Below are 72,089 nucleotides of genomic sequence, written 5' to 3'. Positions count from 1 at the left end.
AAACCCTCCTTATAGCATAAAATGGGAGCCGAAGGGGCAACAGGGGGCCCACAAGCCACCCAGGCGCGGCCAAGGGGGTAGGCAGCGCCTCGCAGGCTTGTGGCCTCCTGGTGGCTCCCCTCGAGTACTTATTCCGCCCAGTATTTTTTATAAAATCCAAAATAATTCCTCGTTGATTTTCACGGCTTTTGGAGTTGAGAAGAATAGGTATCTCAAACTTGCTCCCTTTTCAGACCAGAATTCCAACTGCCGGCATTCTCCGTCTTCATGTAAACCTTATAAAATAAGAGAGAAAAGGCATAAGTATTGTACTGTGAAGTGTAATAACAGCCCATAAAGCGATAAATATCAACATAAAAGCATGATGCAAAATGGACGTATCAACTCCCCCAAGCTTAGACCTCGCTTGTCCTCAAGCGGAAGTCGAGATCAATAAATATGCCCACATGTTTAGAGATAGAGGTGTCGATAAAGCAAAATACAGACATGCAGGCATCATGATCATAATTAGAACAGAGATATCGTCATATAATCTCTTATGCTAGAGTGATAATTCCTTCACAAAGTAAAGTATGGGTCAAGAACCTTATTGAGAATTAACAACCAATAGCCTTTAGTCTCTGTAGCAATTGCAATTTATCATAACATCGGAAAGAGTCAAATAAGAGCTTGTAAAGCAAATCCACATACTCAATCATCCTCTCGTCTCCTACAATTAATAAAAATCACGTGGTACTCATGAGATCAAAGTTTCAGTTGGACACAGAGAAAGATAGGGATTTATAGTTTTGCCTCCCAACTGCTTACCTCAAGGGTAATGTCAACAATAATAATTCATGAATACTTACTTCCAAGTTGACATATGAATATAGATCTTTCCCTAGCACATGACATTAGCAAAGATAAAGGCAAAATAAGGAATTGGTGTTGATCACCATGACTCTTTTAAGGACAAAAAGTAAAGGTGCAAGATAGGCCCTTCGCAGAGGGAAGCATAGGTTGTCATGCGCTTTTGAGGTTTGGATGTGTGACCTCTTAGTGTGAAGGAACGTCACTTTATATTGCCTCATGTGATAAATAACTTTATTATGCAGTCTGTCGCTTTTATGTCTTCCTCATCACAGGTTCGTACAAAGCTTATTTTCCACACACTAATAGATCATACATATTTAGGGAGCAATTTTTATTGCTTGCACCGATGACAACTTACTTGAGGGATCTTCTTCAATCCATAGGTAGGTATGGTGGACTCTCATGGCAAAACTAGGTTGAAGGTTTATGGATGCACAAGTAGTATCTCTACTTAGTGCGGAAGTTTTGGCTGATAAAACGTGGAAGCAATTGTCATATGATAAGGCATCTCTAGTCATATAACATTGTTCGGAACCAATCAAACATAATTCATTATGGTGTCTTCCTTGTCCAACATCTACTTCTAAGCATGTAATAGTTTAATGAGTGTTCACAATCATAGACGGTGTCAACGATGATATATTTATATGTGAACCTCTCCTTCTTTATTACTTACTATTAATTGCAACAATGACCAAGGTCTATGTTTGTCCACCCACAACAAGTTTCAATCAACATTCTTTTTATATGTGAAGCCATCACTTCCCATAAGATCATTACATGATCTTTCATGCTTTTGTTCTTTTATTATTCTTTTCTTTAGATCATGGCATGAAGCAAGGCCCTTAACTAAAACACTCTTTATTATATGACTCACGAACTCGAATACATTGGGGGTGACACAAAGCAAAACTCAAGGCTAGATCACTAAGAACTTTATTCTACTAAAGAAAGATAAAACCAAAAAGGATCGGACTAAGAAAAAGGTAAAGGCAAAAGATGTGATGATGATACGATACCGGGGTGATGTGATGATGATACAACAACTCCACCACCACCATCCCCCAAGCTTGGCACAAGCCAAGAGGAGTGCCCATACCCGTGCTTAATTGTCTTCCTTCGAAGGTGATGGTGGTGGAGTTGTTGTAGAGTTGATGAACTTGTTTAATTTCCTCTTGAGCACAAAATATTGCTCCTTCAGATCGTTAATTTCCTCTTCAAGCCTCAACAACCTTTGGCATAATTCTTGCTTACTCTCCTGCAAAAGAAAAGAAGGGGTAAACAAAATCTTAGGCTTCTTCCATGATTCAGGGAGGCTTGACTTCTTGAACTCCACATGTGTGTTTCCAGATTGGGGTAGAGGAGCCTCCTCTTCATCGGAACTTGTTCCTTCCTTCCTCGCCGGTGGTCCAACCATAATGATCCAAGTCCTCATAGACCTTGGGTTAGCAAGGTAATCGGGCACATAGCTCTCCCCCTGTGAATCTTGAGAAGACATCTTGCTCTAAATCTGCGGCAGAAACAGGCTCGAAACAAAAACAGAGGATATTTGCGTGATACGAGGGTCAGACATTCCGGGAGAATATATAATGAATTTTTCCTGACCAGAAGGAGTACTCCGCAAGAAAACGGAGTCCAGGAGGCACACGAGGTGCTCACAAGCCACCCAGGCGCGGCCAGGGGGGTAGGTCGCGCCTCGCAGGCTTGTCGCCTCCTCGTGCGCTTTCCGGACTACTTTAATTTTTTCTATTTTTCTAAAAATTCCAAAACGGAGAAAAAATTCTACTGGAAAAGTTTTGGAGTCGGTTTACTTACGAATCACATACCTCTTCGTTTTTGGAGTCTCAAACAGGCTGATAAATATCCCTTATGTACTCCTCCGGAGTTATGGTATTAATAACATTGCTTTCAACATTTATGGGAGTATATGAGATATAATGCTTGATTCTTTGCCCATTTACCACTCTCAGAAAATTACCTTCCGTGTTGTTGATCTTGATGGCACCGGAACGATATACTTCCTCAACAATGTAAGGACCTTCCCATTTAGAGAGAAGCTTGCCTGCAAAAAATCTTAAACGAGAATTGTATAGCAAGACATAATCACCTACATTGAACTCACGTTTTTGTATCCTTTTGTCATGCCACCTCTTAACCTTTTCTTTAAACAACTTGGCATTTTCATATGCCTGAGTTCTCCATTCATCAAGTGAGCTGATATCAAATAACCTCTTCTCACCAGCAAGTTTGAAATCAAAGTTGAGCTCTTTGATTGCCCAATAAGCCTTATGCTCTAGCTCAAGAGGTAAATGACATGCTTTACCGTAAACCATTTTGTACGGAGACATGCCCATGGGATTCTTATAAGCAGTTCCATAAGCCCACAGTGCATCATCAAGCTTCTTAGACCAATTCTTTCTAGACCTATTAACAGTCTTTTGCAGAATTAGTTTAATCTCTCTATTACTTAGCTCTACTTGACCACTGGACTGAGGATGATAGGGAGATGCAATTCTATGGTTGACATCATAATTAGCAAGCGTTTTACGGAAAGCACCCTGAATAAAATGTGAACCACCATCAGTCATTAAATATCTAGGGACTCCAAATCTAGGGAAAATAACTTCTTTAAGCATCCTAATAGAGGTGTTATGATCAACACTACTAGTTCGGATAGCTACTACCCACTTAGTAACGTAATCAACAACAACTAGGATATGAGTATACCCGTTGGACTTTGGAAAAGGTCCCATATAATCAAAACCCCAAACATCAAATGGTTCAATGACAAGTGAATAATTCATAGGAATTTCCTGACGTTTACTGATATTACCTATTCTTTGATATTCATCACAAGACAAGACAAACTTACGGGCATCCTTGAAGAGAGTAGGCCAATAGAAACCGGATTGCAATACCTTGTGTGCAGTTCTATATCCCGCATGGTGTCCTCCGTAAGCCTCGGAGTGAGACTTCTGTAGGATCTGTCCCTGTTCATGCTCAGGTACACAACGTCTAATAACACCATCTACTCCTTCTTTATAAAGGTGGGGATCATCCCAAAAGTAATGTCTCAAATCAAAGAAGAATTTCTTCTTTTGTTGGTATGTGAAACTAGGTGGTATAAACTTGGCAACAATATAATTTGCATAATCAGCATACAAGGTGTACTACATGAAGCATTGATGAAATTCAATTGTTCATCTGGAAAGCTATCATCAATAGGTTGTGGGTCATCAAGAAAATTCTCCAACCTAGACAAGTTATCTGCCACGGGGTTCTCAGCACCCTTCCTATCAACAACATGCAAATCAAATTCTTGTAGCAAGAGAACCCATCTGATAAGTCTAGGTTTAGCATCTTTATTTTCCATGAGATACTTAATAGCAACATGATCAGTGTGAATAGTAACCTTGGAATCAACAATGTAAGATCTGAACTTTTCACATGCAAACACGACTGCTAAAAATTCCTTTTCAGTAGTAGCATAGTTTCTTTGGACACTGTCTAGAGTTTTACTAGCATAATGAATAACATTCGATTTCTTATCAACTCTTTGTCCTAGAACAGCACCAACAGCATAATCACTAGCATCACACATAATTTCAAAAGGTAAGTTCCAGTCAGGTGGTTGAACAATAGGTGCAGTTATCAAGGCCTTCTTAAGTATTTCAAAGGCTTCCTCACAATCATCGTCAAAAAGAAAAGGAATATCCTTTTGCAAGAGATTGGTAAGAGGCCTAGAAATCTTAGAAAAATCCTTAATGAACCTTCTATAGCAACCAGCATGACCAAGGAAACTTCTTATACATTTAATGTCTGTAGGGCATGGCATTTTCTCAATCGCATCAACCTTAGCCTTATCGACTTCAATACATCTTTCAGAAATTTTATGTCCTAAGATGATGCCTTCATTAACCATAAAGTGGCACTTCTCCCAATTCAAGACAAGGTTGGTATCTTTACATCTCTGCAAAACTCGATCAAGGTTGCTGAGGCAATCATCAAAAGAAGACCCGTAAATGGAGAAGTCATCCATGAAAACCTCAACAATGTTTTCACAAAAGTCAGAGAATATAGCCATCATACATCTTTGAAAGGTAGCAGGTGCATTACATAAGCCAAAAGGCATACGTCTATAAGCAAATTTACCGAAAGGGTAGGTAAAAGTGGTTTTCTCCTGATCAGATTGTGCAACAAGTATTTGGGAGAAACCAGAATAACCATCTAGAAAGCAGAAGTGTGTGTGTTTAGACAATCTTTCTAGCATTTGGTCAATAAAAGGCAAAGGGTAATGATCTTTCCTAGTGGCTTTATTCAATTTCCTAAAATCAATTACCATCCTATAGCCAGTAATAATCCTGAGTGGGATCAATTCATCTTTATCATTAGGGACAACGGTAATACCTCCTTTCTTAGGGACGCAATGCACCGGACTGACCCAATCACTATAAGAAACATGATAGATAATACCTGCTTCCAGGAGATTTAGTATTTATTTTCTTACTACTTATTTCATCTTAGGATTTAATCTTCGTTGATGATCGGCAACTGACTCTGTGACAACATACCTTCCCCTGCAACGGTACCAGAAGAATGCTGCTAGCACTCCCCGGCAACGAAACTAGAAGAATGTTGTTGATGGCCCACCAGCGCGTGGGTTCGCAGTAGTTTTCAAGGGTAGAGTATTCGACCCAAATTTGTTGATACGCCAATAGGAGGTGAGAGGATACTCTCAAGTATTAGCAGCTGAATGTGTCAGATTCAACCACACCTGAAAGATTAGTATCTGCAAGCAAAGAGTCAGCAGCAAAGTAGTATCATAACAACGGTGTTAGAAACGATCTGTTGACGACAGACTATTCTTAACGATTGTATCAATGGCGCCAGAAGTTGCCCGTTGACGGAAATTGTCTGTTCCCGTCAACGACCAGCGAATCAAAATTGTAGCAGGTAGCAGCAGTGTAACGAGTAATAGCAGTGGAAAGGAATAGCAGTAGTGACAGCAGTAGCAAGTAGCAACAGTGGCAAGCGACAATAGTGACAACAGTAGCAGCAGATCAAGACAAGTAACAGCAGCACTAGGACAAACTCGTAGGCAATGGGTCGGTGATTTGTTTGGATGATATTCATCATCCAACAGTTATAACACGGAGAGATATGTGGCTAGCTCCCGTTCGTCAATGTGATGTAGGCATGCATTCCGTGTGTCGTCATACGTGCTTAGAGAAAAGAACTTGCATGACATCTATTGTCCATCCCTCCCGTGGCAGCGGGGTCCAAAAGGAAACTACGGGATATTAAGGTTCTCCTTTTAATAAAGAACCGGACCAACGCATTAGCACTTGGTGAACACATGAACTCCTCAAACTATGGTCATCACCGGGAGTGGTTCCGGTTATTGTCACTCCGGGGTTGCCGGACCATAACACATAGTAGGTAACTACAACTTGCAAGATCGGATCTAAAACACACATATATTGGTGACAACATAATAATTTCAGATCTGAAATCATGGCACTCGGCCCCTAGTGACAATCATTAAGCATGGCAAAGTAGTAGCAACATCAATCTCAGAACATAGTGGATACTAGGGATCAATACCCGTCAAAACTAACTCGATTACATGATAGATATCATCCTACTCATCACCTCCCAGCGAGCCTACGAATAGATTACTCACGAACGATGAAGAGCTTCATGGAATTGTAGAGGGAAGAAGGTTGATGATGACGATGGTGATGATTTCCCCTCTCTGGAGCCCAAAACGAACTCCAGATCTGCCCTCCAGATGAAGAACAGGATGTGGCGGTGCCTCCGTATCGCAAACGCGACGAAATCTGCTCTCTTGATTTTTTTCTGGGACGAAAGTGAATCTATAGAGCTGAGATTGGGGGCGGTAGAGCCACGTGGGCCCCACAAGCTTGCTAGCTGCCACCAGGGGGTGGCGGCTACACGGCTTGTGGCCCACTGGCCCATCCCCTCCGGTGGATCTTTGCGCAGGTATTTTTCATATTTTCCAGAAATATTCTCCGTAAATTTTCAGGACGTTCTGAGAAATTTCATTTCTGCACAAAAAACAACACCAAGGCAATTCTGGTGAAAACAGCGTCAGTCCAAGTTAGTTCCATTAAAATCATGCAAATTAGAGTCCAAAACAAGGGCAAAAGAGTTTGGAAAAGTAGATATGATGGAGACATATCAACTCCCCCAAGCTTAAAACCTTGCTTGTCCTCAAGCAACTCAGTTGACAAACTAAGAGAGAAAGAAAAACTTTGAAAAACTCTGTCTGATCTTGTTGTTGCAACTATGTCTAACTCATAACCAGAATTTCAGCAAGATCACAAGTTAACCACATAAGCAAGTGACACAAAGGTCTCACGGTAAACTAATATCAATGGCATAATCAGCTAACGAGCAAATAATAATGAGTTTCAATTACCAACACTTCAATCAAAGCAAGCATCAAGCAATATGAATAGGTGGTATCTCGCTAGCTCTTTCTGAGACCGCAAAACATAAATGCAAAGCACTTTCAAAGATCAAGGGCTGACTAAACATTGTAATTCATAGCAACGAAGATCCAGTCATAGTCATACTCAATATCAATCAAAAGCAAAGCATAAAAATGATAGAGGTGCTCTCTAATTGGTGCTTATACAAGAAGAGGATGACTCCATGGGAAAATAAATAAACAGGCCCTTCGCAGAGGCAAGCATTGATTTGCAGAGGTGCGAGAGCTCAAGCTTTCGAAACAGAGATAATAATCTTGGGTGGCATGCTTTCATTGTCAACGCAATGACCACGAGTTCTCAATATCTTCCATGCTACTCATGCTATAGGCGGTTCCCAAACATAAAAGTAAAGTTTTAACTCCCCCACCACCAATCAATCACATTCCACGGCTAGCCGAATCCTCGGGTACCGTCCATACTAAGATCAATCCGGGGGGAGTCTTGTTTTACAGTTATGTTTTCGATTTAAGCGTGGAACTGGGCATTCCAATTACTGGCCCCTTTCTCGTGAATGACAATGAATAAACACATGTCAAGGATAACACTCCTAGCATGGAAGATACCAATAGCCCCCTGTCACCACATAAGCGGTTCGGGCATGCAAAACAGATTATTTCTTGAAGGTTTAGAGAGTGGCACATGCAAATTTACTTGGAACGGCAGGTAGATACCGCAAATAGGTAGGTATGGTGGACTCTCATGGAGAAACTTTTGGGTTTTATGGAAGTGGATGCACAAGCAGCATTCCGCTTAGTACAAGTGAAAGCTAGCAAAAGATTGGGAAGCGACCAACTAGAGAGCGACAAGAGTCATCAAGATGCAATGAGTTTGACTAACATTGAATGCAAGCATGAACAAGATATAAATCACCATGAACACGAACATCATAGAGGCTATGTTGATTTTGTTTAACTACATGCATGAACATGCGCCAAGTCAAGCCACTTGAATCATTCAAAGGAGAATACCATCCTATCATACTACATCATAGTCATCTCAAAATCTATGTTGGCATTCAAGACAAACCATTATAAGCTTTCAGCTAGTTAAGCATGGCATCAGAAACTATGATCTCTAAGTTGTCATTGCAAAAATGATTCTCTCACAACAAAGCTGAATCTGGGATGACAAGCTAGTCATATTTACAAAAACAAAATAGATAGAGTTCATACCAGCTTTTCAGTCTCAGTCACTTCATCATATATCATCATTATTGCCTTTCATTTGCACGATCGAACGATGTGAACAATAATAAGAGTGCTCGTGCAATGGACTAAGCTGAATCTGTAGGCAAACACAAAGGAGAATACAAAGTAATATGGCTCTTTGAAAGCTAAACAGGTAAGCATGCAAGAACCACTAAACATTGTAACCAATATCTTCTACCTTGACCCAAAGAAAAAGAGAACTATTTACACAGGAAAGCTCCCAACAAGCAAAAGAAGAAAGAAAAATCTTTTTGGGTTTTCTCAAAAGGACACAAAACAAGAAAACGAAAATAAACTAGCATGGATAATACAGTGGCAAAGTGTAAACACTGGCTAACAAAGTGAAAGCATAAGCATGAATGTAAGGTCGGTGAGAACACATACTCCCCAAGCTTAGGCTTTTGGCCTAGCTTGGTCTACTCCCAAGGATGGTCCTGGCGAAACCCAAAATCATAATGGGTGTTATACGGGAGTGCTGCAGCCACTGCCTGAATAGCTGTCTCACGTAGTCGAGCAGTCGTCGCCTCCCTCTCATACTCCTCTGCCTCTCCTATGGTTATGTAGTATCTTCGCTTTACCTGAAAGTCAAAGAAAGCAGGAGCAGGAAGGGTAATATGGAAAACACGCTCCCGGTTAAATATCAAGCAGTATAGGAGGGATCCATGATCTCTCTCAAGGAACTGGTAGCGTGTTAGAGCGACACGATCAAGGTAGGCTGTACGGAGAGGAGGATCTTCTGAATGGATGGATACTCCAAGAAAATTTGCTAAGCGTGTAGCATAAATTCCACCAAAGAAATCCCCCTCAATGGCATTATTATTCAGCCTCCTTGCTATTATAGCTCCCATATTGAAGCTCCTGTCACCTGTTACTGCGCTCTGAAGGATACTAAGGTAGGAAGCGCATAGGTGACAATGTGCACCCTTGCCGTTAATGCACCTACCTATGAAGAGGGCAAAGTAGTGCAAGGCAGGGTAATGGATGCTTCCTATGGTGGCTTGCGTGATATCTCTGGTTTCTCCAACAGTTATACTGGAGACAAAGTCTCTGACCAAAGACTTAGAAGGATCATTTATACTACCCACATCGGGTATCTTGCAAATCCTATTGAAATCCTCCAAATCCATGGCGTAGGATTTATCGTACAGATCAAACAGTATGGATGAGTCACGGCCAACTTAAAATTTAAATCTACGCACGAAAGAGGCAGTGAGCATAGCATACTGTTCACATTTATCTGAGAGGAATTCTTCTAACCCGGCATTGCGGACAAGTGTATCAAACTCATCCTTGAAACCTGCTTCGATCATGAACTCATTGGAAGGCCATTCACATGGTTGTACCAGTGCGTCCCTTAGTTGATAAGGTTCGGGCTCCCGAAAAAGAAAGACGGGGACCCTTCTTACTTGAGGAACCACCATGAAACTTCCTCCTGAACATAATTTCCTTTTGCTGAAATTTTTGAAGTTTCAAGAGAAGAGTGAATGAAGGCCAACCACACCTTGTAGCAACTACTCCTACTAGTGCCTAGAGACCATATCACGCGCTAAAACTACTTGGGACCAGCTAAAGTCAACATTTCTAGCTCAAGAACAGGGTCACCAAGGTAGTAAGAATACGCGAGGGATAAAGCACTAGAGCAAAAACTAATTGGACGAATGGAGGAGTCACTTACCAAGGAGTAATTTCCCCAAAACGGTTCGGAGAATGGTGCTTTGAGCAAGGAGATCAAAAATCACAGCCAAATGAGCAAGAACACGGGTTTGAGCTGCGAAACAATTTTTTTTGGAGGTGGAAGAAGAGGATGGCAGCTGGAATGAGTGGAGGGGGTCCCTGTGGGCCCCACAAGCTTGCTAGCCGCCACCAGGGGCGGCGGCTGCAGGGCTTGTGGCCCACTGGTCAGGCCCCCAGGCCAGCTCTCAGGCCCAGTATTTTTCAAATATTCCAGAAAAAATCATACTAAATTTTGAGGACCATCGGAGAACTTTTATTTTCGGGGTATTTTTCTTCGGGACGCTACAACAGAAAACAGGAAAAACTAAACTAATTCTGTCATTTTTCTTGTAAGCAACAGAAAATTAAAGCTCAAAACAGAGGTATGTGACTCTTTGATTCATCCATTTCATGGTCATCGAAAGAAATCCGTCAATGGGGTTGATCAAGTCCTCATGAAAAAACCTTCTCGAATCGCAAGAGAGAACGGAGAATTTTTCAAATAGCCACTAAGTCACCTCAATGGGGATATGTATCTCCCCAACAAGCAAATCATACTTCATCTTGACACAAGGAATAGGGCATTCAAAGCTCCAGATAAGAATCGATGAAGTCTTTTCGATAGCATTGTTGCAATGTACTTGATATCGTTTCTTCGGAAAGTGCAGTGTGTGCTCATTACCATTGACATGGAAAGTGATATTGCCTTTGTTGCAATCTATAACAGCCCCTGCAGTGTTTAAAAAGGGTCTTCTGAGGATGACAGCCATGGCATCGTCCTCGGGAATATCCAAGATAACAAAGTCGGTTAAGATAGTGGTGTTAGCAACCACAACAGGCACATCCTCGCAAATGTCGATAGGGAAAGCAGTTGATTTGTCGGCCATTTGCAGAGAAATTTCAGTGGGTGTCAACTTATCCAATTCAAGTCTACGATAAAGAGAGAGTGGCATAACACTAACACCGGCACCAAGGTCACATAAGGCAGTTCTTACGTAGTTTCCTTTAATGGAACAAGGTATAGTGGGCACTCCGGGATCACCAAGTTTCTTAGGAGTTCCACATTTGGAAGTGTAATTGGCAAGCATGGTGGAGATCTCAAGATCTGGTATCTTCCGTTTATTAGTCACGATATCTTTCATGTACTTGGCATACGGAGACATTTTGAGCATATCAGTTAACCGCATCTGCAGAAAGATGGGTCTTATCATCTCAACGAAGCGCTCAGAATCCTCATCATCCTTTTTCTTGGATGGCTTAGGAGGAAACGGCATAGATCTCTGAACCCATGGCTCCCTTTCTTTACCATGCTTCCTAGAAATGAAGTCATTCTTATCGTATCTCTTAGGTTGTGGGTTATCAGGATTAACCGTAGGTTCGATCTCCACATCCTCATCGTTGCTAGGTTGAGCATTATTATGAACATCACTGTCCATATTGTCACCAGGTTCATGTTCATCACCAGATTGTGTTTCTGCATCAGACGCGGAAATATCATTAGGTTCTTCAAGTGTGACAGTATTTGGTGAACTGGCATGTAAGTTTCTATCATCCTTCTTCTTCTCCTTAGGATGACTGGGTGTATCAACATTAATTCCTTGAGAATCTTAATCAATTCTCTTAGGATGACCTTCAGGATACAAAGGTTCCTGAGTCATTTTGCCTCCTCTAGTAATGACTCTGACAGAGTTTTCATTTAATTCATTGAGCACGTCATTCTGAGCTTTAAGTACTTGTTCTACCTGAGTAGTAATCATAGAGGCATGTTTACTCAGAAGCTTCAGATCATTGACATTTCTGTCTACACAAGCACTTCAATGGCTAAGCATACGAGGACTTTGTTCCAAATGTCTGCTAACATAATCATTGAAACTCTGTTGTTTGGCAACAAAGTTGTCAAATTCATCAAAGCATAGGCTAGCAGGTTTGTCAAAAGGAATATCACTCTCATCAAACCTACACAGAGAATTCACTTCTACTACTTGTATCGGGTTATCGAGACCATGGATCTCTTCAATAGGTGGAAGATTTTTGACATCTTCAGATCTAATGCCTTTCTCTTGCATAGATTTCTTGGCTTCTTGCATATCTTCGGGACTGAGGAATAGAATACCTCTTTTCTTAGGAGTTGGCTTAGGAGGTGGTTCGGGAATAGTCCAAGCATTATCGTTGATCAAGATGTTATTCAGTAGGGTCTCAGCTTGTTCTACAGTTCGTTCCCTAAAAACACAACCGGCACAACTATCTAGGTGGTCTCTAGAGGCATCGGTAAGTCCGTTATAGAAGATATCAAGTATCTCGTTCTTCTTAAGAGGGTGATCAGGCAAAGCATTCTGTAGCTGGACGAGTCTCCCCCAAGCTTGTGGGAGACTCTCTTCTTGGAGTTGAGCAAAGTTGTATATTTCCTGCAAGGCAGCTTACTTCTTATGGGCAGGGAAATATTTCTCATAGAAGTAATAGACCATATCCTGGGGACTACTCACACATCGAGGAGCAAGAGAGCTAAACCAGGCTTTAGCGTCATCCTTTAAACAGAAAGGAAACAGCTTAAGGATGTAGTAGTGGCGGATCTTCTCCTCACTAGTGAAAAGGGTGGCTATATCGTGAAGTTTGGTAAGATGGGCTACTACCGTCTCAGACTCATAACCGTGGAAAGGATCAGATTCGACTAGAGAGATTATCTCAGGATTGACAGAGAAATCATAATCCTTATCGGTGATAAAGATAGGTGAAGTGGCAAACTTCGGGTCGTATTTCATCCTAGCTTTCAGAGATTTTTCCTTCCACTTGAGAAGTAATTTCTCAACGTCATAGGCATCCTTACACGCAAGAAAATCCTCGGCTATCTCTCCCTCCATAACGTAACCCTCAGGTATATCAGGCAATTCATATCTAGGAGAGCTAGATCTAGCAGGAGCAAAAACAGGTTCTATCTCAATAGTATCGGCAATTTCAGAAGCATCACGGGCATTGGGAGTAACTCTAGGAATATGAGCATCAAGGAACACCCCTAGTGGAACATCAGGCAAAGTAGTATCTCTAGCAGTATCAAACATAGCATCATCAGGCATAGCATCTCTAGCAGTATCAGGCATAGCAGTATCAGGCATAGCATCTCTAGCAGTATCAGGCATAGCATCATCAGGCATAGTATCAAGCATAGTATCATCAGGCATAGTATCAAGCATAGTATCTCTAGCAGTAGCATCATAAGCATCAGCAAGCACATGCGACATATCAAGATTTCTAACAGGAGGTGATGTCGCAAACTTACTCATAACTGAAGGTGAATCAAGTGCAGAGCTAGATGGCACTTCCTTACCTCCCCTCGTAGTTGAGGGCAAGACTTCGGTTTTTGGATCCTTCAGATTCTTCATAGTGATCAGCAAATATAAATCCCAAGTGACTCAGAGAATATAGCAATAAATCCCCGGCAACGGTTCCAGAAAAATGCTGACTCTGTGACAACAGACCTTCCCCTGCAACGGTACCAGAAGAATACTGATAGCACTCCCCGGCAACGAAACTAGAAGAATGTTGTTGATCGCCCACCAGCGCGTGGGTTCGCAGCAGTTTTCGAGGGTAGAGTATTCAACCCAAATTTGTTGATACGCGAATAGGAGGTGAGAGGATACTCTCAAGTATTAGCAGCTGAATGTGTCAGATTCAACCACACCTGAAAGATTAGTATCTGCAAGCAAAGAGTCAGCATCAAAGTAGTATGATAACAATGGTGTCAGAAACGATCTGTTGATGGCAGAATATTCCTAACAATTGTATCAATGGCGCCAGAAGTTGCCCGTTGACGGAAATTGTGTGTTCCCATCAACGACCAGCGAATCAAAATTGTAGCAGGTAGCAGCAGTGTAACGAGTAATAGCAGTGGCAAGGAACAGCAGTAGTGACACTAGTAGCAACTAGCAACAGTAGCAAGCGACAGTAGTGACAGCAGTAGCAGCAGAGCAAGACAAGTAACAACATCAGTAGGACAAACTCGTAGGCAATGGGTCGGTGATTTTTTTGGATGATATTCATCATGCAATAGTTATAACACGGAGAGATATGTGGCTAGCTCCCGTTCGTCAATGTGATGTAGGCATGCATTCCGTGCGTCGTCATACGTGCTTAGGGAAAAGAACTTGCATGACATCTATTGTCCATCCCTCCCGTGGCAGCGGGGTCCAAAAGGAAACTACGGGATATTAAGGTTCTCCTTTTAATAAAGAACCGGACCAACGCATTAGCACTTGGCGAACACATGAACTCCTCAAACTATGGTCATCACCGGGAGTGGTTCCGGTTATTGTCACTCCGGGGTTGCCGGACCATAACACATAGTAGGTAACTACAACTTGCAAGATCGGATCTAAAACACACATATATTGGTGACAACATAATAATTTCAGATCTGAAATCATGGCACTCGGGCCCTAGTGACAAGCATTAAGCATGGCAAAGTAGTAGCAACATCAATCTCAGAACATAGTGGATACTAGGGATCAATCCCCGTCAAAACTAACTCGATTACATGATAGATCTCATCCTACTCATCACCTCCCAGCGAGCCTACGAATTGATTACTCACGAACGACGAAGAGCTTCATGGAATTGGAGAGGGAAGAAGGTTGATGATGACGATGGCGACGATTTCCCCTCTCCTGAGCCCAAAACGGACTCCAGATCTGCCCTCCAGATGAAGAACATGATGTGGCGGCGCCTCCGTATCGCAAACGTGACAAAATCTTCTCTCTTGATTTGTTCTGGGACGAAAGTGAATTTATAGAGCTGAGATTGGGGGCGGTAGAGCCACGTGGGCCCCACAAGCTTGCTAGCCGCCACCAGGGGGTGGCAGCTACAGGGCTTGTGGCCCACTGGCCCATCCCCTCCGGTGGATCTTTGCGCAGGTATTTTTCATATTTTCCAGAAATATTCTCTGTAAATTTTCAGGACGTTCTGAGAACTTTCATTTCTGCACAAAAAACAACACCAAGGCAATTCTGCTGAAAACAGCGTCACTCCAGGTTAATTCCATTCAAATCATGCAAATTAGAGTCCAAAACAAGGGCAAAAGAGTTTGGAAAAGTAGATACGATGGAGACGTATCAGCAACTGGTTTGGAATCAGGATCGGTTTTAATTTTGTGCTGGCATAGAGTGGGACTAATGCCCTTGAGATCATCAAGAGTATATCCAATAGCAGCACGGTGCTTCCTGAGAGTTTTCAATAATTTTTTTTGTTCATGCTCTAAAAGGCTAGCACTAATAATAACAAGATATATCTCTTTTTCATCAAGATAAGCATACTTAAGAGTATCAGGTAACTGTTTAAGCTCGAACACAGGATCACCCTTTGGTGGGGGTGGATCTCCAAGCAGTTCAACAGACAAATTATTCTTAAGGATAGGATGTTGTTTAAAGATAACTCTATCTATCTCATTCCTTTCATCCATATGCATATCATTTTCATGCTCAAGCAAGTATTGCTCTAAAGGATCAGTAGGAGGCACAACAATAGAAGCTAGGACAATAATTTCATCCTTACTAGACAATTCCTTTTCATGAGGTTGTCTACCAAACTTGGAGAAATTGAATTCATGTGACACACCTTCAAAGCCAAAAGTGACAGTTTGCTTCTCACAGTCAATATGAGCATTGACAGTATTGAGGAAAGGTCTTCCAAATATGATGGGACAAAAGCTATCTTGTGTGGTAGCAAGAACGAGAAAATCAGCAGGATATTTAGTTTTACCACACAAGACTTCAGCATCTCTAACAATTCCCAAAGGGCAGATAGTATCTCTATTGGCAAGCTAAATAGTGACATCAATAGGTTCCATCTCGACAGGTGCAATCTCGTCTTTAATTTCATCATATAAAGATTGAGGTATTGCACTAACACTAGCACCCACGTCACATAAACCATGATAACAATGATCTCCTATCTTAACAGAAACAACAGGCATGCCAACAACAGGCCTATGTTTGTCTCTAGTATGAGGTTTAGCAATTCTAGCAGCATCTTCACAGAAGTGAATATCATGCCCATCAACATTGTCGGACAGGAGATCTCTTTTATAATAGCAATGCTAGGTTCAACTCTAATTTGCTCAGGAGGTGTAGGTGTTCTAATGTAGCCCTTACGTATCACAGTTGGAGCTTTAGCATGATCCTTTATTCTAACAAGGAAAGGTGGTTTCTCAATGTAAGCACTAGGAACAATAGGATCATTATAAGCAATGACTTTCTCTTCAACTGGATTGGGTTTAACCACATTGACTTCTATGGGAGGATGATATTTAAACCACTTCTCTTTAGGGAGATTAATATGAGCAGCAAATGATTCACATAATGAAGCTACTATCTCAGAGTCAAGTCCATGTTTAGCGCTAAAATCACAAAAAGTATTTGTTTCAACGAAAGATTTAACGCAATCGAACTTAAGATTCATACGTGACTCCTTACCTTCACCAAACTCCCAATCTTTAGAGTTGCGTTTAATTCTTTCCAATAAATTCCATTTGAAGTCAATATCCTTCTTCATAAAAGAACCAGTACAAGAAGTGTCAAGCATGGTGGGATTATCATGAGAAAGCCGAGCATAAAAGTTCTGAATAATAATTTCTCTCGAGAGCTCATGGTTGGGGCATGAATATAACATTGACTTAAGCCTCCCCCAAGCTTGAGCGATACTTTCTCTATCACGAGGCCAAAAATTATAAATATAATTCCGATCACGATGTACCAGATGCATAGGATAAAACTTTTGATGAAATTCCAATTTCAATCGGTTGTAGTTCCATGATCTAGTATCATCACATAGCCTATACCATGTCAATGCTTTATCCCTCAAAGATAAGGGAAAGACATTCTTCTTGACCTCATCCTCGGGCAAACCTGCAAGCTTAAATAAACCACAAACGTCATCTACATAGATTAGATGCAAGTCGGGATGTGATGTGATACGTCTCAAACGTATCTATAATTTTTGATGGTTTCATGTTGTTATCTTGTCAACTTTGGATGTTTTATATACCTTTTAAATCTTTTCTGGGACTAACTTATTAATTCAGTGCCAAGTGTCAGTTCCTGTTTTTCTGTGTTTTTTACTCTTTTCATATCTGATTTTGGAACGGAGTCCAAACGGAATAAAACCCCCGAAATGAATTTTTCCAGAACAGAAGAAGATCGGGGGACTTGAGGGCCAAGGCAGGAGGCCCACAGGGAGCCCATAAGCCTTGTAGCCGTGGCCAGGGGGCCGCGGCTACCAGGCTTGTGGCCCCCCTGGAGCTCCCCTGCCCTAGCTCTTTGGCCTATATATTCCCTAAAATCCCAGAAAAAACCAGGGCGTCCACGAAGCCACTTTTCCGCCGCCGCAAGCTTCCGTTTCCACGAGATCTCATCTAGAGACCCTTCCCGGTGCCCTCTCGGAGGGGACTTTGGAGCTGGAGGGCTTCTACATCAACATCATTGCCTCTCCAATGACTCGTGAGTAGTCTACTTCAGACCTACGGGTCCGTAGTTAGTAGCTAGATGGCTTCTTATCTCTCTTGGATCTTCAATACAAAGTTCTCCATGATCTTCATGGAGATCTATCCGATGTAATCCTATTTGGCGGTGTGTTTGTCGAGATCCGATGAATTTGGATTTGTGATGAGATTATCTATGAAGTATATTTGAGTCTTTGTTGATTTCTTATATGCATGATTTGATATCCTTGTAAGTCTCTCCGAGTCTTTGGTTTTGTTTGGCCAACTAGATCTATGATTCTTGCAATGGGAGAAGTGCTTGGTTTTGGGTTCATACCGTACGGTGACCTTTCCCAGTGACAGAAGGGGCAGCAAGGCACGCATTGTGTTGTTGCCATCAAGGGTAACAAGATGCGCTTTCATCATAGATTTGAGATTGTCCATCTATATCATGTCATCTTGCTTAAGGCGTTACTCTGTTCTTATGAACTCAATACACTAGATGCATGCTAGATAGCGGTCGACGTGTGGAGTAATAGTAGTAGATGCAGAAAGTATCGGTCTACTTGTTTTGGACGTGATGCCTATAAGTATGATCATTGCCATAGATAACGTCATGACTTTGCGCAGTTCTATCAATTGCTTGACAGTAATTCGTTCACCCACCGTCTACTTGCTTTCATGAGAGAAAGCACTAGTGAACACTACGGCCCTCGGGTCTACTCACAATTATTATCTTAGTTTTTACTTTTACTTTGCTTTGTTTACTTTTTTCTTTCAGTTCTCACTTTGCAGAGAATCTATAAGGGATTGACAACCCCTTCATAGCGTTGGGTGCAAGCTCTTTGTGTTTGCGCAGGTACTTGTGACTTGACGCGATCCTCCTACTGGATTGATACCTTGGTTCTCAAACTGAGGGAAATACTTACCGCCGCTGTGCTACATCACCCTTTCCTCTTCAAGGGAACACCAACGCAAGGCTCCAAGGCCGCGGGGGAATCCTTTGCATACTTGCCAAGGAAATCCCTATAGGCGTAGCCAGCAGCAGAAGGATTTCTGGCGCCGTTGCCGGGGAGAGATCAAGTCAAGATCTATCCAAGTAAGTGTCACAAACTCATCTCTTGCATTTACCTTTTTTGCCAGTTGCCACTCGTTTTCCTCTCCCCCACTTCACATTTGTCGTTTTCATTTACCTTTCTCCTTTGCCGTTTTCTTTTGCCTTTTTGCCGTTCTCTTTTGCCCGTTTCACTCGCTTATTTCCTGCTCGTTTGTGTGTGGGATAGTCCATCAATGGCTAGACCCACCACTCCAAATGATACCCGTGAGAACGAAGTTCTCAATTTCAAGCAGAATGAGGAAGAAAATTTAAAGGACGCTTGGTACACGATTTGCAATGCTCAAAGTAGATCTACTCGTAAGCAATCCACTACCGTTCTTCTTCACAGTTTTTATGTTGGAATCCCTCCTTGGAATAGGTATATTCTTGATACCATCGTAGTCGGGAATTTTTTGGGGTGCCATACTGTTGACTCCTATGGAGCTATCATGAATTTGGTAGGCTCACCCCCGCTCATGGTTAATGGAACTACCTTGACCTTGGAAAACTGATGCAAAGGCTTGACGCCATTGAAAACAAAATTGCCACAATTGAACTTATTGAGGATTTGGATAGAAAGATCCACAATAAAATTACTCAGTACGGATCCAAAGTGGGAATCGTTTTGAAAAATTGAAGGGAGAAGGAACGTATAGTTAATGATTCCTCTAGAATTGGCAAACTAGAAGATGTCATAACCAACTTGGGTTCCGCTTTTGCCGCTGTGCAAAATACTCCAAATCTCACTCTCAAAAAGACCGTCAAGTCTGTTTTTGTTCCTAAAGCTAGTGGTGAGTCATCCAATAAATATGAAGATCATAAGATGATAAATGATCACACTACTTATGGTTTGAGCACCAAAGATGACTATACGTGATTCCATCACCTTATGCCTAGCTAAGGGCGTTAAACAATAGCGCTTGTTGGGAGGCAACCCAACGAATCTATCCTTTTTCTTTCCGTTTTGTGTTTTCCACACTTTCATAATTCTGTTATGATTGTGTTTTTTGTGTTTCTTTTGCGTTTGTGCCAAGTGAAACCATTATGATTAGTCTTGGGGATGATCGTTTGATCATGCTGGAAAAGACAGAAACTTTCTGCTCACGAAAAGAATTTTCATTTTTTTCTGTGAGAGCTTTTGAGTTGATTGTTTTTGCTGCTGATTTCTACACAAATTCTTTAGACTATCGTTTTTCAGAATTTGTGAAGTACCAGAAGTATACGAAGTATACAGATTGCTACAGACTGGTCTCCTGTTAACAGATTATGTTTTTGTTGAGTTGGTTGCTTATTTTGATGAAACTATGGATAGTATCGGGGGTATTAGCCATGGAAGATTGAAAATACAGTAACCCAACATCAACATAAGTAGAATTTAAGTTTTCTACAGTACCTAAGGAAGTGGTGATTTGCTTTCTTATACTAATGATATCACGAGTTTATGTTTAAGTTTCGTGTTGTGAAGTTTTCAAGTTTTGGGTGAAGTTCTTATGGACAAAGAGATAAAGAGTGGCAAGAGCTCTAGATTGGGGATGCCCAAGGCACCCCAAGTTGATTCAAGGATGCTGAAAAAGCCTAAGCTTGGGGATTCCCCGGGAAGGCATCCCCTCTTTCGTCTTCAATCCATCGGTAACGTTACTTGGGGCTATATTTTTATTCACCACATGTTATGTGTTTTGCTTGGAGCGTCTCGTATCGTAGGAGTATTTTATTTTTGTTGTGTCACAATCTTCCTTGCTGCACACCTAGAGAGAGAGACATGCACTCACTGTGATTTTGTCGAGCTTCACTTATATCCTTTGGTTAGGCAATTCAGCTCACATATGTTTCACTTATATCTTTTGAGTTGATTTTGCTCTTTGTGCTTCACTTCTATCTTTTGGAGCACGGCAGTGCGTGGCATGGTAGTTGATCTATTCTATGAAAGTAGTCTCAAAAGGGGTAGTTATCCAAAGGGATATGAAAACTTCCACCTTCATGTGCATTGAGTAGTTAGAGAAGTTTGATTCATCTCAATTAGTTTTGAGTTGTGGTTGTGGTAATATTGAAGTTATACTAGTAAGGTGTTGTGGATCTAGAAATACTTGTCTTGAAGTTAGTGATTCCCGTAGAATGCATGTATGGTGAACCGCTATGTGATGAAGTCTGAGCATGATTAGTTTATTGATTGTCATCCTTTGTGTAGCGGTCGGGATCGCGCGATGGTTTATACCTACCAACCCTTCCCCTAGGAGTATGCGTTGAATGCTTTGTTTCGATTACTACTAAAACTTTTGCAACAAGTATATGAGTTCTTCATGACTAATGTTGAGTCCATGGTTTAGATGCACTTTCACCTTCCACCATCACTATCTTCTTTAGTGTCGTGCAACTTCCGCCGGTGCATAAAACCCACCATATAGCCTCCCTCAAAACAGCCACCATACCTACCTACTATGGCATTTTCAAAGCCATTCCGAGATATATTTCCATGAAACTACCACCATGACATGTGCCACCACTTCTACATTGCCATTGCATGATCATAAGATAGCTAGCATGATGTTTCCATTGATGTCTATGCCATGCTAGATCATTGTCACGGTACACTACCGAAGGCACTCCATATAGAGTCATCATTGCTCTAAGTTTTGAGTCGTAAGTGTGATGGTCATCATTGATGGAGCATTGTCCCATGTGAGGAAATAAAAGAGGCCAGCGAAGCCCATTTACAAAAAGAGGCCAAAGATGCCCACAAAAAAAGAGGCCAAAGATCCCACCAAAAAATGAGAGAAAAAGAGAGAAGGGACAATGCTACTATCTTTCCACACTTGTGCTTATTAAGCACCATGATCTTCATGATTGCGAGTCTCTCGTTTTGTCACCACCATATAGCTAGTGGGAAATTTTCATTATATAACTTGGCTTGTATATTCCAATGATGGGCTTCCTCAAAATTGCCTTAGGTCTTCGTGGGCAAGCAAGTTGGATGCACACCCACTAGTTTTATTTAAGAGCTTTCACATACTCTTAGCTCTAGTCCATCATTTGTACGGCAATCCCTACTCATTCACATTGATATCTATTGATGAGCATCTCCATAGCTCATTGATATGCCTAGTCAATGTGACCATCTTCTCCTTGTTTGCCTTGCAACCTCCACCACACTCCATTCCACTTATAGTGCTAAAACCATGGCTCACGCTCATGTATTGCGTGAGAGTTGAAAAGGTTTGAGAAAGTAAAGGTGTGAAAACAATTACTTGGCCAATACCGAGGTTGTGCATGATTTAAATTCGTTGCGCAAGGATGATAGAGCATAGCCAGGCTATATGATTTTGTAGGGATAACTTTCTTTTGGCCTTGTTATTTTGAAAGTTCATGATTACCTTGCTAGTTTGCTTGAAGTATTATTGTATCCATGTCAATAGCAAACTATTGTTTTGAATCTAACGGATCTAAACATGCATGTCACATAAGAGGAGTTACAAAGGACATCTATGCTAGGTAGCATGAAAGCATCAAAAATTCATTCTTTATCACTTCCCTACTCGAGGACGAGCAGGAGTTAAGCTTGGGGAGGCTTGATACGTCTCAAACGTGTCTGTAATTTTTGATGGTTTCATGTTGTTATCTTGTCAACTTTGGATGTTTTATATACCTTTTATATCTTTTTTGGGACTAACTTATTAATTCAGTGCCAAGTGCCAGTTCCTGTTTTTTCTGTGTTTTTGACTCTTTTCAGATCTGATTTTGGAACGAAGTCCAAATGGAATAAAATCCCCGAAATGAATTTTTCCAGAACAGAAGAAGATCGGGGGACTTGAGGGCCAAGGAAGGAGTCCCACACGGAGCTCACAAGCCCTGTAGCCGCGGCCAGGGGGGCCGCGGCTACCAGGCTTGTGGCCCCCCTGGAGCTCCCCTCCCCTAGCTCTTTGGCCTATATACTCCCTAAAATCCGAGAAAAAATCAGGGCGTCCACGAAACCACTTTTCCGCCGCCGCAAGCTTCCGTTTCTGCGAGATCTCATCTAGAGACCCTTCTCGGTGCCCTGCCGGAGGGTACTTTGGAGCTGGAGGGCTTCTACATCAACATCATTGCCTCTCCAATGACTCGTGAGTAACTTTAGACCTACGGGTCCATAGTTAGTAGCTAGATGGCTTCTTCTCTCTCTTGGATCTTCAATACAAAGTTCTCCATGATCTTCATGGAGATCTATCCGATGTAATCCTCTTTGGCGGTGTGTATGTTGAGATCCGATAAATTGTGGATTTGTGATCAGATTATCTATGAATTATATTTGAGTCTTTGCTGATTTCTTATATGCATGATTTGATATCCTTGTAAGTCTCTCTGAGTCTTGGGTTTTGTTTGGCCAACTAGATCTATGACTCTTGCAATGGGAGAAGTGTTTGGTTTTGGGTTCATACCGTGCAGTGACCTTTCCGAGTGACAGAAGGGGCAGTAAGGCACGCATCATGTTGTTGCCATCAAGGGTAACAAGATGGGCTTTCATCATAGATTTGAGATTGTCCATCTACATCATGTCATCTTGCTTAAGGCGTTACTCTGTTCTTATGAAGTCAATACACTAGATGCATGCTGGATAGCGGTCGATGTGTGGAGTAATAGTACTAGATGCAGAAAGTATCGGTCTACTTGTTTTGGACGTGATGCCTATATGTATGATCATTGCCATAGATAATGTCATGACTTTGCGCGGTTCTATCAATTGCTCGACAGTGATTCGTTCACCCACCGTCTACTTGCTTTCATGAGAGAAGCCACTAGTGAAAACTACGGCCCCCGGGTCTACTCGCAATTATTATCTCAACTTTTACTTTTACTTTGCTTTGTTTACTTTTTGCTTTCAGTTCTCACTTTACAAACAATCTATAAGGGATTGACAACCCCTTTGTAGCGTTGGGTGCAAGCTCTTTGTGTTTGTGCAGGTACTTGTGACTTGACGCGATCCTCCTACTGGATTGATACCTTGGTTCTCAAACTGAGGGAAATACTTACCGTCGCTGTGCTACATCACCCTTTCCTCTTCAAGGTAACACCAACGCAAGGCTCCAAGGCCGCGGGGGAATCCTTTGCATACTTGCCAAGGAAATCCCTATAGGCGTAGCCAGCAGCAGAAGTTCCATTTCGTGTAAAAGGATTAACTAACAGTTTCTCTAGCATACCCGAAGGAATTTCATAACAAATATTTTCAGTAGGTGCAGTAGGTTGAGGAGAAACTCCTTGTGCTTCCGTTTGAGGTGAAGATACCCCAAACAAGCTCCTCAAAGGATTAGTTTCCATAGTGACAAGGGACAATAAATTTCAGCACACTATATAAATGTTTCCTTACCAAAGGCCCTTCACTCCCCGGAAACGGCGCCAGAAAAGAGTCTTGATCACCCACAAGTGTAGGGGACCTATCGTAGTCCTTTCGATAAGTAAGAGTGTCGAACCCAACGAGGAGCAGAAGCAACTGACAAGTGCTTTCCACCAAGGTATTCTCTGCAGGCACTGAAATTATCGGTAACAGATAGTTGTGTGATAAGATGATTCGTGGCAAGTAGCAAGTAACAATAGTAACAAAGGTGCAGCAAGATGGCCCAATCCCTTTTGTAGCAAGGGACAAGCCTGGACAAACTCTTATATGAGGTGAAACGCTCCCGAGGACACATAGGAATTTCTGTCAAGCTAGTTTTCATCATGTTCATATGATTCACGTACGCTACTTTGATCGTTTGATATGTGGGTGGACTGGTGCTTGGGTGTTGCCCTTACTTGGACAAACATCCCACTTATGATTAACCCCTCTCTCAAGCATCCGCAACTACGAAAGAAGAATTAAGACTAAGTCTAACCATAGCATTAAACTAGTGGATCCAAACCAGCCCCTTAGGAAGCAACACATAAACTAGGGTTTAAGCTTCTGTCACTCTAGCAACCCATCATCTACTTATTACTTCCCAATGCCTTCCTATAGGCCCAAATGATGGTGAAGTGTTATGTAGTCGACGTTCACATAACACCACTAGAGGAAATACAACATACAAAGCATCAAAATATCGAACGAATACCAAATTCACATGACTACTTATAGCAAGACTTATCCCATGTCCTCAGGAACAAAAGTGACTACTCATAAAGCATAATTATGTTCATGAACAGAGAGGTATTGAATAGCATTAGAGATCTAAACATATGATCTTCCATCGAGTAATCCAACTAGCATCAACTACAAAGAGTAATTAACACTACTAGCAACCTTACAAGTACCAATCGGAGTCACGAGACGGAGAATGGTTACAAGAGATGAACTAGGGTTTGGAGATGTGATGGTGTTGATGAATATGTTTATGGAGATGAGTCCCCTCTGATGAGAGGAGTGGTGGTGATGACGATGGCGGTGATTTCCCCCTTCGGGAGGGAAGTTTCCTCGGCACGACGGCCCTGCCGGAGCTCTAGATAGGTTCTGCTCAAGTACCGCCTTGTGGCGGCGGCGATTCCTCCCGAAAGCCTGCTCTTGATTTTTTTCTGGGACGAAACCCTCCTTATAGCAGAAGATGGGAGCCGGAGGGGCAACAGGGGGCCCACAAGCCACCCAGGCGCGGCCAGGGGGTAGGTCGCGCCTGGCAGGCTTGTGGCCTCCTGGTGGCTCCCCTCCAGTACTTATTCCGCCCAGTATTTTTTATAAAATCCAAAATAATTCCTTGTTTATTTTCACGGCTTTTGGAGTTGCGCAGAATAGGTATCTAAAACTTGCTCCCTTTTCAGACCAGAATTCCAACTGCCGGCATTCTCCCTCTTCATGTAAACCTTATAAAATAAGAGAGAAAAGGCATAAGTATTGTACTGTGAAGTGTAATAACAGCCCATAAAGCGATAAATATCAACATAAAAGCATGATGCAAAATGGACGTATCACCGGTGCAGTCCTTGCAGCTGCGATGACAGCCCTGGCAATACCGGTCGTCACGGCGGCCACAACGACCTGGGACGCAGCTCTTGAAGAGTTGTGCCCCTATGTGTCCCAATGGCCCACGCGGACGCCTCGACAACTTCGTCGATGATGGTGGCTACCCTGGGGAATGTCGCCGTGACAAAGGTAGCTTCGCCGATAGCGGCAAACCTGGCAAAAGGCCCCGCGGTCGCTTCGGCCGAGGTAGCCCTGTCGGTCACCGTCGTGGAACCATGGAGTTCATCGACTTGACGAGTTCCTTTGAAAACTCCTTCTGAGCCGAGGAAGATAATGATGACGGTGGCGGCGCGGTATTTGTATGCATCCATGGCATAGTGAATATTTTGTGTAGTTCATCTACATGTAAATTGATGAACTATTTGTAAATTAGTGAGTGTATGAACTAATGCAACTAATCCGCTGCAAAATAAGGTATTTTGTGGTGAAAATTAGCCAAGTGTTTGTGTCATATGTTTGTGGGCATGTGCAAATGTAGGATGAATTTCACGTCTGTGTCTGAAAATGAAGATGAACCGTGTGAGATGAACCCGCCTTGAGAAGTCATAGAAAAAGCTACCTGCCTTGAGCGATGCAGAAATTCGTGGTTTCGCAGCATTTCGTTGCAACGTCCCCACTTTGTTATGTTTGGACCGTGTGCGATCTTGGTTGTTCCCACCACGCTTTAGTTCCTTTACCCAAATTTAAGTGGTAGCGATATTTCAACTGCTTCCATCCCTCGTCCACCACTGACCCTATAGTAAAATTTTAGTTGTCGAGGCATTTGAACCGTCGTCATCCCTCGTCCACCACCATCTCCACTCACCATTACTAACATTTTTAGTATCACCCCCTCCCCAGTCCACACAACACCTTCCCCCCTTCCTCCCCTGCTCGAACTCTAGCTCAGCCCCGCCACCGCCATCCACCACTAACCTCAGCCGGTCTTCCCGTGCCTCCTAGCTAAACAAGTTCAGGTTACCCACCGATCCACATATACCATCACCGCCGTGAGTTTGTAGATGAGGATGTTGGTGTCCCTTTCCCCTAGATCCACATATCGCACTCCAAAGAGTCGCAACATAATTAGCCTGACCACATATCCTATGGATCTCGAGGAGCATACGAGCAAAAAAAGGTTTATCGTAGCCTCTCCGCCATATGCTGGGGAGGTGGGCGTCGTTCGTGCCGACCCATAGATCCCAGAGGAACCATGGTGAGGACGTTGCCACGCCGAAGGGTTCAAGTTTGCGGGATCACGTATTCATGTATCTCAGGGGAATCGGCTATGGCATCAAGCTTGTCAACATCGACGGCTTCACTAGGTCCATGTCGCAAGTTAAGTGGTCCACCGACAACGCCTTTGGTTTAACTGACATTGATCTCTTTAAAGGCCCCGTCGTTGATCTCCTCCACCTCGTAGTCATGGATTTGCGATCCTTGTACGCCATGGAGCCTCTTTTGTTATTTCTTAAGGTAATGTTCTGCGGTGGTGGCTTTGGATCCTTAGCTCCAAAGTCACATCTCATCGACTAAGAGAAAGGAACACACTACAACTCTTACAAGGGGACATCTAGGACGCACCCTGGGCACAAAAAATTCCAAGTGGAAGGAGCCCATCCATGAAAAGTGAGGCAACATCATGTGAGCAAATCATACTTTTTCTAGCTAGTCCTCTCATACCCATTTTTGTAGTAGCTTTTGCCATGCGACAACCATGCAATGTTTAATTGAGCATTTGTCGAGTTTTCAAGCAGATGCCTTGCTTTTCTATATCTGGTTGTTAGGTTGGTTGCATTGAGCATTTGTCAAGTTTTCAATGGCTATATTTGGTTGTTATATTGAGCATATATGCCTTATTTCTTTCAGTTATTCACAATGAATGTTCATTATGTGCAAGTATCAACTGTGCAGTTCAATTTCATCAATACCACATGTTATGTGTGGTGGTGTTAACCACTGGCCATAACTCCCATTTTAAACATTTATGTCATGTTTCTGTGTATCTCTTGAAATGAGAATTTGTCTAATTTTAAATCACATGCCTTGCTATACTCTATCTGTTTGTTAGGTTGGTTATAGTGAGCATTTGTCTAGTTTTCAAGCACATGCCTTGCTTTTCTATATTTGGTTGTTAGGTTGGTTGCATTGAGCCTTTGTCTATTTTCCAATGGCTATATTTGGTTGTTATAGTGAGAAAATATGCCTTTTTTATTTCAAGCAGTTAACTTGTATATTTGGTTGATGTTAAGCATGTTGTACTTATCATGACTTTCCATGTACTTGCACACGACACCAATGCGAGTGGTCGTTGTTTCCATCGAGGGTTTTTTCATCCCTCGCCTTATACTCTATTCGTTCCATAATGTATTGTATATTGATTTTTTGAACATACAAACTTTAGAAACTCTGAACAAATTTATAGAGCATACTATTTATATATACCACACCAAAATGTATACAATATGAAAGTAAATTTTGTGATGTGTCTAATGAAATGGATTTGGAATTTTAGATGTATATGTTTTTCTCTACAAACTTGGTCAAAATTAGCAAATGTTGACTTCTCAAAATGTTTATGCTCAAGACATTGTGGAACTGATGGAGTAATGTATTACACCATTCTACAACTGCATTTTAGCTTCCAATATTGACTTGTTGCTTGTAGGTACATATGTTCATGGTAAAGATCCACGTCTGGATTCTTTTTACGTGTGGGGCAATGAAATATTCATGAACTAGCATCAAGTGACGAAACTAATAAGGATTATTAAGGAAAAAGAGAGGAAAATGCCAATTAGACTATTTTTTTATGCTCTATCCAACACAATAGTGAGCTAAAGGATGGTAACTATGTAGTCTGTAGCCTTCTATTAGTACTACCCATAGTGAGTTGTCACACAACAATGTCTGAACCTTTTTCTTTTGAAGTGGTTCTCAAAGCAGTTTATTCAAGATTACCTTGCAAAGCACATGATTGGTGGACATGTAATAAAGGTTAAAGTATATCATCAAGACTACAATGAGTATCGATAATTCTAATGAAAACAATGAAGGATGGGCGGGCGACCATCACTAGGGTCTGGCCTTGAGTCGTCTATGAGTTAGGCATGGAGAAGGGCACAATATGTGCATTTCGCTTCACGTTGAGTAGCAACCAAAATGTATTTAGACTCTTTCTTTACCGTCTTTAATACAACCGTGGTTCCATCATTCCTTGTTTGCCCCTTCTCTAGTTTTCCTTTTTTTGGCGGATTGATGCTTATGTAGTTCTTGAGTATATGTACATGTGAACCGAATCATGCATTCATTCTTCAATCTATATTTAAATATTATTCGATATGAAATAAATAATTTCCTACTTTCAAATTTAAATTATGTGAATTATGAATGCATGTATTAAATTATGGATAAATTAAGTTGTGTGGGCCATCACAATGCACACAGTTTGAGAAAGTAAAACATGTGCGATCAAATTCAAGACTAGACGCATTTCTCCACACACGACGTGTGCGATGAATCTCTGCTACGCACACGATCAACCAAGAAAAACGTGTGATATTAACAACACTAGCGTACACAATTACTTCTCATCAAGTGTTTGTGATAGTTCCTTATCACACACGATTTGGTATCGTGAACTGTTTATGGGGTTGTGCCCATCATAAATATTGGTCAAAGAAGAACGCGTGTGACATGCCTTCATTAGACACGAGTAGCATGGATGATACGATTGAGAAGTATGGATGACACGATTGGGACATTTTATAAATCACAAACGTTTATCAATAGCGCAGCGCGTGGGATAGATTCAACCTTCACATACGGTTATATAAGGATAAACGTATGCACTCTTATATCCTATCACATACGGTCATAGTGGAACCAAATGTGTGTGATAACCCCCTTATCGTACACGCTTTACATTCGTGAATTGTTTGCGATGCGGCACACATTATAAACGGTGTGTCATAGACATGGCCGACCCATAGGCCGGGGCAACGGGGCTACCGCCCTGGGGCCCTGGGAGGTAAGGGCCCCTTCGTAGTTAGTAGTACAATTTACGTATTAGGATATTTTTTCCTTTAGGTTAAAAAAATAAGAGGGAAAAAAGGCCCAAGCCCACCACGTAGCTAGCACTCCTAGACGGAAAGAATCTATGGCTGGTTTGCTAGGGTGCTGCAGCACTCCATCGATCTCCGCCAGTCACCTCGCCTCTTAGGCTCCTAAAAGAAAAACCTCGACTCCTCCCCCAAATTCTCCAATCCTAGAGAACAGCGCCGCCCCTCGTGCACTTCCAAATCCGAGGTGGTGCTCCTTGCATCCATTAATGGAGACCGATGGTGCTATCCCCTTACCCAATCACCTCTCATTGCATCCTCAACGTTTCCCATCAATAGACGTTTGAGGCATCACCACATCAAAGATGGTACATGTCCCTTCTTCGCCTAATCAAGTACTCTTTTTCATTCATGTTAAACAGTCCGCCTTTCCATCTGACATCTTCAATTCTTCTCTTCCTAGTTCCTACTCTTTTGTTGGCCTGTTCTTCAAACCTTCATTCGATCCAGGGATGAGAAGGGGGCGGGGAATGAGTATTGCAGCCTTGTACATCTCGGAAACTACATCGACAATTCGGCATCAAGCCATATGCCCATACTTAGGTGCTTTTGTTTCATGTATATATTGACAGTTTTTCTGCAATTATTTGGTGACATGTGTTCTAAAAATTGTTTATCTGTGAGAAAATGAAGTGAAAAATACATAAAATATTCAAGTTGCTATCAGTTTTGACAAGTTTTCATACTTAAAAGAGCGAGATGATAGTCTCTTTTGTGCAAATTAGAAGAGCACTCTTTTATAGAACTATATTGTTTCCATATTATTATGATGTACTCCCTCCGTCCCAAAATTATTGTCTTAGGTTTGTCTAGAAATGGATGTATCAAAATACTAAAATGTGACTAGATACATTCATATCTAGACAAATCTAAGACAAGAATTTTGGGACGAAGGGAGTAGTTCTCTGGACGATCAATATATGCTATGTACTATTTTTTTCTAAAAAAACAATATATTCTTAATTTTATTTGTCCACAAGGGCCCCATTTTATCGTCTCGCCCTAGGGCCCGGAATATGTATGGACCGGCCCTGGTCATAGAATAGCGTGTGCGATGTTAATGTGATCTCACATGAGTAGCAAAGATGGACTTGTTGTAGTGACTAAAACATAGTATCGCCAACTTACTATCACCATAGTTCATCGAATTACGTTCATTTGCCTTGATAAGTGTTATGTGGTTGGATCGTAGCTAAGGTACTACCCAAACTTGATAAAATACCTACATATGAATATACTATCCATATAAGCATATGCAACTATAAGATAATTAATTAATATAAATGTAACCATATCATTAAACAGTTGGTCCAAAATAGCACCTTACAAAACAATTCACAAAATAGGGTTTAGGTTTCTATCACTACTGCAACACATCATCCACAAACTAATTCCATAATTCCTTTTGTAGGCCTAAAGATGGCGAGGTGTCATGTTGTCAGTGTTCACATAACACCACTAAAGGAAAACAACACAACATAATACCAAAACATTGAACGGGCATCAACTTCATATAATTACTAGTAACAAGACTTCTCGCATGTCCTCAAGAACTAATGGAATTACTCACAACTCATCATATTGATCATGATCAGTGGGCATAAATATATGATCAACAATCTGAACATGACAATCTTTCACCAATTTAAACCAACAATCATCAACCATAAGGTGTAATCAACACTACTAGCACACCGAGGTACCAATCTGAGGTTTGATACAAAGACTCAACACAAGAGATTGACTAGGAGTTGAAGCTCAGATGGTTCCCATGAATATGTTGATAAAGATGACGATTCCATGATAAATGGACTGTTGGTGATGATGACGGCTTTGATTTCCCTCTCCTAGAGGGAAATTTTCCCTTTAGAATCGCTCCTCCGTAGAGCAAAAGTGCCCCGTCCAAGTTCCACCTAGTAGATGGAGGCGAAAAGTCCCAAGAATTTTTGTATTTTTTCTAGGGTAAATGGGAATTTATGGCCAAAGGGCATCACGAGGCGAGCCACCACGACCCCACACTAGAGGTGCCACGATCATGGGGATGGGTTGTGCCACCTAGCCATGTGGTTGCATGGTGGGTCTGGTACTTCTTTGCTCCAATATTAATTATATATTCTGACATAATTCTTGAAAAATCCACGCTTTAATTTGTTTTGAGCTCTCAAGAATTAGAATTTCAGGTGACGGTAACCCCCCTCTCTTTGTATACCTTGCATTTCAATAGAGAAAAGACATTAGAATTGCACCATATTGTAAACTATATTATTAGAATAAGATAAATTATAGTAAAAAATAATGATGCAAAATGGCCACGCCTCTCATCGACAAGGTCAAGCCAGCTGTGATAGGGAGCGATGACAACAACACGTCGGCGGCCCATTCTAGCGGAGTGGCCATACTTCGATGGTTTTGAACTCTTGAGTAATTTTTATTATGTTTGCGATGTTTTGTACTTCCTGTGAACTTTTATAATAGCTCTGATCCCTTTCGGAAAAAGAACTCATATCCAAATGTGTTGCCTTTTAATGTATTCTAATAAGTTACATGCTAATTAATGGTAATAATTGATTAATCGCCTCAGATAGCATTACAAGTTTTCTGCATGAAGTAATATCAATTTCAAAGAGAAGTGTGTGTCATCTTGTTAACGCGTAGCGTGGTACAAACTTCTCCCGTGCAAAATAGACCCAAAAAATACCCACAAAATATCGCCTTCCTCTTTTGGAATGCCCGCTTCGTCGTGCTTACCACAAATCAACCATGACACTGTTGTCTTATGTTAGCCTTTGAGGACCATCTCCGGCTCCATCCTCATGGTGGCAAGCATCCAGTAGCACTCGTATGGATGGTTGAACGTCAGGAAAAAACCATCCTTCGTGTGGGCATTGTCGCTTCTAACACATGACTACAAATGTTTCGTCCTCGACAAGTACGTAAATCATAGGATAGTTGTATCTTTGTAGCCCATCCACAAACTTTCATCGGTCCTTGTGAGTGAAATATTTTTTGTTAGCGACGCAATCACGAATTGTAAGTGCAAAATATACCAAATGGTTCAAAGAACTCAACATTATCGAGAAGACAGACGAGTTTAATTAGGAAATTTAGTGGCACAATGGGAATTTCTCTAAAGAGAGGAAACTAATCATCACACATTTATTTTAACAACACTCATATTTTTTTTCTTTTTTGTCGCAAAAAAATCTTTTCTTTTTAGGAGACAACACTCCTGAAAACCTCTAGTATAAGAGGAACCAAAACTTTGTCACTTGCCACTTGACAAGAACTCTCCTTGTAGACACGCCCTAGCATAGCTTGTCCCCTCGTGCTCACAACGAATGAATGAAGCAGCCTAGGCACTTCCCTTTCCCTCCATTAAAAAAAGTAAATATAAAAATCCTTTATAAATAAATCTGCTTCATTTGTTAGTAGTTTAGGTTAGGGTTTTTAGTCCTCGCATTCGTTGCGCTCAGGCGGATGGCGGCATTTCTTCTTAGAGTTTGTATTTGAGGTTTTGATCCCCCTCTAGTTCCTTCGTTTGCACGTATTTGACACATCTCCGGTGTAGATTCCTATTGTCTCCTTGGGACGGTGAGGTTAGGGCTTTTTGTCATGTAGCGAGATTTGGTGTTAGGTGCTTCACATCAATGCAAGAGTTCAATAACGACGATTGTGTATCTAGGGCACTGGTTCTTAGGGGCACGTTAACAACCCACAAGTATAGGCAAACAATCATAGGAAGGTGCAATGAGGAACAAAAGGAAACGATAGGTTGTTTCAGGAATGTTTCACTCCAAGTGTTGTAAGATAGTTTCTTATAGATAGTTTGATAGAGGATAAATAGTAACAAGGTAGCAAGTAACAAAATTAACAAGGTGAATCAAGTGGCCAAATCCTTAATTCTGCTAAGGACAAGCCAATGTCACTTCTTATGGTGACTAAAATGTTCCCGAGGACACATGGGGATATTGCCAAGTTACTATCACCACTATTCATCGAATTACGTTCATTGTCTTTATAAGTGTTATGTGGGTGGATCAGAGATAAGGTACTATCCTAAGTGTAACAAATGCTTACTTATGATTATACTCTGCATGCAAGCATCCACATCTACAATATAATTAATTAAGATAAATCTGACCATGTCATTAAACAATTGGATCCAAAAGAACACCTTAGAGAATAATTCACAAACTAGGGTTTATGTTTCTATCACTCATGCAACCCATCATCCAAAAATTAATTCCACAATGCTTCCCATGGCCCAAAGATGGTGGAGTGTCATTTAGTCAACATTCACATAACAACACTAGAGGAAAAACAACACAACATAATACCAAAACATTGAACGGCCATCAACTTCACATAATTACTGGTAAAAGGTCTCATCCTCAAGTTCTAAGGGAATTACTCACAAATCATCATATTGATCATGATCAGTGGGTATAAATATATGATTAACAATCTGAACACGACAATCTTCCACTGATTAAACCATTAATCATCAACTAGAAGGTGTAATCAACACTACTATCAATCACAAGTATCAATCCGAGTTTTGATACAAAGGTTGAATAAAAGTGATGAACTAGTACTTGGAGTTGAAATGGTGCTCATGAAGATGTCGGTGAAGATGAAGATGATCCTCATGATGAATGCAGTTTGATGAAGGTTCTGTTTCCCCCTCCCAGGGAGAGCAAAACTGCTCCGCCCAAGTTCCACCTCGCATACGATGGGTTAAAGCCTCGAGAATTTTATGTGATTTTTCTAGGATAAATGAGAATTTATGGCCAAAGGGAATTGTGAGATAAGCCACCATGGCCCCGCATGAGCATGTGGCGCGATGATGGAGTAGGTTGTACCACTTGGCTATGTGGCTACCTGGTGGGCCCCCTGGTACTTCTTTGCTCCAATATTCATTATATATTTCAAAACAATTCTTCAAAAAATCCATGCTTCATTTTGAGCTCTCAAAAATTTCTTTCTCTTATGTAATTATTTTAGGTCTAGAATTTCAGTTGTTGGTAATCCCCCTCTCTTTGTATAACTTGCATTTTAAAAGAGGAAAGACATTAAAATTGGACCGTAATGTGAAATCATTAGAATAAGATACATTGTAGTAAAAAATAGTGATGCGAAATGAATGTATCACACATGCACGAAGACTTCCCCGGTTGTCAACAAGGTCAAACCGTCTCCGATAGGGAGCGACGACAGTGGCGTGTTAGCGGTCCTTTTTGGGGGCAGTGGTGGTTATTCTGTGGTCTTGAAATCTCGAGTAATTTTTATTATGTTTGAGATGCTTTGTACTTCTCGTGAACTTTTATAATAGCTGTGACCCCTTTCACAAAAAAACTCATATCCAAATATGTCGCCTTTTAATGTATTCTATTCGCTTACATGCTAAATAATGATAGTAACTAATTAATCTCCTTAAATAGTAATACAACTTTTCTGCACGAAGTAATACCGATTTCAAAGAGAAGTTTGGGTTAGCATGTTAACACGTCGCGTAGTACCAACTTCTCCCGCGCAAAATAGATCAAAAAATACCCACTAAATATCAACTTTCTCGTTTGGAATGCCTGCTTCGTCGTCCTTACCACAGCTCAACTATGACATTGTTGTCTTATGTTAGCCTTTGGAGACCATCTCCGGCTACGTCCTCATGGTGGCAAGCATCGAGTAGCACTCGTATGGACGGTTGAAAGACGAGACAAAACCATCCTTCGTGTTGGCATTGTCATTTCTACCACACAACTATCAATGTTTCGTCCTCGACAAGTAAGTCATGGGACAGCCGTGTCTTCGTATCCCACTCACAAACCTTCATCTTTTTTGGTGAGTAAAACATTTCTTGTTAGCGGCGCAATCAGGAACTAAAAGTGTGAGATATACCAAATGATTCAAACAACCCAACACTATGTGGAATAGGAGACAAATTTGCTTATGAAATTTAGTGGCATGACAAGAATTTCACTAAAGAGAGAAAACTAATCATCACACATATATCGTTAACAACACCCCTAAAAACATCTATAAGAGGAGCCAAACTTTTGTCACTTGCCACTTGACAAGAACTCTTCCTTGTAGACAAGCCCCAGCATAGCTGGTCCCCTCCTGCTCATAAGGAATGAATGAAGCAGGCTAGGCACTTCCATTTTTCCATTAAAATAAAAAATAAAAGTAAATATAAAAAACTGTTATAAATAAATCTCCTTCATGTGTTGAGTTGTATCATCATCATGCCATCTGCCTCCTCATGCAAATGATGCCAAGAAGTGATAAGCAGCAGGCGTGAGGGCGATAGATCAGCAAGGGCCGAACGCAGCTCGAATCTCAGGTGAGACAGCCCAAACCACCCTCGCCTCTCGCTCCCATTCCCTCTCCCTCCCCTTGCTCAGCATCGTGTTCTTCTTGCGACCCGGCTCCGAGATCTTCCTCCCCCTTTTCCCCCGCAAGAATTTCCACCCGATTTCCGCGCTCTGGTCGCTCTTCTTCCGGCCAAGAATTTCCTCCGATTCTTTTGCTGTGGTGCGTGTAATCTTGAGTTCTGAGCCGCGTGTGTTGTTTTTCTTGGCTCAAGCTTGATTAGCTCCGTGGACTTGCAAAAAGGCGGCGCGTTTGAGGAGATTCGGCGGGGCCCTGGTGCCGGCAAGATGAACAAGGACAGGTCCCGGATCTCGGCGGACGGCGGCGGCGACGGCCTGCCGCCGCAGTCCTCGCGACGCTCGGCCACTCCCCCGCCGGAGTACGACATCAGCCGCATGCCGGACTTCCCCACCAGGAACCCGGGCCACCGGCGCGCGCACTCCGAGATCCTCAGCCTCCCCGACGACCTCGACCTCTGCGCGCCCGGGGGCGGCGACGGGCCCTCGCTGTCGGACGAGAACGACGAGGAGCTCTTCTCCATGTTCCTCGACGTGGACAAGCTCAACTCGTCGTGCGGGCCGTCGTCGGACCAGGCGGAGTCGTCGTCAGCCGCCGCTGCCGGCGGGGGCGAGGCGGCCAGGGCGGGCCACGTGATGAGGCCGAAGCACCAGCACAGCCAGTCCATGGACGAGTCGATGTCGATCAAGGCCGAGGACCTGGTGGGGGCGCCGGGGATGGATGGGATGTCCACTGTGGAGGCCAAGAAGGCCGTGTCCGCGGCGAAGCTGGCCGAGCTTGCTCTTGTCGACCCCAAGAGGGCAAAAAGGTTTGATTTCTCCTTTAATTTCTACTATTCTGAAATGTCCATCATCTTCTGTAGAGTTCAGGTAGCCTTTTGTGAAATGCCTGCATTTTTTCTTCAACGGCATTTCACATCAAGTATTTGCTTCATCCACTGGTGAGAATCATAGCTACGGAAGGATTGAGTACACTACTTGGCATGAGTGGGTGTAAAATGCTATGCTTGCACAAGTATTTTGGTATGGTAGATCAGGTGAGAACTGAGAAAAGATAGGTCTCAGATAGGTTAGACAGTTAGAGCGCGAGGAAAGAGATCCATTTGCTGGACAGAAGTGCGATTGGAATCAGATGCCTCATGTTCAGCACCCTTATGTTTACATTCTTTAGATAGCATTTTTGTTGAAGATGAAGGTCATCTGTTTATGTGGTACACATGAGCATATGCTGATCTGTGATTCGGATGATTTGACAGGATTTGGGCTAATAGACAATCCGCAGCAAGATCGAAGGAAAGGAAAATGCGCTATATTGGTGAACTTGAGCGCAAGGTGCAAACCCTGCAGACAGAAGCAACAACATTGTCAGCCCAGTTGTCATTGCTACAGGTATCCATTATCACTTTGGAGTTTTTGTGCTTATAAAGTTTTAATCCATTTATGAGATCATTTTGGATGCGGCTAAGGAAACTCCACACATGACTTCATTATCTCAAGTTCGATTGATATATGTGTTAAACTTGCGCGTATGGATGTATTCTATCTGAAATCATTGGAGCTTAGGAATGTGTTGAATAATTTATCCAAATTCTTCAAAGTAAAAACCGTCTGTTACATGCCCTTTGGTTTAAGGTGGTTTCCTGAAGATGACGTGGAGATCTTCTGTCATATTTACATAGCATTGAATGTTTTCAAGATAAGCCATTTTAAGGATGGAAGTTCTGGTATATAATTAGCACAAGTGGCATTGAGTACAGCCACATAGTGATGATGCTGTCGGAAGCATCATGTTGTATGTTACAAGATGCAATAGGTTGTCTCCCTGTTTTTGAAACTAATACGCAACGAAATTTTGTCGTATTGCTATGCCATGTGCGTTTTGGAATATAGTGATAATATTGAGGTACCACTTGTTGGTGGGCTAGTTGGCAGGTCTCAAGCTATACCCATAATAGATGCACTAAAAATAGAGATGGTATGGAGCACACTTCAAAGCAATATCATAATAAACATAATATACATATTGAATAAATACCCAATGCATCTGACCACTTCTCACCTGTGGCCCATGGGCAACGATCTGTGTGATAATTAAACCTTGCTTAAAAGTACTTTTGCAATACTCTGTGCTTGCCTGCTTGTGTTTGTGGTTTCCCAGTCGAGAAGCTTAAGTTGAATCTAAATGCAAGTGTTTTTTCATAATCATAAGCCTTTCTGTTAGATGTCAAAAGATTTTTAGGCATTTCCAGAACTTGGATTGACCGGCTACTAGTCATTACCAAGTTCTAAAACGTAACATAGATCATCATGATAGTAATATACTTCCTCTGTTCCTAAATACTTGTTGTTGGGGAGAACTAGACTAGTTCTCTCCAACAACAAATATTATGGTACAGAGGGAGTAGAAGTTTATAGGAAGGAAAAGAAAATGCGGTGTACAAAGGAAGGTAGTAACTATTACATGAACAGGAAGAAATACACATTGTGATCTGAGAAAGAGAGCCAGTGCTGCCCATTTGTGGTGCAGTTTTTGGCTGTTGGTATTACGGGGTTTCGTCCATGTATCTTCAGAATGTACTACATGCATTTTCTGTTTGCAGGAAGGTGGACCTTTTTTATACTGTATATCATATTCTAAATGGATGATAAAAACAGTGTAAACCATGTGTGGAACGTGTGCCAACGTACAGCAGTTTGGCATGCTGATATTTGAATGCATTGAAGTTCCTTCTGGTCAAACCTACAACTGTTAAGGCTATAAACATGGTATTTCTGCCTTCTAGCAACTGGATTTGCCCTCAGCTTGCCGTCAGTCAAATTTACTGTCTTCACATCTCATTATCCATCAAAACACTGAATATCATATATATTTTTCGGGATGAAGATACTTGATTTCTATGCCCATCCCCTATTTATTATGTAGTGATAAATCGTGTGTTTAATTCAGATAGCTAATGACCATTCTTCAAATTATGTTCCTATGCCAGAGAGATACCAGTGGGCTAACAAGTGAGAATGGTGAATTGAAGCTACGGCTGCAGAACATGGAGCAGCAAGTCCACCTACAAGATGGTAATACACATATTTATGACCCCTAAATTTGCCTGATTCTAGTTTTAAAAACTAGACATTATTAGGTGTACAGCATAAGTAATAAGACTTTGCAGGTCACGCTGATGCATATAATAGAAGAAGGGTTAGAAGATCTGTCAGTTGTGTGTTAGAAGAAGTCAGTTGTTTGCAATCTGAGTACCTGTATAATAGGAACTTTACGATGTCAATGATTATAAGAAAAACCTTTGTGCATCTAGTCTACACTGTACACCAAGCATATCACAGATATCATTTTTTTCTGTAAAAATACTTCTCTGATTATACCTTTATGCTCGTCATTCCTTAGACTGCATGTATGCAAGGAAATTTATGAGTTTTATTGTTTCCTTAACATTCTTTCCCCCCCTGGTGCAGCTCTAAATGACACCCTGAAAACGGAGGTTCAGAGGCTGAAGGTGGCGACAGGCCAGATGGGCAACGGTGGGGGGATGCTGATGAACTATGGCGGTATGTCGCAGGCGCCACACCAGTTTGGAGGAAACCAGCAGATGTTCCACAACAACCAATCCATGCAGTCTCTGCTAGCGACGCACCAGCTGCAACAGCTCCAGCTCCACCAGCAACCCCAGCAGCAGCAGCAGCCGATGCGCCCTCAGCACCACCACCACCAGCAGCAGCCACTGCACCCGCTGCAGGCACAGCAGTTCCAGCAGGCGGCACGCGACCTCAAGATGAAAGGGCCGATGTGGGGCGACGGAAAGTCGTCGGGAGGCGGCGGCATCTGAAACAACTAGGTGCGGAGATGATGATGATGATGCGCAGGTGTAGTGGCTTTCGTGTTGGCTTTGTAGTTTGGGTTAAACGGTTGGGATGATCGATCACATATGTTGACAGTGCCGCGGGAGGCGTTTGTCTGTAGTTGAAGGAAGTCGCTTTGGGAATTCTAGGTTGAACCTTTTGGTTTTGGTCCGGTAGAGGAGGCATTGTCGCATCCGGTTATGGACATACTCCATGTTGCTGTTGTTATTAGCTTAAACTCAGGCGCTGATCGGTTTGCCGTTGGGCATATGTTAGAGGAAATGAACAGACTAATTGTAAGACTGCTAGTGTGCTGGAACCATTTTATTTGTTACCATTTGTTTCTTGGTTCCGATGAGCATTTTGCAGCCAGATCACTGCCTAGGGGAAGGTGTCGATGCTTTTTGGGAGGCTTCTTGTGGACAAAATCACTGTTATGACCTTCTTAGCAAATATGGGCACAGAATGAACTCGTCACGAAACAATTTTACGATCTAACCTTTTTAGAAACGCTCGTCACGAAACAATTTCACGATCTAACCCTTTTTAGAAACGCCGTAATCCGTGGCGTTGCAGGTATACTGTGAAACGTCAGCGCAATATGGCGTTTCCTGACAGCAAAGCAACGCCAGTGTACTGTAGCGTTTCTTGCCAACAGTGCAACGCCAGCCTCCGTGACGTTTCTAGGGGCGATATCTGTCCCAGCCCGCCCCATCGCCCACCAACCACCGTTTCTTCCTCTGTTCCCAGCGAGGCTTGGCGAAAAACTACTCCCTCCTCCTCTAGATCCCCCCCCCCTTCAATCTCCCTCGTTCCTCAACCGTTTTGTGGGTTCTTTGGGGCAAATCAAAGAGGTTGGTAAGCTCCTTCAATCCCTTTAATTAATTTTTGCAATAATTTTGTATTTGTGGAGCTTTTTTGCACTAGGTGTAACCTAGGTTTTGAAGTAAAATCAATATTGTGATGGTTAATGCCTATGTTTTCAAGTAAAACTAAATTTGTGATGGTGAATGCCTAGGTTTTTGGCACTAGGTGTAGTATTTGGTGGCACTAGGTATAACCTAGGTTTTGTTCATATTATTGGCACTAGGTGTATGCCTAGGTTTTGTTCATATTATTAGCACTAGGTGAATACCTAGGTTTTTGGCACTAGTTGTAGTGTGATTCTTTTTGGCACTAGGTGAATGCCTAAAAGAATTTGTTCATATTATGTAGGATGTTTCGGCCGGATAAATATCCAGGCCTTGATGATTTCTACGAGCAGAAGCATCGTGCGGTGCTAGTGGAAAGAGGAGAGGTAATTATCCTGGTCTTGATGATTATTTTTCTATATTCTATGATTTTCATATTGTGACAAGTTAAGAGAAGTAATAAATTATGCGTTTGTTTGTTTAGGATCCTCCACTACTTTTGTTGAGGGGGCACAACCCGAATGAATCTCTCTTATATGACCATCAGTATGAGGCTTATTTTAGAAGAATGGATCTTCTTCAGTTTGTGCTCAACTTTAAAGGCATACCACCATGGTTGAACGTCACGACCCTTACCGCCCTTACGGACCGTTGGAGGACGGAGACGCACTCATTTCACCTTCCTCTTGGTGAGATGACCGTAACTTTGGAGGATATTGCTATGATCATCGGGCTTCCGGACGAGGGTAGGGATCTTACAGGGAAGGTTAGGTCTGATGGGTGGCGAAAACGGGTTGCAGCATTGGTTGGTGTTGAACCTGAGCCGTGGACTCATGAAACCAGGAAGGATCCTAGGCCATCCGGCGTGTTGTTCTCGTGGATACAGAAACATTTTCGCAAGTGCCCAAAGGATGCTAGTCCGGATGTTGTGGAGAGGTACGCCAGGGCTTACCTATGGAATCTTTTGACCCAAGTGGTGTTTCCGGATGGCACGGGGGACACAACCTCGTGGATGTTCTTGGATCCTCTTCGTGACTGGGATGTTAAGTGGAGTTGGGGTTCGGCGGCACTAGCCTTCTTGTACCGTCAGGTAATGCTTAATATGATGTATTTTCATTTTATTAAATAGGTATTTGTGTGTGGTCGGTTAACGTGTGTGCAAATCTGCAGTTGGATGGAGCATGTATGAGGAGTAAGCCGACATCCACTCTTGGAGGTTTCGTTTGGGCCCTATAGATTTGGATGTGGGAGTGTATCCCTGTTGGCCGTAACCTCAGCCTTCCTCCGGAAGAACCTTGGAAGTACCCTTTTTGACAGGGAAGAGGAGCGGTACCCCCACTATCGCACACACATGGGCTAATGTCCAATGGTCGAGTATCGCAGCTATGGGGCGGTACAAGGCATACATAAGCGAGCTTGACATGCTGACTTATGAACAGGTAATTAGCCAAATGATTTAGCATCTTTTCTGGAAAAAAATCGTGCATGGGCGAGTGACTTGTTGTGATGTAGGTCAATTGGAGGCCGTACACGGTACTTAGGCAGTTCCCTCTGAGCAATATGTGCCTTCATGACCAGCATCTTTGGCGTGTGTGGTGCCCCATGATATGCTTTTTTGCGGTGGAGTGGCATCTTCCTCATCGTGTTTCAAAGCAGTTCGGAGTCCAGCAACGCAGCCCGCCGGATCACGTCGAGACAAGTGTGGTGCTACATAAGTGAGTTTTTTGTATCACCTGTTGATCAATGTCTAACACGAGAAAATGGAACTGATGTATTATTCTAATGCTTTGTAGGACAAACCGGCAAAACAATAAGAGTGTCATCAATTGGGAGGAGCACCACATTATGTGGGTGGACATGTGGAATGCTCACACGAATGCTCGAGTTGAAACTGATCTAACACCCGACACTGACGAGGCGGCATATTTAAGGCATTTGGAGTGGATTCGTAAAGAGTACAAAGTTATCCACAAGGGTGCTTGGACTCGTTCCGATTGCTTGGACTTACTGCCAAGTGAGGCTGCTGCTGCTGCATTCAACAATTCTACCAGGGAGACAGTTGGAGCGCATCTTGACTATGGCCCTCTCCATGACCGAGTGGTACGTCCCTCCTTTAAAATATGAACATGTGTCATTTATTCGTGGGTGGTCTGTCACATATGTTTTATCCAGGGCACGGAGCTATGAAGATGTATCAACGATAGTAATGTGGTGCTTGGTCGTGCCCCAAGTCCAGAAACGGACGGGCTTGTTAGAAGTACTCTGCAGGTTAGATGCCTTGTTAACCGTTGTTTTATTTTTTGTAGCTCTGTTAGCATATTAACATGTCAATGTCTTTTCCTTGTGCAGAAGGTCGCCAATCGATGCTGCACACTAGCCGCTTTACTGTCTTACCATGATGTTTCATCCACCGATGTGCAGGCACGTGCTCAGGACAGAATGGATGTGCATTCTTCCGCTTGTCCGTCTTCCATCCAACCACGTGCTTCTACCGCTCGTCCGCCTTCCAGCCGACCACGTGCTTCTTCGAGCCAGGCACATATTGAGGAAGTTGAAGAAGAAGAGGAGACAGACAACGAGGCCGCGGATCTGGACTTCATGGAGTTTGGGGCTTCGTAGATGGAAGACGCTCCGCAACCAATTCAACCTACTCAGTCGACAGAAGAAACACGTCGAGCTAGCTCAAGGAACATCCGACGTCCTGGCTGGCAGAACACTCCAGAGGGCTACGTCACTAAGGGCAAGATGCCTGCAAAGAGAGGGAGGAAGTGAAGTAAACGCAATGGAGTTCCCATAACTCTGAACTTGTCATGTCATTTGAAGTATTTATGAACTTGGCTTGTAGTTTGAAGTATGAACTATTAGTGTTATGTCTTTTGAACTACGAACTATTAGTGTCACGTCGTTTGAAGTATTTATGAACTTGGCTTGTAGTTTGAAGTATGAACTATTAGTGTCATGTCGTTTGAAGTATTTATGAACTTGTCATGCTGTGAACTTTTCAGTTTAGAGTGATAATATTTGGGTATAAACTATGAATATTTGGGTTTAGACTGTGAATATTTGGGTATAGACTGTGAATATTCGGGTATAGACTGTCAACATTTGATTTTAGAGCTTCTTTGGATAAATATCATTGGGAGGCTTCTCACTCTCACCAATCAACTTGTCGATTTCTTCGGAGTGCTTCAAAAAATACTCATTGAGCTTGTAGAAGGTATATTCAGCTATTACCGTCACCGACAACTGACGTGCCCCCTTCAAGACAAAGCTGAAGCACTCAACAAGATTGCTTGTCATGTGGCCATATCTCATGCCTCCTTCGTCACATGCACGTGACCACTTATGTCTCTCATCAATATTCCTTTCTAGGAAATCTTTCCCACCTTCATTTGCCTTCTCATAGATTATGTTCAATCGTTTCGTGAACGACTCAACGGAGAAGGACACACATGCGGAGTTAAGATCCTTCACCAGATCCTTGTTCTTACAAGCCCTGTAAAAGTTTGCAATGAAGTGTCTCATGCACCATCGATGGTGAAGCCTCGCATGCCCTGGCATGTGAACATCCACGACCTTCAACATGCCTTGGTGCCGATTGGATATGATGCATACCTCCCTATTGGGAGGAATGATTGTGCTTTTCACAAGTCTCATGAATCATTCCCAGTTGTCTTGGTTCTCCACGAACACCAAAGAAAATGCCACAGGCAACACCTGATCATTAGCATCACGTGCCATTGCTATCATTAGTGTGCCCTTGTATTTGCTTGTCAGGAATGTTCCATCTATAGACAAAACCGGATGACAATGCTCAAAAGCTGCAATGCATGGGCCAAACGTCCAAAAGGCACGACGGAACACTCCTTCAATATCTTGGACATATTGGTACATTCCGGGGTTTCTATAGGCCATCGCGCCCAGCAACCTGGGTAGCATGTTGTACGCCTCTTCCCATCCACCGTACAACATTCTAAGAGCGACTTGTTTGGCCTTCCATGTCTTCCCTTACTTGACCTTATATCCAAACCTCTCATAAACCCAACTCATCAACAACTTCACTTTAATGGTTGGATCCTCAGCTATATGTTTCTGGTATTTATAACCGATGAATTCTGAGGTTAGCTGACAGTGTGTCGTCGGTGCTTCATCGGTCGGAGGTGTGCATTGGTGAGTTGCACTGCAACTACTTATCTACCACCAACTATCTTTCATGAGTCTTCCATTGACTTTCCATTTGCATTTTTCTACCTCGTATTTCACGGTGTATCGCTTGTTGCAGTCCGAGTGAACAACTATGAAAGGCATGTAGTGTTTGACGGCATACTCACACAACCACATCTTGAATTCTAGCATGTGCTCGAACATCAAAACTTTCTTTAGGTAAGACGTAGAAATCGTGTCGGGTGTGCTACTTGGGAACATTCTAGCCTCGATTGTCTTGCTCAGGCCACCGTCGACTATAGCCTTATCTGCAAGGCTAACATCACAAAACAAGGGAACTTTGTGATCCCTACCGGTGATTTTGTATACCACTCCGCTTCTTTCTGAGTGAAGCCATCCTCGTCCAACTCATTCGCCGGGCCTTCATCATCCCACTCATCCACACAAGCACGCTGATACACAATGTCAGGATCCATGTCATCATGCCTTACTTGATCCTCTACATCACCAACAATGTTGTGGTGCCTCTCATACTCTTCATCAGAGTCATGACCATCATCTTTGATCGGTGCACTACCTCCGAACTCATATTGGGGATACTCATTGACTTCCACTTCAACTTTATGCTCAACAATAGGTGGCACACTACTAATCGGGCTCAAATCATGTACTAAGGGTTGGTTCAAGTCAACATGCAAAAGAGGAGTCGTGACCGCCTTACTTGCAAACACTTCGATTGACTTGACTACCGAGGATGCAACAACCTCCTTGTATGTAACCCAATGCAAATCGGAATTGATACACATTGTCTTCATTCGACACTTCTGTGCCGACCCAACATCATATCTCCCTAATAATTCAACTTGGTCACTTGGATCAACCCACTTCAATCTTATATGTGTTTCTTCCACAACCTCTTAATAAGTAGGACTCTTAAGAAATATCAACTCTTCCTCATAATTGTCAACAATATCAACATTCATGAATGCCTCTTTGTCAACATAATGAATATTTACAATCTTGTCCATCTAAAAAAGTAACAAAAGTACCAATGCTAAGTACATCACATTCCTATAAAAACAACTAAGAAACATCCATGTCCATCTAAATTAAGCATTACCCTAACCCTAACCATAAATCTTAACAATAAGCATAACCCAACCAATACAATGCAACATTATTGTAACAACTATAATCATTAGTATACACTAAGAACATCACATTTTGGAACAATGATCAAAACTAGGGCTAGAAAACACATGAACAAAAAACCACCCAAATACACAAATCTAACCAATCAAAATTTGGGAGATGAAGGAGATTACCTTAAGCAACGGAAATGACACCGGATTCACGGACCAAATCAATCCTTTTGGAAGGATTTGAGAGGGGACAAGTGGGGGAAAAGGGTGAAAAAGGGCTACAGCTCAGGGGTGGGGGTGGGGGAGAAGAGAGTGAGTGGAATGGTGGCCTTGTGGGGGAGGGTGGGGCTCAAATAAATATCTCAGGCAGAAACGCCATGGTGGCCGGCGTTGCACCCCAATATGGAAACGCCAAGGTGACTGGCGTTGCTGCCCAGCAGAAACGCAAACTAGTATGGCGTTGCAGGTGTGTACAAACGCAAACTAGTATGGTGTTTCTTAGTTGACCCGAAACGCCACGGGTTCTGGCGTTTCTAAAAGGGTCAAAACGTGAAATTCTTTTCCGACGAGTTCATTCTGTGCAATATTATCGTCATGTGGGTCAGAACAGTGATTTTGTCCGCTTCTTGTGTGTCCTCCCTGGCTATCCGTGCCCCCACCGGAAGCTGCTAGTTAGAGCATCTACAACCGAACATAGCAAATCAAAGCGTCCGGATGCGTCCGTCGGCACTAACCGGGCATGTTTTATTTGTTGGCTTTTCCACCGCTATGTAAAATTAGATAAACATGCATTTCATTGGATCACATTGCATTGTCGGACAATAAGAGCAACTCCAACGGGTCGACCCAAACGGACGGTGATTTTTTCCGCTTTTTGTGTGTTTGTGTCGCCGCCCGCCCGCCGTTCGTCCTGTTTTAGATTTGGTATGTGCCGGCGTGGCCGTCTGGCCACCCTATTTCAGCAAACAGCTCATTTTTGCATTGCTTTTGCACCCAAATATATAGTCAGATAACATAGTTTCAACCGAATAAAATAGCATAGTTTTACAAGCCGAATAAAAGTAAAAATGTCTCACATAGTTTTGCAAGCTGAATAAAGAAGATACATCTATTGATTGCCAACATGAGCCCACATATGCTCAACCAAATCATTTTACAGTTGCATGTGAGTTTCCCAATCACGCATGTCATGATGAAATTGGATGAAATGTTCAAACGTTGTTGCTCCTCCATGCTCAGGCACAACATTCTCACCCTGAAACTAAAACCCTTGATCATACAAACGTTCTGGGCGCTCATCTTCTACGATCATATTGTGCATGATCACACAAGCACTCATCACCTCCCACAGTTTTTGCGTGCTCCAGGTATTAGCAAGATACCGAACAATGCCCCATCGAGATTGCAAAACACCAAATACACGCTCGACATCCTTCCTAGCATTCTCTTGCTCTTGGAAAAATCTTTTCCTCTTCTCTCCGACAGGGTTGGGGATTGTCTTGACAGTGGTGGTCCACTGAGGATAGATACCGTCACCCAGGTAGTATCATTTGTCGTAGTTGTGGCTGTTGATAGTAAAGTTCACCTGTGGGATGTTGCCTTCGTCAAGCCTAGTAAACACCGATGAGCGCTGAAGCACGTTGATATCATTGTGTGATCCGGCCATGCCAAAGAAAGAGTGCCATATCGAGAGATCTTGAGACGCCACGGCCTCTAGTATGATAGTGCAAGCCCTGACATGGTCCTTATATTGCCCTTGCCAAGCAGAAGGGCAGTTCTTCCACTCCCAGTGCATGCAGTGTATGCTGCCAAGCATCCATGAGAAGCCCGTGCTGGCATTCATCGCCAACAAACGGGTTGTATCTTCCGGAGTCGGCTCTCTCAAGTACTCAGGGCCAAACACATCAATAACAGTCTTGCAGATCTTACATGGGTACTCTAGGCATGTAGACTCGCTCATACAGACGTACTCGTCAACGAGATCACCGAGCACTCCGTATGCAAGCATTCGGATGGTGGCAGTGCATTTCTGATAAGAGGAGAAACCAATCTTTCTAACGGCATCCTCTTTGCACTCAAAATAGTCGTCGTAGCCAACCACCCCCTCTCTAATACGGTTGAAAAGATGCCTACTCATACGGAAACTGCGACGGAATTTCTGATGTTTGAACAACGGATTTGTTGTATCAAAGTAGTCCTTCCAAAGAAGGAGATGCCCGCTCTCTCGATTGCGATTCAATGCCGGAAGGTAGCCCAGAATGGAGCCACAGAACAACGGTCGCTGGCTATTGAGGTGGTGATGGACCAACACGGCAACCAATATCTCCTCCTTGTCATTGAACGACGAACCGTCGGAGTCGCAAAGGAAATTGTGAAAAAAGAACTCGTCAGGGGAGTCCATCTTGTGCCTTGGCAAACTGTCGAACAGCTTGCGGGCGTCGACGAAGGAGATGGCCGGCGAAGGGAGTCGCGGCGCACCCGGACTAGCTAGTTGCCTTGTTGGCGTCCGACGAGCGGGACGGCGTCCAATGAGCATGTCGGTGAGGATCTCGTCGGGGCAGCGAGGTGACTTCTTGGTCGCGGCCGCGGCTGTGTCGGGGGAGCGGGGGTGGGAAACAGTCGATTCTCCAGCGGCAAGATGGCGGTGGCGGGTGACGTGGGAGGTGGCGGCGTTGCTGAGCGGATGTTGCAGCGCCGGCAAATGGCACGGTCATGGGAAAAAATGGGTGGCGGTGTCGGCGACGAAGGGGCGAGGGCTGCTGTTGGATGGGGGGAGGCCAATGTGCCACCAACTAGCAGGCCCGGGGGAAGGAGAAGGCGAGCGTGCGCCCGTCCATCTCGTGTCCGCACCAACGAAAATCCGACTCAAAAATGGGTCGGGAATGGGTCGCCCGCGGACGAAAAGCGAACACGCATCCGTTTGGGTCGGCGCGTTGGGCCGACTTTTGTGTCCGTACCGACACAAAGGGACGCCAACGGACGAAATGGGTCGCCCCGTTGGAGTTGCTCTAAACGCATAGTTTATCGAAGTTCAACGACAAATCCACAGTACAAACTATTTAAAACATACTTAAAATATTAACATAACGGGGAAGGGCGATGGAAATCACCATTTCCTCGTCGGCCCCTTCCCCTTCTGGTTGTCGATGCAGATGTGTCCCTCCTTCGTGTAGGCGTCGGTGTGCGGCAGAGGTGCTTCGATGTTGAAGCTGGAGGTGGAGTCGTCCGTCAGGTCGGAGTCGAAGCTGCACCTCAAGCTCGACAACACTCCTGCTCCTTCGCATGGCGGTCCGCCTCCTTGTTAGCCTCGAGCTCCGACAATTTGATGGCGAGTCGGAGCGCCTTGGCATTACTACGGGGAAGGGCAGGCGATGCACATCACTCTTCGCCGTTATGAGAGAGGGGTGGAGGACCGACGCGACGTGCACATCCTCGGGATCGACCAATGCGCTCACGTGTGAATGGCCCGCAGATATCAGCTCCCCTTCCCTCACTCGCTACCGCTCGTGCCGTGATGCACGTGCCTCAGACTCACGCGTCCTCGTGCCCTTCGGCCCCGACGCGGGCATGAGGACATATCGGTGGTGAGGCACCAGTTATGGACCAGAGGATGGTGGAGGTGCTCGGGCCACCCTCATATCCGCCCCATATTTAGGCTGGATACGAGGCGTGTCGGTCAACCCGCGCGTTGGAGGTCCGTTTGAGGCGTCCGTCTGGGTTAGATTTTCGTGATCAGTAAATGATCGGACAAGCAGCTCGGGCGTTTGAGGCCGGTTTGGTCAGACTCAACTTGTTAAATTGGACCCAGCTGACATGCACGAGCTCGCAGACGTCACGAGAATCGATAGGTCACATCTTCAATCTTGCTTTGCACAATCTGACATCTTAATTAGCAAACCTCAAATCCTTCGTCCAACTACTACATGAAGAATGTCATCGGACTACCAAAATTTGGCATGTATATATATATACTAGGGTATGGAGAAGATCATCCACGACTGTCATTGCCCTTTGGGAAGTAGCGCTCGAAAACGCAAAATGGATCCAACCAAATCTGTTCATCGTCGGAGTTGAGCGACCGATTGTTGTCCTCCTCCTCTTTGGGAGGAAGTCCGACCATGGCACATACCTCTCGATTTTGCTCTTGGGCGAGGGCGTGCGTATTCCTCCACTGACGCTTCTTCAGGATGCGGGCACAAATGGCTTCCTCCTTTGTGGCAGCGCGCGTTGTCGCATCCGTCGCCGCCATGTCGACATCTAGGTGTGGCTCGGTCACTCTCATCCTGTCCACACGGCGAGGTACGTTGAGCCGTGTAGGACTCATACTCCGGCGGATAGGGATGGGGTGGCTATCGGGCCGCGATGCTCCAGCCACGGAGAATCCGAGCGACCGTTGACATAGAAGGTCGAAGACCACCGAATGGGAGTTTGGGGGGATTGGACTGGAGGGGAGTGGCTAGGGCTTGGTCCGAAAAGCAAATCAGAACGAATATATGTGGGGTTGGGTAAGCCAGCATGGACCGGCTCCAACATGACAGGCATGCCCGGGTTGACCCATATTTGCCCTAGATTTGGGCTGGATATGATGGGTGTCAGCCAAGGAATGTTTGAAGCCAATTTGAGGTGTTCGGTTGGGTCACATTCTTTTGACCGGTCACCGACGGGTTGTACGCCCGGACGAGTGAGGGATGTTTGAGACACCCGGATGTAGATTCTCTTACCACAATTTGATCATCCATCGCTCCTCGACCTTTTCAAGAAAACTTCTGCTTTGACAGACCCCCCTAACACAAGGATGACCCTGATTGGCCGATAACCCTTCATAATGAAGGGGACGATGCGCAATATTTGGAAAGAAATCCCTCACCCATGTGCTGCCACGTGCATGTACACATACATACCAGTTTTTTAGCCGACATGCGCACACCTGTCGCCGGTTAATTAGCGGGTTTTTTCAACGTGGGTCACGCTTGCCGCGGTCAACTGGCGCATTCAACGGCGCCAGCCAAACCGCCAGCGCCGTCCTGCATCGCCTGCCACACCATCCTGCATCGATTGACGCGTAGTCCTACCTCGTGCGTCACGTCGTTGCCTCGCCTACCGTGTCGTGCCGCCTCCCCGTGTCGTTGCCTCGCCTACCGTGCCATCCCGCATCTCGCACCGCATCGTCGCCTTCCCTGCTAGCGTTGTTTCCTCGGCTTCCCGCTTTTCACGACATCTCCAAGCCAAATCAAGCTCGCAATGGAGTGTCCCATTCCATCCATAGACATCTCAATCGGAGTGCAGATGCGAATTTCTCGAGGTTTAAAATTCCCAAGCCTTCGAATTCCTTAGGCAGACACACTTTCTCCCAATTTATCTTGCACTTCCCACTGGTCACTATGTGTGAGCCAGCCAAAAGATAGGCGCGCCACAAACGATCAATTTTTCTAAGCACCTCATCCGGGTGGTCAAGTGGCGTAAGATGATAAATGGCCATCGCCGTGGGGACCGCCTTGACAAGATTCATGCGTACCGCAATGGCCACATGCCTCCCCCTCCATGGTGCAGAGTGCCCCGTGGTTTTTCCCTCCAAATGTTGAAGGTGAACTCTTCACAACCTCTTGATCACGAGCGGAAGTCTTATGTATCAGATGGGGGAGGAGGACCGGGAGGCTGGGAAAGTTTCTAGAGTGTCATCGAGATCAATGTTCCCACATTGGATAGGAGCAACGAGGCTCTTGGCGCAGTTTGTGACTAGGCTTGTAGATTCCCCAAAGGAGGCAAGTGCGGCGAAGACGAATTGAACATCCTCCTTGATCGGGGCACAAAAACAGTTGCGTCGTCAACATAGAGAGATTCTCTAATGGTCGTATGTCGTCCTCCTAGTGGGTGAAGCTTCCCGTGATCCACAACCTTGCTAAGAATGTGTTGTATCTATATGCACATATGTATGTGGAGTTTGTCCTATGTATTGCTGGTTTTCTAACTCTTTGGTCCCAATGAGTTTGGGCACCATTTTGTTTGTTTTGTTGTTCCAGGAACAACTGGAGATGCATTGGATGCTCGGCTCACCTGTAAGGAATATGTTGAGACCATGTGATTATTGGAGCCAAGTTAGGATGATCAAAGAACGACTATCTACTACATCAATCCAATGTTGTCTCGGTAACAAGTATCCACTTCATGCATTCTTTTCTTGCAAAGGACCCAACCTGTCTTTTCTTTTCCAGGTTGCATCATGGCATGAATCTCTTGATTTGTTCTCGTAGTACTTGTTTGCTTTCTCAAAGCATCCGAACGATGATGTCTTACTACTAGTTGGGATGTCTTTGATGTTCATATGTTGGAAGTTCATATTGTACAATAAGAAAATATTAGGCCATGTGCTATGCTTCCAAGCAAAAGATCTCATTGATATATTTATGACTTACTTTTGGATATCTAGTTTGTTCCTTCTTGTAACCATTTCGTGTGTACATCCTTATTTGTGGATATATATATCATCATGATTGTCTTCTACTTAGAATCTTTTACACATAAGAGAAGTTACATATCTAATTAATATCCTCTTTTCTTTCACGATCATCATTGCATTTCCTTTTTCAGCTTTTGGTGGCTTCGTGAAAAGTTTTATTTTGAGTGCGTATCTTATTTTCCTACATCTTGATGCACTCTTTGGCCGTGAAGATTATTTTTCCTCATGCTTGTCTTGATGAGGGTTTTGCCATTTCAATTAGTATCTCTCCTCTTAACAAGGTTCTTACTTTCTATCTTCACAATGGGTTGTCACAAGCGTTGGTTCTTATTTTGTTTATTAGTAAGCTTGTGAACCAATTTTCTAGTATGTGTGTGTGGGAATGATATGTCTTGCACTTTGTATCTCATTTCATCAATACTATGTTGATGAGTAATGCTCATCCTTGTCTTAGTCTTCTCAAGTGCTTTGCCATGACTCACACACATTACTTTGGTTGAGCCTATTCTTAAGTTGCTTCTTTTACATGTTGCTCAACCATTTGTTTTGTGCAATCGATATGTTTATTGTCTCATCTATCTTCTTGCACTCGTTGTGTGTTTTTATTAATTTTGGGGGAGCAACGATTCTATTTTGTGCACCTGTATCAAATACAAAAATCTCGTATTTGTGCACAAATCATGGGGAGCTTCTCTAGTTTTTGATAAAACACTCTGTTGCCTTTATCATAATATCTTCTATTCATGTGGTTCGAAGGACCATATGATTGTTTGTTCCATCAGGAAACTTTTGATTGCTTGCCTCTATTTTTGTATGTCTTTGTGGCATATGATCCTTTTATTTGCAATCTTTGGGTCCTCTACTTATCATTGTATTTGTGTACTTCTCTGCACTCATTTGCTGAGAAGTACACAACACACCTTTTGGAGGACCACCTACTATATTGGCTTTCTAAAATTTTCGTCCATTTTGGCAATCGATGCCAATGGGGAGAAGTTTAGAGAGTTTACTTTGTATATGGTTAGAGGGTTTTACTTTTATTGCGTAAGCATTTACATCTTCACGCATGCATTATTACCTTGTATGTGTGCGCTTGGTTATGCTTATTTCCTTATATAAACTCTCTTGAAGTGGTTGTCTTCAGTTACCAAAATGGGGGAGATTGTTAGAGCATATATCTCCATATGTGGTTTTGGAAATTGATGACAATTCCTATGGACTAATGGTTTCCTTAAAGTTATATTTATAGGATTTGTCCATAGGCACTTCTTGAAGTCCATCTGTTGGGTTCAAGGAGTTTATATGATGACCAAGATGGTATTCAAGGTATTATCCAAAGAATGGTCATGGATACACTAGGTTGATCAAGATCTTAGACAAAGAGTAAATCAAGATGATCAACACACAAAGCGTATAAGATGTACCGAGAGGAATCAAGTGATCCCATGGTATGGTAAGCATTGTCCATTACGTGTTTGTGTACTAACCCATGGTCTTTGTGAGAGTCCTATGTGGGGGTTAGGTGTGCTTCCATGGGCTTGCGTCGAAAGGAAGATCTCATACAACCCATGAAGGATGCCGTCAAGTGGCGATCGTCATCAAGATTGTGGTGTGCAAGTTCAAGTGGATCAACACGAATATATCATTGAAACTATTGTTAATGATCATGTGTTGATAAGGACAAGCTCATGTGCTAACAAGGACAAGATCAAGATAAGCATTCCTGAGCACTACATGCTTGATTCTTGTGGATGTTCACATGGTGGACAAATGAAGATGAATACATAAGCTAGGCTTTCCACATTGTGTATGGGAGAGCTACTTGAAGACTTCATCATGTCTTGCTTTCAACTTGAGCCAAGAAGGAACAACGACATCAAGCTCAAGTGAAAGGGCTAACTCAAAGGTATCAATTCCTTTGACGTTAGTTGTGCGGAGTGATGATCAGCGAATAAAAGTATACACTCAAGTATGGATCATCAGTACCCCTTCTATGATTCTTGAGTCTTTAGGGACCCCGCACTATTAAGAGGGGATCACAGGTTTTGCGATGAACTTGCTCAAACTACATCTCCACTGTTCTGCTCAGACCACATCTCCACTACTCTGCTGTTATCTGAAAACAGAACCAGTGCCTCGGACATCCGGCTTCCTTCGGACGTCCGAGGGCCGGACGACCGGCTGCTTCGGAAATCCGGAATCCTATACCAGAGAAATCAGAGCCATATAACTCGGACTTCCGGCTCCCTCCGGACGTCTGAGGCCCGGATATCCGACCAGCTTCGGAATTCCGAAACTATGCACCAGAGAAATCACAGCCATATAACTCGGACTTCCGGCTCCCTCCGGACGTCTCAGGCCCGGATATCCGACCAGCTTCGGAATTCCGAAACTATGCACCAGAGAAACTTGAGCCATATAACTCGGACTTCCGGCTCCCTCCGGACGTCTCAGGGCCGGTCAAGGGTCGGACGACCGACAGGCTTCGGAAATCCGGAGTCCTGCACCAGAAGTACTTGAGCCCTATAACTCGGATTTCCGGCTCCCTCCGGACGTCCGAGGGTCGGACGTCCGTCCCCTTTCGGAAATCCGGATCCTCCCACCAGCAGAAGTTGAGTCGAATAACTCGGATTTCCGGCCTTCTCCGGACGTCCGGACGTTGTTCAATTCACAGTATTTTTAGTGATATCTACACGCCTGGGACGACCGACCCCTCGCGGTCGCCCGGACTTCCGAAAACTGTAGGACGTCCGGACCCTGTGTGACTTAAAGTGTCCCCAACGGCTGTTTTTCTCTCCCCACTATAAATACCCCTCCCACTTCGTGAGAGGGTTGCCCAACACAACCTTATCCTCATAAGAACACACTTCTACCTCACACACATTTGCTCACACCAAATCTTAGATCCCAAGAGCATTTACGAGCCCCTTTGAGAGTTGTTCCAATCAAAAGATAGATCGTCTCCCTCTCCTCCTCTCAACCCAAGCTATTTGAGATTTGAGCAAGTTTTGTGCATTCCCCGTGATCTTGTTGCTCTTGGAGATTGGAGACTCCTAGGCGGTAGGAGTTCTTCGGAGAGGAATCAATCCGTGTGATTACCCCCGGAAAAGTTTGTGAGGGTTTGGAAGCCACCTCAAAGGCTTACCACTAGTGGTTGAGAAACGCCTTCGTGGTGTTATCTCAAAGGGAGAATAGGGTGAGCCTTCGTGGCGTTGGTGTGCCTTCGTGGTAGTATCCACCTCTCTAACGGTGACTAGCTTCTCTCCAAGGAAGTGAACATCGGGATACATCTTCGTCTCAGTGACCTTGGTTATCCTTAACCCTAACTCCTTACTTGTGGTTTACTTGTGTTACTTGAGCATACATACATTGCATATTGTTTGTGCTCATTATATTGTGTTGGCTATTTCTCGTACAAGATTAATCATTCAAGCATACCTTCTATATCCACACGTTCATACTTGCAGCTTTTGATATATCGTGTGATATAGTGTGATCTAGTATCTTGTGTTGTTCACCTACTTGTCGTGTGATATAGCTCAAGTAAGTTTGTGTAACTTACTTGGGCTTGTTAGTAACTGTATTGTGTCCATCTTGGTAGATCGTGTTGTTGATACACGTTGCAGTGCCTAGTGCATTTAGGATTTGTGCTTGACAAGTACCCTCTTAGTTTATTTCCGCATTAGTTTCAAGCCAAATCCGAAGAAGTTTTTAAATAGCTTATTCACCCCCCCTCTATGCGTCATTGAGGTCTTTTCAACAACCCACCTAAGGGCTCTCTAGCCGATTTCCTAGATTGCCTAAATTTTAGAGCAGTAAACAACCGAGTAAACCTTACTGGAGTATTTTTACTTCTTTAAGTTTTGGTCGTCTTTAGCCGATTCTCTAAACTTAGCGGAGTAAAAAAACTAATTGACTCATACATTTCATCAAACACTATTATACGCCTTCGCAACGAGTGGAGACGATGGTAACCATGGCAATAACACCGAAGAAAACGTGGAACACACATATGGGTCACGTGTGTCGTCGCGAGCAACACTAGAGAGTGCGTAACTGAAGCAGGAACAGAGTCATGAGATAACAACGAGCGAAAGAATTGTTGCTGATATATCATGAAGGGTGAAGGCTATGTACCTCGACGAAGAGTGTGTGCATGCGGCATTTGGAGACGGTGGTGATGTTGGCGGTGATGATCTTGAGACGGAGCTCCTCGATCGCATGACATACCTTTGTCATTGCGTCGTGCTGCTTGTTGCACATCACACTCACCACCAACACCTACTCGCTCACCTTCAACATGTGCAACTCCAGGATCACCGTGGGTGGCGATGCTACTACGGTCGCCGCGGTGAGCAACACATTGTCCATGGATGAAACCGACAAGGCGCGCTCCAACTTCTTCCTCTATGTCGAGGAGACGTGCTCCACGGACAGGCCATCGATGACGACGCTGAGGTCTTCGGCTGTGTCATTGGGGATGATGAGTATCTCATGTCATTCAACATCATTCGACTCCAAAACACACTTTCTCTACTACCTCACCCCCTCATAATAAGGTTAGCGAAAAATCATTCGTCATCAACAAATATATTAAAATTAGGGAAAACATTGTGGCGTAAAAAATTCCTTATTTTGAACGTGATCGTGTAAATATTTCATGTGTTTTCGAGGTATTGTAAATGTCTCATGAGAAATTTAGGTATAGTAAATGTTTCATTTTTGAATGCGATCATGTAAAATTATTATAAAATTAGGTATTGTAAATATTTCAGGTGCGGGCTTTACAGAAGCCCGGCCCGAGGATGCCCAGCTCACACGTGTCTGTACAAGTGTTTGCCCCCTGCAAAAATAGACCTGAAAATTCGCACGCGCGCGCAAATCCCCGCCATCAGCCGAAATCGACCCGCGCCCACCTCTCACTGCCCTGCCACGTCACCGATCCGCAGCGCCCCTCCCAGCCCATCCCCTACCATCCATCTCCCATCCAACGGCGTGAACCACGCGTCACGCGGATCGCGGCCTCTCCCAGCCCCTCGATCACTCCGTCTTCTATATAACCCACGACGCCCCACAGATCCAACATCAACCATCCTCCACCTCCACCACTCCCAGTCCCAACACCAGCGAACCCCACCGGAGAGACCGACAGAAGCCGCGGCGGCGTCGGCGAAGATGTCGGGGAGAGGCAAGGGCGGCAAGGGGCTGGGGAAGGGCGGCGCCAAGCGCCACCGGAAGGTGCTCCGCGACAACATCCAGGGGATCACGAAGCCGGCGATCCGGCGGCTGGCGCGGCGGGGCGGCGTGAAGCGCATCTCGGGGCTCATCTACGAGGAGACCCGCGGCGTGCTCAAGATCTTCCTCGAGAACGTCATCCGCGACGCCGTCACCTACACCGAGCACGCCCGCCGCAAGACCGTCACCGCCATGGACGTCGTCTACGCGCTCAAGCGGCAGGGCCGCACCCTCTACGGCTTCGGCGGCTAGGCCGGCCCCCCTCCAGCCGGCTACCAGATTACTACTACAAGGCTAGTAGTATTTGTCTAGGGTTCGTGGTCTCTTCGGTGTTGTCTGCTCTGCTCTGCTCTGTTCCTGCGTGATGTTGGGATTGATGTACTAGTGCCAAAGACTGAATGAAAAATCGAATTTGGAAATTACAGTGACGTTTGCCCTTGAGAGTTCACCTGCATTCCCCTGCCCAGTTCGTTGATTTGTGCGTGATGTTCAATCTTACCATTCCGTGTCTCTGTATCACACTGCCCCCAAATCAAGCTGCCCGTGTTTTATTTCTGAGACCTCCCTGCATTTTTATATTCCTCTTGAGGGAGGAAGTTAGCCTAGTTCTTCTGCCCATTCATCTGTGGTCTGCGCCTGTTGATACTCAGAATGAAAATACTGTTGGAGATCTATACTGTACATGTCAAAATGCCGTGTTATTACGTGTACACCATTAAAGAACTATGAGATTGCAGCGTCGTTTGGCCCTTAATTCACCTTCAATCTCTTGCTCGGTTGATTTCTAGTGTTTGTGCAGGATGCTGAATCTCATCAGTTCGTCCTTTCCAATATCTCTTTCCGTGGCCGTGTATCAAATTGGGCCCAAATCAAGCTGGCTGGTTTTGCCTTTACCTGCTCTTGTGACTTGCCTGCATTTTGTGTAATGGCCATCGCCTTCCATAGAGTTGAGGTAGGCTTGTGACTCACCTCCTGCATTTTCTGTTTGCCTCTGCAGTTACTGTGTTTGAATCATATATTTTCAGAACGAAAATACAGTTGGGAGTTTTAAAAGTTTTCTCTGAACAGGAAGGTGGCCTTTCTGTACTGTACATGTCGAAAATACTGCGTTATCAAGTGTACAACATCAGTGATAAACTTTACAGTTCGGCTTGATGCATGCATAGAAACATGGTTAGCAGATCTCCAGTTGTTTGCAATCTGAGTGATGATAAAATAGCCTTTCCGCGTCCAGTCTACTCTGTACACCGTATGATTATCATGGACATCGACTACTTCTGTGTCTCCTTCAATCTCCGTGCATACTTCTTAACCCTCATCCACGCCTTAGTGCACACAAGGGGATTTATACGAGTATTGTCAAATTGTTACTTGAGCATCTTTAATCCTGGTATTCGCTGATGGTAAGTCATGCTGGCATCTGAACTAAGTGCTGGGTCCAAGATTTCTGCTGCGAGTGGTGTTGCCTAGTAGGTAGCTTGGAAATGACTATGTTCTTGATTTCAAAACAAAAGAGCTTGTATTATAATTAAACAGGATCATGGTCCTTTCTGGTACAAGCTACTAGCAACACAGGAATATAATTGATCCATAAGACCATAAGCATATATGTCTAACTGGTTAGCCTGTTTTGTGCAAAGATGAGCAAGATCATTTGCTTCTCTCTTGGTAAACTGAAGTTGGAAGTGTTCCATATTCTCAGTAAGCTGCAGAACTTCATGTAAAGTCGCTGTGATCTCTGATCGGTCATAAGTGTTGGCTTTCTCAGTTAAAAGAGTCAGTTATGCACTATGTTGTACTTCCTCCGCTTCTATTTTTTTTTAGAGATTTTAATAAAAACTATGTACGGATGTATAAACATATTTTAAAGTATATATATATATATATTCACTTATTTTGCTCCGTATGTGGTTCGTAATGAAATCTCTAAAAAAGACTTGTATTTAGAGCATCTCTACCCGTGCCCCTAAGATGCCCTCAGGACAACTTTTTTAGGTTCGGTATTAGGCTCGGAGGCGCCATTTGGCAAAAAAACGGCCCAGCCACGCTCCCAGCGCCCCAGGACGTAAAAATAGCGCTGGCATATCCCAGGCGAAACCCGGTGTGAAGGTGTGTGGTGGTTCTTGAGAACGAAAGTTTTGACGATTCACATCTTTCCATGTGTCTTTTTTTGGCACATAATAATTGCCCGTTATTGTTAACCTCTGTCAAGTTCAGCCCTAGATGCTGCAGCATTTTTAGGGACCTCCTATTCGCAGCTTATTGCGGCAAGTTCTAGGGGTTTCGCAGAGGGCGCCACGCACCATGGGCCGGCCCATTTGGGGTAGCTTAGTGAAACAAAAGTTAAAAAACCGCTTGCAATAGGAATCGAACCAAAAAACTGTCTCTCACGCACATACCCCCATAGGCACCACAACAAGCACGCCCCAGGTGACACATTTACAGGGCGGAACTTAAAGAAACTAAAAGCAGACAAAAAAAACAAAACAGCACGTGAAATTTCCAAAAAGTATTTTATAAAACATTTTTTTCAAATTCCAGAACATTTTTTTCAAATTTTGAAATAATTTTTATGAAAAATCAAAAACATTTTGAAACAATTTTTTGAAAAGTCAGTAACATTTTTTTCAAGTTCCAGAACATTGTTTTTTCAAATTCTGGAATATTTCCTAAAATTTTGGAACACTATTTCAAATCCAGAACATTTTAAAGTTCCGGGATATTTTTACAAACTCCGTAAAAAACAATTCATATCCGGGAACATTTTTTCGAATTCCGGAAACATTTTTTAAAAATCCAGAACATTTTGATAAAATTCCGGAACATTTTTGAAAATTACAGAATATTTTTGAAAATTCCGAAACATTTCTCAATTTCCGAAACATTTTCACAAATTCCGGAACACTTTTTGAAATTCTAAAACATTTATTAAAAATCAAGAACATTTTTGAAACAGAAAACAGAAAAAAGAACAAAAAAGAATAAAGAAAAAAGAAAATGAAAAAAAAGAAAAAACGGTTCAGGAAATCTGCTAGAAAATTACCAAAACCAGAAAAAACCGATTGGAAACCTCTAGAAGGTTTCCAAAACAGGATCGATGAAAGTATTAACGGGCCGGTCCAAACCCCGTCGCTCACTCGCAACTCCTTTGCGGAAGGTCGACAATCTGCCACGTGGGCCCAAGGTGGAAAGCACGACAGGCTCGCTCGAGTATGCCTCTGCAAGTTTATTCTATAATTTCCTAAAAATATATTTGTTGGCAAATGTATACAACTGAAATGTCAAAAAAGTAAAAAATAAAAGGGTCTGGCTATATATCATCTAGATGTGAAATAATACCTCACATCTAAATATTGTTGTCCTCTTAGGTTGTAAATTGTGCTGCTTCTTTCTGATGGGGCATCCTTTTTTTTGGCTGTACCTTTCTTTTGGTTGCACGGTGTTCTTGTTTTAGTTTTTTAAGGCAAAGTGTTTTTGTTTTAGCTGGGTTATACGTTGTTTTTTTTGCCTCTATGATTGATTTTTTTAGTTGTCATGACATAACATGGGTTGTTTCTGTGTAAAAAAGACACACCAAAATGACATGTTTTGTACGCGACTAAAAAATATTGATATTTTTATTTAGTTGCGTATCGAGGGCGGACTTGCAATTGGGTAAAAAAAGGGTGCCCCCCGAGTCGCGTGTCGGAGATGAAGTCGCAACTACGAAAAAGGATGGGTCCCCAATTGCGTGTGAAGGATGGACTTGCAACTGGAACAAAGTGGCTTGGGCTGAGTTGCGTATCGAGCGTGGACTTGCAACTCGAACTAAAATTGACCCCAATTGCATGTCGGTGTTTGAGTTGTAACCGTTAAAAAATGTTGCCACTCTCCTTAGTTGCGTGTCAAGGATGAACTTGTAATTGGGACAAAAAAAATAGGCAGGTCTTAGTTGTGTATCAAGGATAGACTTGCAATAAGGACAACAAAAAGGGTCACCCCGAGTTGCACGTCGCGAATGGAGTTGCAACTGCGGCAAAAAGGATCGGGCCCCAAATTGCGTGTCAAGGTGGACTTGCAAGTGAAAAAAGTGGGTTGGGATGAGTTGTGTATCAAGGATGGACTTACAATTGGAACAAAAAGAAGTGGTCCCCCAATTGTAGGTGAGTGATAGATTTGCAACGGGGACAAAAGTGGATCGACCCCCTCCCCTAGTTGCGTGTCGTGGGTGGACGTAGAATTGGGACAAAAAGTGAACAGAGCCCAGTTGCGTAATTAAGGTGGATTTATAACTGGGACAAAAAGAGTTTAACCCCAATTGCATGTCGGAGGTGGAATTTCAGCTAGGATAAAAGGGTGACCCCCTAGTTTATGCGTCGAAGGTGAAATTGCAGGTGAGAGAAAAATGGGTCGGGCAAGTTGAGTATTGAGCATGGACTTGCAACTGAGACAAAGAAAATTGCTTACCACGTGTGGAGCTGCAACTCGGACAAAAAAAATCCCCCCCAATTACATGTTGAGAATCGATTTGCACTAAGGACAAAAAATGATCGAGTCTAGCTACCTACCGAGCACAAGCCAAAGCCTATCTCTTCCATAGAGCTTATCTCTCGTGAGTGAACGTGAAAGAAAATAGATATAGACATTGACAAGCAATAGATATGACAAATTATAGATAGAACAATGTGACACAAGAGTACATCGGCTGACAACATGAGACCAATAGTTTGCGTGAAAATTAAAACAATACAATCCTCTAAAGAAGAGAGACAAAATATTCCTGAAAATGGCCCACATAAACAAACATGTGGGCGCGAAATGCAAGCGATACATGAGGGCCCGTGCCCGACAAAAACATCAAGCGATCAAAAGTTCGCACAAGATTTACAACAACATGTCAAACGGATAGGAACTGAAATGCGACATCGCTAAATCACATCTAGCTAAGATTTAGCTAACAAAGGATGAAAATAAAATATTACCAAAAGAAAAAGTATGTTCACAAATTTAACAAGTAATCACGAAACGAAAAAAGTTCATAAATTTGGAAAGGTGTTCAAAAAATTTGTGCACCAATTAGATAAAATGAGGAAAATAAATAAAAAAGATTTATGCACGACGGGTTGACATACAAGTAAGTTAAGGTCCGATAAATTGCGTGTCTAGGATGGACATGTAGCAAGATCAGGATCGGACAAGTTGCATGATCAAGATGCACATGCAACTAGGTTGAAACGGAGTATGTCGTATGCCAAAATTAGACATATAAATGAATTTGAAGCAAGTTTATGTGCGTTCAAAATAGATATGAAACATATAATTCCCTTCAAGTGCTCGTCGTTGCTATGCCGACTCTTCGTTTTCGACGAAAAGAAGAACGAGAGTGAAAAGAGAGAGTGAGAAATAGGATGGAAAGTCCTGAAGAAAATGCATGCCCGCGTCTTCCTATTCTATGCATGACCCAAGTACAAACATCAGAAAATGGCTAACGTCTAAAAAAAAAAACTAGAAAAAAGCTATGTTGATACTGCTAGCGCATATAAATCAACTGCCCAAGAATAGGAGACAGCCCATATAAACCAACAAGCCTAGAAGGCCGACACAGCCTGGCGAACCAATTGACAAGGACATGAGGAGCAAATCAACAGTTCGCAGAGTATTTTAGCTTTTGATCATGTGATGGACAATTCAGGTATGAGGTAGCTATTTTACATCTGGACGTGGAATACTTCCTTCATCCGGATGTGAGGTAGCTATTTTAATTTTAGATACATTTATTTTGATTTATTTATGCAATAAATAATTTTTTGAAACAAATACCACTATATTAAACAGGAGGCATAGCAATATCGCTAGCCACCACACCAACAACACCATTTGGTACATCATCTGGCCATAGGAGACCACAACCGGCAACACCCGACACCCTTAACGCCATCATAGCATGCGTCACTTTATTACAGTTTCTCCTACAGAATCTAAATGAAAAATTGGAGAAATTCAGACCAGCGAGCATCTGTGCATCCCGCACCATAACACCAATTTGTGATCTATCATACTCCTCCTTAGTCAGTGCATCCACAAGAACCTTGGAGTCAGTTTCAACCACAACTCTCGTCATGCCCCAGTTCATCGCCGCTGTTAGCCCTTGGATGCATGCCTCCGCTTTAGTATGAACCGCATCCATCGGGAACGCCATCTTCCCTGCACCCAAACCAGCAACAACCCCAGCGCTATCTCTGATAACGAAGCCCCAGCCACCTCTCCGTGGATTCTCACTAAAAGCTCCATCAATGTTAATTTTCAGCATTTCGGTCACCGGTCTCTCCCATTGATCAACGCCATTTGCATGAATTGATGAACCCCTCGATTTCGTCAGGTACATAGCAAATTCTGCTGCCCATCTCCTGGACTGGGCAGCCACCTCTGGTACTGACCGAGAGCCATCATTAGCATTCCTCTTGTTCCGGGCTGTCCACCATTGCCACATCATTGCTAAAATTTGCATACGTTGCTGTTCCTCCATATGAAAAATGGTCATGAGCATATCCTGGGCATTCAAACAAGAGCAAAGCTTCAAACGAGATTCTTCCATATCCAACTCTCGCCACAACAATTTAACTTGTTTGTAGCGAAGAAACACGTGTCCCCCATCCTCATCAAGCCTATTACACATAGGACAAACTGTTTCAGTCTCCATTCCCCTTCTTTTGAAATTTAGTTTCCAAGGAAGGCTTTCATGAGCAAGTCTCCAAAGGAAATGTTTTGTTTTCGGAGCACAAGGTTGAGACCAAAGTAACTGCCAATCAAACCCCTTGATATTATTTCCCACTCCCGACGAGGAAGCTCCGTCAGGCTATGAATACTTCTGCCCTGCCAACATCCTGTACGCCGAACGGACAGAGAAAATTCCATTAGAATCGTAACTCCATGCAGGAAAGTCCTCCATATCTTGTCTAAGTGGGATCATAAGAATGGCCTCAACATCTTCTTGGTAGAAAATGTCCCTGATAAGATGTTCGTCCCATTGACCGGATAATGGATCGATAAGCTCTGACACTCGTGTCAAAAGACATTGCCTCCTCGGAGTGATCACTGAATTTTGTCCAGCCCTTGGGAGCCACTTATCTTCCCAAATATGTACCTCTTCACCATTGCCAATCCGCCAAAGCATTCCCTGTTTTACCACCTCAATCCCTTTCATAATACTCCTCCATGTGTATGACATATTCCGCGTCCTTACAGCTTCCAATATAGTTTTGTTTGGGAAATATTTGGCCTGCAGCACCCGTGCACACATGGAATCAGGATTGATCAATATCCTCCAGACTTGTCGAGCCACCGTCGCGAGATTAAAGAGGTGTAAATCACGGAACCCCAACCCTCCTTCCCTCTTCGGTCTAGCCATTTTATCCCAACTTATCCAGTGTACCTTCCTTCATCTTTCTGTTGAGCTCACCAAAACCGGTTGATCATGGCACTGATTTGGTCACACGTACTTTTCGTAATATCAAAACATGACATGGCAAAAGTGGGTATAGCTTGAGCACAGGCTTTGATAAGAACATCTTTTGCAGCCCTAGAGAGCAGCCTCTCATCCCACCCTTGAATTCTGGCCCAGATTCTCCCTTTCAGATATGCAAACGTGTTAGTCCTGGACCTTCCCACATACGCTGGCAACCCAAGATATTTCTCATTCCTTGTTTCCACTGTAATGTTCAGAATGTCCTTGACCTTCCTTTTCACCTGGTTTGGAGTATTTGGGCTAAACATAGCAGCTGATTTGGAGTAGTTGACTATTTGCCCCGAGCAATCCTCATACACAGCTAGTATATTCCGAAGATGTGTTGCGTTCTCTTCTGTTGCTTTCAGCAGAACCAACGAATCATCTGCGAACAAAAGACGATTGAAACTCGGGGCTGTTGCACACACTTTAACACCTTGGAGTCTTTCATCCTCCTCAGCTGTATTCAACAAACAGGAAAGAGCCTCCCCACAAATTAAGAACAAATAGGGGGATCCCCCTGTCGAAGCCCTCTCTGTGGCCTTATTGTATCTGAATATGCATTGTTCATCTTTATTCTGTATCTGACCGACGATACACAATGCATAATTCTCTTAATCCAATCCTCATGAAAGCCTAGTCTCCTCATCATATCCTTCAGAAAGTGCCACTCCACTCTATCATATGCCTTGCTCATATCAAGCTTCACCGTAGCAAAACTCTCCTTCCCCCAACCAACCAACCAGGCAAGTGAGCCAACTGAGATAGTGCCCAGCAGTGTATATCCCGGGTCGGGTTGGTGCGTCCCGGTGCAACCATCGGCACCAAACAAACAGAGCCGTTGCTTTGCCACTTGCCCGGTTCTTGTTCAACCACCTGCTAACTCCCGTCACTCTCACCGCACTGCCACCCCACCTCAGCCGACCACCTCCATAAAACCGATCCTACGGACACCGTGACACCGCAACGCACTCACTGACTCACCCCCAAGCAAGCAAGCACGTAATCGAACCAGCCAGCTCGCGCGCCAGTCATGCCGATGCCAGCGCCCGTGGGGACTGGGTGTCCGCGCCAGGGCGAGCACGCCGCGCGGTGCCGGCAGCGCGAGGAGTACGCGGCGCGGCGGGCGCTGTTCCTGCAGACATACCGGCTGTCCGCGCCCGGCGAGGACGACGACGAGGAGGCGGCGGCCGCCACGGGGCTCCGCGGGCGGGCGGCGCGTCTGCTGCGCGAGGCCCGGGTCGCCGGGAGGGCCGCGGCCGCTCGTGCGGCGTCCCGGGCGTGGGCGGCCGGCAGGGCCTCGGCCGCCGGTGCGGCGTCCCGTGCGCGGTGCTGGGTCGGGGCGGGGCTGGGCAGGGCGTGGCGCGGGTGGGCGCGGCGGCCCCTGCCGCGCGCCCACGGGCACGGCGGCGTCCACCACCGGTCCTCCTTGGTCGGGTGCTTCGGCGGCAGGTACCGCCACCTGCAAGGCTTCGCGTGACGACCGCACGCACTGCGCCGGCGTGGTGTGGACACGTACGCAGCAGAGTGCGAGCCATGTACAAACTTATAGTATGTGCCGTGTGCCACAGTACCGGTGCACCGTGTGCGCACGGGCACGTGGTCCAGAGCGCGAGTACGGCAGGGGCCGTGCACACGCGACCGGGGATCTTCCGCTGCACGTGGTATGGTTAGGACATTTTTTGTTGGCGACGAGAATGTATGACATGGTGGCATTAAGACTTGTACTGAGAAGGAAACGAAAAGTTGTTGATTGATCTGCCAAGCAGTCGTCGCCGGTCTATCTGCGAGTCTCGCTGATCACACCACCAACACCAAGACGCACGTTTGACTCGCGGTTGGCGCTCGCCAATACACAAGCACCGGCCCAGCCTCTCAGACCGACCCAGCGCTTCTCACTGTCCCGCTCACGTAATCGTGCTACCATCGACAAAGATACAGTGCCACCGCCCGCGACGTGCCGGCCGGCCTGATCGGGTGACCATGAGCAGCAGCGCGGCCTCGTCCTCCTCGTCTCCGCCGCTGACGCCGCCGTCTCCGCTGCCGGTCAGCGTCGGCCCGGGACGCCGGCCGTACGCATTCACGCCGTCCCCGTCCGCGTCGCCGCCCTTCTCTCCGCGTGACTTCGACGCCTCGCCGTCGCCGTCCCCGCTGCTAGCACGGCGGGCGGTGCGGTCCGAGCCGCGGCTGCTGCACTACTCCGCCTTCTCCATGGACGCCGCCGCGTCCGCTCGCCGGGAGCAGCCGCCGGGAAGGCGGTTCGATCTCGGAGCATGGTGGTGAGTGCCTCACTGACAAGCGTTCTCGAACACCTGGCTACCATTGTGCGTCTTCATTTGGTCTCTGGATTAGCAGTAGGATTACGTTGCCGGGCAGGGAGAATATGTCTCTTATAATCAATTAACTTGGTGTGTGTTGTGGTGCAGTTTTGAGTGGGTGCTGCTGCTGGTGCGCTGCTGCTGCTGCTGCTCTTGGAGGCCGGCGTCCAGGCAGCAGCTCTCCTAGTCGATGACGAGATGCGACCGCGATATGTGCCAAGCTTGCTGTGACTGTTTATTCACGAGTGTTGAGACTTTGCTTTGTCGTTGTTGCGTTTGCGTCACTGTCCGTCCAGGAAATGTTACGGTAACGGTAATCATAACCAGTGAACATTCGCCGGAACGGATGGCAAAATTACGGAAAATTTCCGGCTGAAACAGAACTGCAACGGAGTTGTCATGCTCACTAACGGCCTCTTAGGAATCCCTCCGCTCGAGGACTATCCCCGGCAGGGACGGAGCCCGCATGCAAGCATAGGAGGGTTATTTGTACATAGAGGAGGTAAAGTTTATATGAAATAAAAAAATTAACTACAACAATCACTATTATAGTAAAAAATCAATTTGTTAGGGGGTCTAGCCCCCTCCTTGCCCCCCTAGAATCATGCCTGGTTCCCGTAGCAGTTGGAGTTCTAGTTAAAAAATGCGGAACAAGTGAACAGGTACTCTGTAGATTCTTAACTTAAGGGAAGTCGGTGGATTGCCGAACAACTCCTAAGGCTGTTCGGAGTCCCTCCGTTCTGTGACTCCGCTCGCGAGGCACGTAGAGTTGTAGTTACAATTTATGAAGCGGCTACACACATGGTCCGTAGATTCTTAAATTTGAAGGAGCTGGTGGATTATCAAACTAGTCCTAACTAAAATCGTCTCGTTCACTAACTAAAATCGCCATTGCACACTAAAATAAAATGCAATAAAAATATATTCGTAAATGCCATCACTCTCAACGAACGTTCGCTTGCTACTTAGGTTCCACGATAAACATGCTGACCAGATTGAGTGAAGTTATCAAGGATGCTTAGCTTTTTATTTGGACATTGATCCCTCGTTTTACTAAACTGACAAGAGATTACAATCTAATTGAATGGTTCTAATCAAAGAATCCAAGAATTACATCAAAAGATGTACAAGAAGAAAAGCTAAGAGTTTCCTTAGCGCATAGGTGCACCGTCGAGTTTGCTTCACAACGAATCCGAAGAAGCGTGAAACACTGGAAACACTCGGATATCTGCTTGATTTCGTTCATCATATGTGCACCATTTACCTGGAGGACATCACCAATATCATGCCACTCATTTACCTGGAGGACACCACCAATATCATGCCACTCGTCTACTATGCTAGTGGTAGGGGTGCGTCCCAGAAGAGCTCAATACAAATGCAAAAAGGCTCAATACAAGACTCACATGTACATGATGTGCAAACCAACATACACATACTCGATTACTCAAGATAAGCAAGTTGAAGACACAACATATACAAACACATGCAAGATATAAAACCACAACATGCAAAGAGTCAAGTAACTAACAATGTAAACAATTTAAGTACAAGTTATCATAAGGAGGCACATTGGAAATAAGATAGAAACTCGATAATCCAAATGACTTGGCTTGAGATAATATGAATGATGAAGACCCCTTAATTCTTCATTATGTATACAAGTCTTCAATGTCCTCCACAATCACCTATTGATCAAGTTTGAGCTTGTTTGTCCCCAACCACGTTGGGTCCTAAGAGGTTAGTCACAATAGGCTTGGCAACCCAAATGGTACTTTTCTTGACACCATTTTGAGTACCAACAAACTTGGCAAACACATTGCCAACCTTACCCTTCCCAAGAGAATAGATATCATCAATAATGATTGAGTTGGATAAATTACCTCTCGTGCAAGAAGAAGCGAAGTGACCCTTCTCATGACATAAGTAGCAACATCTATCCTTTACTTTCTTCCCTATTGATTTATCAACATGAGGAGTGTTGGCTTGGGTTTTCTTGGGAAGAGGCCTTTCTTCAACTTGTAGTTGAGTATGTGATTGAACTTGTGGCCGCTTCCCTTGTTGCTTGTGACTTTGGGGCTTCTTCTTTAGTGGACAAGATCTAACATGGTGCCCTTCAATTTTGCACTTGAAGCAAATAATCTTGGCCAAATTCTTGACTTGTTCTTGGCCCTTCTTCTTGCAGTTTTTGGACTTCTTCTTCTTGTTGGAGTTGAATCCAAGTCCATCTTTGTCATTCGGGGATTTTTGCCCACACGAGACATTGTTGAGTGTGGACATCCCTTCATGACTCTTTTCCAAGTCTTTCTTCAAAGAAGTGACCTGGGCCTTGAGCTCTTCGATTTCCTCTACATGGTTAGTATCAACACAAGTACTAGAGGAAGTATAAGCTTAATTGTTAGAGCAACAAGGCAAGGAAAGTAATTCATCACAAGAGGTAGCAACATTATGAGTAGAAGAATTACGAGGACTAGCACATGGCAATATAGAATTTTGACTAGAAGTATTGCCATTGTCCACACGAGGCTCACTTGATGTTACCTTGGTAGTAATAGCCTCATGAGCTAATTTTAGCACACTATGGGATGCTAGAAGATCATCATGAGAGCTTGTGAGCATTACATGACTTTCTTCCAATTTCCCATAATTGCTAGATAGCAACTCAAGTTGAGCCCTTAGCTCAACATTCTCCTTTAAAATGGATGCTTCATAAGAAGTAGAGTTAGTAGCACAAGCATCATCATCAGAAATAAGAGGAGAAGGCAACTTGGCAAGCTCTTTAGCATATGAAGCTTCAAGTTGAGCATGAGACTCAGCGATTTTGATGAGCGAACTCTTAATAGCCCTTGAGCCATTTTCAAGGTGCTCATAGTGCTCACGGAGTTTAGCATGTGCAACTTCAAGCTTATCATTTTTAGTTCTAAAATCATTAGCCACCTCGAGAGCTCTATCATGAGATTCCTTTAATCCAGATAATTCGAGAGCAAAGGTCTCCTCAAGAGATTCCTTGGTGGTTTGTTCATTTTCAAGAGCTTGAGATAGCTCCGCATCTCATTAGCGTAATCACGCTCATGACCTTCCATTCTCTCAATGGTGGCCTCATGCAAATCAAGATGAGCTTCCAACTCCGCATTATATTTCTTGCCCTCAGTGGCAATAGACATGATTTCCATGAAGTTGGAACAAGCAAGTTTATTATTATAAAGAGATTCAAAAATCATTTCACCCTTAATTTTTAAGGATGCAATATCATCACTCTCTTCATCTTTATCCTCATCCTCATTATCATCAACATCATCATCATGCGATTTATTAGGAATCAAAGTAGGAGATACCTTTGAAGCCTTAGCCATAAGGCAAAAGTGAGAAACAATAGATGATGATGTGGGACCCCTTGAAGCATCATTTAAGGCCACATCTTGTTCCATGGAGTGATGGATTTCCTCTACATTGTTAGCACAACAACTCGAGGAAATAGGTACATTTTTATCATGGCAACAAGATATAGAAAGCATATCATCATGAGATTTAGTCAAACAGTTTTTACATGATATGCACGGACTATCAACACAAGCATGTAAAACATTTAGAGTGATCAAAGTGTTAAAGCCCAAATATGAAGCATTGCAATAATACAATGATGAAGGGTCATCAACAATAAGCCCTCATTGCAATGATCTCCACTACTAACCATATCATTACGTTGTGGCAATCCACATGTAGGTGAAGTAGATGAAGTTGAGAAGACCATACGACCGGAGGTGGAGGGAGAACAATCATTCCCACAAATCTTGAGCGTACCATATTTATCTTGAAGCTTTGTCCACAACGCATGAGTTGAAATATAACTACATTGCTCAAAGCATCTAAAAGCACATTAGAAGCTTGAGCATCGATATAAGGGTTTTTCTCATCCTCTAAAGATATATTTTGAGAATCCTTTGGAGGAGAAAAACTCATATCTACAATTCGCTCTAAATTTGGGTCCAAGACCCGAAAGTGATTAAGCATGCGAATTACCCAAACATCAAAATTTGAAACTAAGAGTGTCAGTGAATCCTAAACCCTAGTCGACATCCTTACTCTCTAGGTGGCTAAACCTAATAAAGAGAGACCTAGCTCTGATACCAATTGAAAGGACGTGGATGTCACCTAGAGGGGGGGGGGTGAATAGGCGCTTTAAAATAATTACGTTTTAGGCTTGAACGAATGTGGAATAAAACTAGCGTTTAAT

The 72,089-nt window shown here is 43.7% G+C and overlaps 3 protein-coding genes across 5 annotated transcripts; all 3 read left to right on the top strand.

The window, feature by feature from the left end:
- Nucleotides 1-36,121: 36,121 nt before the first annotated feature.
- LOC123399922 (transcription factor RF2a-like) lies at nt 36,122-40,482 on the top strand. 3 transcript variants are annotated; one of them, XM_045094305.1, is made up of 5 exons: nt 36,122-36,247; nt 36,491-37,102; nt 37,550-37,682; nt 39,281-39,365; nt 39,762-40,482. In XM_045094305.1, the coding sequence occupies exons 2-5, from the start codon at nt 36,564-36,566 to the stop codon at nt 40,130-40,132; spliced, it is 1,128 nt and encodes a 375-aa protein (XP_044950240.1). In that variant the 5' UTR covers nt 36,122-36,247; nt 36,491-36,563; the 3' UTR covers nt 40,133-40,482. The 3 variants fall into 3 exon arrangements, with proteins under 3 accessions (XP_044950240.1, XP_044950241.1, XP_044950242.1); XM_045094306.1 differs by having other exon boundaries at nt 36,122-36,438; nt 36,520-37,102; XM_045094307.1 differs by lacking the exon at nt 36,122-36,247 and adding an exon at nt 36,254-36,392.
- A 17,430-nt stretch (nt 40,483-57,912) lies between these two features.
- Nucleotides 57,913-58,476, top strand: LOC123399921 (histone H4). The gene has a single exon (XM_045094304.1). It carries the CDS (start codon nt 57,995-57,997, stop codon nt 58,304-58,306), a length of 312 nt encoding a protein of 103 aa, XP_044950239.1. The 5' UTR covers nt 57,913-57,994; the 3' UTR covers nt 58,307-58,476.
- Nucleotides 58,477-66,917: 8,441 nt separating this feature from the next.
- LOC123397982 lies at nt 66,918-68,220 on the top strand. Its single transcript, XM_045092491.1, has 2 exons — nt 66,918-67,816; nt 67,964-68,220. Exons 1-2 carry the CDS (start codon nt 67,521-67,523, stop codon nt 68,040-68,042), a joined length of 375 nt encoding a protein of 124 aa, XP_044948426.1. The 5' UTR covers nt 66,918-67,520; the 3' UTR covers nt 68,043-68,220.
- The last annotated feature ends 3,869 nt before the right edge of the window (nt 68,221-72,089 follow it).

This window comes from Hordeum vulgare, chromosome 5H, assembly GCF_904849725.1.
Source record: "Hordeum vulgare subsp. vulgare chromosome 5H, MorexV3_pseudomolecules_assembly, whole genome shotgun sequence".
Taxonomy (NCBI): Eukaryota; Viridiplantae; Streptophyta; class Magnoliopsida; order Poales; family Poaceae; genus Hordeum; species Hordeum vulgare.
Note: the sequence above shows the minus strand (reverse complement) of the source record. Positions and strands in the feature narration are given on the sequence as shown.

Excerpts from the sequence above, each read along its gene's own strand:
- LOC123399922 (XM_045094305.1), top strand. The coding sequence starts at position 36,564 with ATGAACAAGGACAGGTCCCGGATCTCGGCGGACGGCGGCGGCGACGGC. Across the intron at positions 37,103-37,549 it reads GACCCCAAGAGGGCAAAAAG|GATTTGGGCTAATAGACAAT; the intron begins GTTTGATTTCTC and ends ATGATTTGACAG. Across the intron at positions 39,366-39,761 it reads GCAAGTCCACCTACAAGATG|CTCTAAATGACACCCTGAAA; the intron begins GTAATACACATA and ends CCCCTGGTGCAG.
- LOC123399921 (XM_045094304.1), top strand. The coding sequence starts at position 57,995 with ATGTCGGGGAGAGGCAAGGGCGGCAAGGGGCTGGGGAAGGGCGGCGCC.
- LOC123397982 (XM_045092491.1), top strand. The coding sequence starts at position 67,521 with ATGAGCAGCAGCGCGGCCTCGTCCTCCTCGTCTCCGCCGCTGACGCCG. Across the intron at positions 67,817-67,963 it reads TTCGATCTCGGAGCATGGTG|TTTTGAGTGGGTGCTGCTGC; the intron begins GTGAGTGCCTCA and ends GTTGTGGTGCAG.